General features: G+C 36.0%; 3 protein-coding genes across 4 annotated transcripts; 2 read left to right on the top strand and 1 right to left on the bottom strand.

Annotated features, from left to right (window-relative positions):
- The first annotated feature begins 43,957 nt into the window (after nucleotides 1–43,957).
- On the top strand, nucleotides 43,958–50,775 carry LOC141666649 (chromo domain protein LHP1-like). The gene is made up of 6 exons (XM_074472769.1): nucleotides 43,958–44,304; nucleotides 44,412–44,437; nucleotides 44,783–44,869; nucleotides 44,986–46,074; nucleotides 50,193–50,253; nucleotides 50,346–50,775. The coding sequence occupies exons 1-6, from the start codon at nucleotides 44,065–44,067 to the stop codon at nucleotides 50,424–50,426; spliced, it is 1,584 nt and encodes a 527-aa protein (XP_074328870.1). The 5' UTR covers nucleotides 43,958–44,064; the 3' UTR covers nucleotides 50,427–50,775.
- Nucleotides 50,776–51,611: 836 nt separating this feature from the next.
- Nucleotides 51,612–53,487, top strand: LOC141667000 (S-adenosylmethionine synthase 3-like). The gene is made up of 2 exons (XM_074473270.1): nucleotides 51,612–51,668; nucleotides 52,120–53,487. Exon 2 carries the CDS (start codon nucleotides 52,122–52,124, stop codon nucleotides 53,292–53,294), a length of 1,173 nt encoding a protein of 390 aa, XP_074329371.1. The 5' UTR covers nucleotides 51,612–51,668; nucleotides 52,120–52,121; the 3' UTR covers nucleotides 53,295–53,487.
- Nucleotides 53,488–53,898: 411 nt separating this feature from the next.
- LOC141667001 (calcineurin B-like protein 7) lies at nucleotides 53,899–56,840 on the bottom strand. Of its 2 annotated transcripts, XM_074473271.1 has the most exons (8): nucleotides 56,687–56,840; nucleotides 56,464–56,546; nucleotides 56,336–56,395; nucleotides 55,956–56,064; nucleotides 55,759–55,811; nucleotides 55,319–55,399; nucleotides 55,068–55,180; nucleotides 53,899–54,347 (listed from the first exon to the last, which is right to left on the bottom strand). In XM_074473271.1, exons 1-8 carry the CDS (start codon nucleotides 56,766–56,768, stop codon nucleotides 54,284–54,286), a joined length of 645 nt encoding a protein of 214 aa, XP_074329372.1. In that variant the 5' UTR covers nucleotides 56,769–56,840; the 3' UTR covers nucleotides 53,899–54,283. The 2 variants fall into 2 exon arrangements, with proteins under 2 accessions (XP_074329372.1, XP_074329373.1); XM_074473272.1 differs by lacking the exon at nucleotides 56,336–56,395.
- Nucleotides 56,841–72,089: the final 15,249 nt, after the last annotated feature.

Here is a 72,089-nt window from a genome sequence, read left to right as displayed (position 1 = left end):
ATCATGAGTGGTCTTTCTGGCGCGGCAAACTCACGTAATGAGTTCATCATCCAATTTGGATATTCCTGCGACACTACCCAGAGCATTTTGATAGAAAGGATATGGATGGGTGATTTCTGAAGTGTTGTCACGGTCAAATGGTTATAATGATGTTTCCATCGGATGAAGTTTCTCGTAACTTCATTTCTTTTAAACAATATTTCAAAGATTGAATCTATTCAAGTCTTATGTTGTAGTCTCATCTATGTGATGAACCTTTGAAAATTTATCATACTTTGAACAGTGGTAGTTCAAGTAGTTTTCTAAAATGATATAAGTATATTGAAGTATTTTGTAACTTCATCTTCCTTTAAGCTTATATCTAGTAAGTAACTATCTTACACTTGATAAAGATTTTCAATAAGTCATCTATTCAGATACTTGCATTATTGATTAAAATATATATTATGTTGCGAGCTGTAATGAACACTCTTGCTTCATTTCTTCATCTCACAACAACAGTTCGGAAGGATGGCCAGACTCAAGCAGACCCAACGCAAGAGCGTGGGAAGCATCCCGCGTCTTTTCGTTGATATCATAGCTGCCATAGCTGCAGAGGTAGGTCTATCTGTAGGCCAGACATTCTAATTTTGTGAATCAATTATGTATAATTATAACTTGTCTTGGATAATGGCAACTAACTGTATACTTATTAAGTAATCATTTTGGGTTGTAATAACTTTTAATTTATGGATTCAAGGACTTGTACTTATTTCAATTTCATCTCTGAGACTATAACGTGTTGTGGTGTGTGTTATTGTGGGGTCACAGCATGAGGTTATTTATTTTTAATTAAGTTAAGTGATATTTCTGGAAAGAAAGACCGTGACGACCCGGATTCCCGACCCCGGATCTGGGGGTGTTACAAGAGATCAAAGCGAGTGAACGATTCAGACAATATAAGTTATCATGCTAGTAGGGGAATGCTACCTGAAGAAACCTTGTAAGGACGTAAATTTAGAACTCTGCTCCATTGAGATATAGTGGGGAAAAGGAAGTTGTCTAGTCCTAAGTTAAGTCATCACCAAGGACGTAGTGGTATTGGTTTGGAAAAGAGTTAAAGCAGCTCAAAGTAGACAGAGAAAGAATGCGAACTTGTATCGAAAGGATACGAAGGATAGAAATAGGATCGATGGTATTGTTAAAGGTATTACCTTGAAAAGGATTGATTAAGTTTGAGCCAAAGGGAAGCTGAGTCCTAGATATAGTGGACCGTTAGAGATATTGAGAAAATCAGTTAGAGTCGCCTATGAATTCGCACTGTTGCCATAACTGCAGCATACTCGTAGCATACTTTAATATTTTTTTGCCAAAGGAATATACCCTCGAATTGAATCAAGACAGTGTGTAAGAACCAATCTAGAATCCTAGATCGAAAAAAGCGGGGCCTCAGGAATGAGTTTATATTAATAGTGGGTATGTTTTAATTAATGCTCAAGTTGAAGAGTCTATTTGTGAATTAGAGTCAGATATGCTTGACAAATATCCTCATTTGTTTAGTTAGTTAAGGTTCTGAGGGCAAAATCTTTTTAAGGGGGCAGGATATAACGACTCGTATATTTTATATTATTTTAAGAGTGTAATTGTTGAATAATTAATTAAATAAATTATGTGTATCGGTTTTGATAGTTGTGTGTTGTTTACTATTAGTTATGTGTGAATTATGATGTACAGGGTTTATTTGCGTAATTAATTATTGTGTTGTATTGATCTGTTTTCACTTTTAAAAGTGAATTTAATGTTAATTTATTTGCATAAATATTTGGAATGTCTCTAAAATTGTTTTTATGATCTTATAATTTCAATAATTATATTTTTGGGATTTTACAAAATTTAGAAATCAATATTTCATCAATTATTTAGCCTGTATGATTTTATGATTGCATTTATTCGTAAAATCCGTATTTATTTCCGGGATTCTTCAAAAATTGCGGAACTCATATTTTATGAATTTTGTAATATTCTGAAAATTTTAAAATTATTTTGGGAAATTTGGGATTAATATCACCCGCACGTTGATTCATTTAATTGTTAAAAGCGGGTATAAATTGCGTTTCAAAAATTGTCCTAAAATCTCAATATTTATAATTTATTAACTTCTGGATATTTCTAACATATTAAGACTATTTTCGTAATTTGATGAAGTTGTTTCATGCACAATATATATCGTTAAATTCATAATTGGGTGTCAGAATTAGGGACTTCAGTCAAATTAAAGGGGTACGTGTCCTTTTATTGGACACGTGTTTTACTTTCAGTATGGCAGCTCGACTGCAAAATTGATAAACATCAATTACTCAGCTCTCTCTCCCATCTCCTTCCCTCTATCTCTCTCTCTCTCTCTCTCTCGTTCTTCTCTCCTTCATCTCCCTCATTTCTTTTTTCTCTCTTCCTCTCCCTCCTTCTTCTCCCTTTTCTTTCCACTCAGTCTTGCTCGGTTTTCCGGCGATTGTCCGCCGCCGCTCTGTTACCTCCGTTCAGCTTCATGGCAAGGTGACTGTTGGGTGAGTGTGTGCACAGTCGTGTGTTGAATTGTGTCGTGTTCGATTATTTCTTCTGGTTTATTTCCTCCTGGTGGTTACTTTCCGGCTGCCAATTCTTTTCTGATTGCGCGTGTAGGTGCGTGTGTTGTCCCTGTTACTTTGTTCGACTGTCCTGATTGAATTTTTGTTTATTTATTTTCTGCAAAAAGTATTTGAGTCATATTTGTGATGTGAATTATTTGCGTGCGGGAAATTATAATAATAGGTGAAGATTCGCGATGGAAACCCGATTTATACGGGCACCCGCGAATTTTTACCACCGTCTGCGATGAATTTCAATGAGCGGACGGTGGACTGTGATGACGTGTTTCTGAGTCCTAATATAAATACATAATAAATGTATAAATTATATTTATAAGTTCGAAGCAAAATAGTAGTAAATATTATTATAAGAGATTATTGGGATTGTGATTGTAATTGTTGATTGATTGTTGGGCTGATTGTGGATTGTTGTTGTTGTTGTGAATTTGGTTTGAGACGTCGAATTATCTCGACGGGATAGTCCGATAAATGAAGGAAGTGCAGCCCGATTTCCGGGAAATCAAACTACGAAAATATGGGAGCGTATCCGATAATTATCGAAACGTATAGAGAATATATATATATATATATATATTATTCGAAACTTGATTGTATGTTGTGGTGAAATATTTTGAAAAAACCAATAACCCTAATTTCGTAAAATGACGAGTATTTGTATTTTCTAAAAACAAACACTGAACCAATTTTTCGGGAACGTGAACCTATTAGTTGCGTGTGTTATTATAATATGTATAATTACGAGATGGATTTGATATCAAATGGGTAGGTTCATTAGCGAGGATATGTCAAGCATAATCGAATCTCTAACCTAGAGTAGTTCGACTTTGTAGGTAATAGTCGAAGGACTCGAGAATTAACGTTGGACTAAAGATAATCTAGTGATCAGTCGACAAGCTCATCAAGGTTTCAAGCGAAGGACCTGAGTGTAAAAGTCGGATCCAGGATAGTCTGATAGTAAGGTGATAAAGTCGAGCGTCCGAGTCGATCTAAAATCAGTCAGTGATTGTTGTAAGCTCTGCAAGGCAAGTACCCCTGAATAAATCTTTTACAATTTAGTATATATGAATATTTGTTGATTTAATATACATACTGGAATAGAACATTATAAGTTACGTATTCCTCGTGTTTAAATATGTTTTACTAACTTACGTTTTGGGGAAAAAGTGACTTCTGAAAATTCTATCTCTAGATTGTGATTAAAATTGGAAAGGTTTTGGAAGGTGTGCTGTGATATAATTGTTTAAAAGAGATAGGTATAATTGATTTTGAAAACTGGATAAAATAGATCAGATATTGGATGGTTGCGGAAGAGGCCCGTAACGGCCCAGCGGGTTTGCGTAAGTGGTTAAGTCGGTCGCGCGCCCTATTTAAACCGCTTAGTCCAGCGTGACAGGGACCTAGCTAGTCTCTGAGTTTCGAAACAGGTTTGTGGTGGGATAGACTGATCAGCTGTTCCTAGGATTCGTCCAATTATATATCTGATTTTGATTTAGTGGTTCCCGTAACGGAACAAATGATTTTGTGGTTCTAGTAACGGAACAAATGGTTTTGTGGTCCCCGTAAATGGACATATGGTTTTATGGTTCCTGTAATGGAACAGTGGTTTTGGAAATGAAAAAAGCATGCTAAAATTGGACTCTGATATTTATACACAGTACACGACTGATGATATTGTTTTATAGAGCATGCTAGTTTGAATATCCAGTTTATACATATTGTACTTGATTTCTAACGAGTTATAAATTTTGTTCCTATAACTGTTTTATTTTAAATCATTTACTTGTTATTCATATAGTGGTACTGCTGGGCAATTGATTGTTCACCCTTGCAGAATGTTTTGAATATATGTATTACAGATGCTTAGAAGATTCTTTCATCGTAGTCAGGGCAGAGTTCCAGTTCCTTTTGTACCAGGGTCCTCTGAGATAGTTGTGTCAGACCAAAGATGGTCTGTTGAGTTGTTGTATTAAGATAGTATGGTTCAGATTGTTTGTAGTAAGTTGTTTTTGTAATAACCTAAGTCATACTCAAACCTGGAAAAAGTCTTGGTAAAGGGGTTGTGGATATGTATTTTTAATGATATGGATTATATTATGCTTGTTATTATTGTTGTTGATGACGTCAAATCCTGACCCCGGGGTTGAGGCCATCACACTGACCCTATCTAGAACTAACTTTTCATTTTCATCTTTAACTTTTTTTAGTTCTACTTTAAGGTCTTCGACATCAAGCAGAGTACATCTTAGTGTAGTACTGACATTTCTATACACTTCTTTTACGACATCATGTTTTTCAATGCATTCTTTTGTATTGCATCGTGCCTTAAGATAGTGATGAGAAATGGCATTTCCATACATCAGGACAGTCCTTCTGATGGTGACACAGTGTGCTTTCTCACACAAATTATCTGGAGGTAAAGCACAAATAGTTGGAAATGTTACCTGAGAAGAAGATTCTGCCATCAATGCTAGATTTCCATATTGCTCTTCTTCATCATCGGTGTCATCCCAGCTTTTCCCTTCAGCTATGTAAGATTTGACTAGATACTTCATTGAGCTACCTGAGTCCTTCTTTTGATAAGCTTTGCCTTTATTCCTTGTTTGTTGAGGCTTCCTACATTCAGTGGCAAAGTGCCCAACCTCATCACAGTTATAGCATCTGAACTTGCTTTTATCAGACAAAAGACTCCAATCTGAAATTCCTTAGATCTCTTTCAAAGGAATGGAAACCAATGACAGTCTCATTAAGAAACTCACAAGAATATAAAGAGTTTACTTTGGAGAGACTGTATGGCATCCTGAAAACTTATGAGCTTGAAATAGAGCAAGATGAGAGGATGGAGAGAGGAAAGAAGAAAGGAGGATCCATTGCACTAGTTGCTGAGTTGGAGAATGAGAAGGAGATGAAGATGGAAGCTGTTGAATCAACTTTAAGGGTCTGTGAGAACAAGGGCAAGGGGCTTGCAGTAGAAAGTGAAGATTATTTGAGCCAAGATGACATGGAGGACGTTGATGAACACCTAACATTTCTTTCCAGGAGATTTGCCAAGCTCAAGTTCAAGAAGAACTTTGGAGCAGCCAAGCCAAATAGAAACATAGAGGATAAATCAAAATTCAAATGTTTCAAATATGGCTTGGCAGGGCATTTTACCAGTGAGTGTAGAAAGTTAGATTCCAGCAAGAAAAAGTTTGAGCCTGTGGATTATAAGCAAAAATACTTTGAACTTCTCAAACAAAAGGAAAGGGCTTTCATAACACAAGAAAATGACTGGGCAGCAGATGATGAAGATGAAGATGTTATTTAGGTTAATTTAGCCCTAATGGCCAAGTCTGATGAAACAGAAACCAGTTCTTCAAGTAATCAGGTAATTACTACAAACCTTGCATATTTATCTAAAGCTGAGTGTAATGATGCCATAAATGACATGTCTACAGAGTTATATCATTTGTGTGTTACACTTAAGTCTCTTACTAAAGAAAATACTAAAATCAAAGAAAACAATTTGTTTTTGAGTCAGAGAAATAATGTGCTTGAGTCTCAGTTCATTGATTTTGAAAAGTTAAGAATTGAGTGTAAGATTGCCAAGGAGGAATTAACTGAGTCCTTGAAGAAAGAAGAAATTTTGAAGAAGTAGCTCGAGCGTGAACAAGAGGTGATTTAGGCATGGAAAACATCTAGGGATGTCCATGCTCAAATCACCAAAGTTCAAGGAACTGAGTCTTTCTGTGATGCAGCCTGGAAAAAGAACAAAGAGAAACTAGAACCATATTTGGTAGATTGAGTGCTGATAGATGTAGACTCGACAGATGATGAGGATCATCCGTCGAATAACAAAAAGGGTTATCCGTCGAATGATGAAAATCCTCATCCGTCGGTTGTGAGCAAGCCTATCAGTAAAGCCAAACTAGTTAAGCTAAATGAGAAGTATGGGTCTGTTTCCAAAACTTTGTTTCAGGAGAATCGAGTCAAGTTAAGAAAGGGAAAAAGGCTAATGTTGGTCACATGACTATCAAACAGTTAAGTGACAGACTTGAAAAGATTGAGGTAAAAATAGAGACTAAAAAGAAAAAATATAGGAATGGTAAAGTAGGGATTAACAAACACAATAACTACACACCTGATAAATATGCTCCTAGAAAAATCTGTGTCAAGTGTGGTAGTGTAAATCATCTGTCTGTTAATTGCAAATCTACCATGCCTACTTCCTTGTCTGTGCCACCTCAATTTCCTAACATGAATGCCATGCCTCCCATGCCTATGAATGTTATGTCTACACAGAATATGAATGCACAGTTTGCTAACATGCCATTTGCACCTAATCCTTATTATGCTGCATTCAGTATGCCACAAATGCCATTTAGCATGCCATACTGGAATAACATGTTTACTAATAGCATGTCATTTCCTGTTAATAATAATATGCATGATAATTTTGTTGCAATGAATGGTTTCAAAGGCTCAACTCAGATGACCAAGGATGAATCTGATGTCCCCAAGTCAAGTGAGATAAAGCCTAAGAAACAGAAAAAGAAAGCTAACAAGGCATGACCCAAGGAAACTTGGGTACCAAAATCAACTTGATTTGATTTTGATGTATGCAGGGAAACAGAAAGAATCTTTGGTACTTGGATAGTGGTTGTTCAAGACACATGACTGGTGATTCTACCCTGATCACAGAGTTTAAGGAGAGAGTTGGCCCCAGTATTACTTTTGGAGATGACATCAAAGGTTATACTGTGGGATATGGCTTGATTTCAAAGGACAATGTCATCATTGAGGAGGTTGCCTTAGTGGATGGTCTCAAACATAATTTGTTGAGTGTCAGCCAGCTTTGTGATAAAGGCAACTCAGTAACCTTCAATTCAGAAGCCTGTGTTGTGACTAACAAAAGAAGTAACAAAGTGGTTCTCACTGGTGTGAGAAAAGGAAATGTGTACCTAGATGATTTTAACTCATCTAATGCAGAATCTTACTTGTCTTCTCAATAAAGCAAGTCAGGATGAAAGTTGGCTATGGCATAAGAAGCTATCTCATTTAAACTTCAAGACCATGAATGAGCTAGTAAAGAAAGATCTGGTTAGAGGCATTCCTCTAGTGGAGTTTTCTAAAGATGGATTGTGTGATGTCTGCCAAAAAGGGAAGCAGATTAAAGCATCATTTAGGAAGAAACTTGATTCAACAATTGAAGAGCCTTTGCAACAGCTTCACATGGATTTATTTGGACCAGTCAATGTGTTGTCCATCTCAAGGAAAAGATTTTGCCTAGTAATTGTAGATGATTTCTCAAAGTTCTCTTGGACATATTTCCTAACGTCTAAAGATGAGGCTAGTGAAATCATCATCAATCACATAAGGCAAGTCAATAATCATCCTAATTTCAAGGTTAGAAGAATCAGGAGTGACAATGGAACTGAGTTCAAGAATTCTGTCATGAGAGCATTTTTTGAGGATAATGGGATTCTGCATAAGTTTTCAGCAGCAAGGACTCCACAACATAATGGAGTAGTGGAAAGGAAGAACAGATTACTTATTGAAGCTGCAAGGACAATGCTTGAAGAATCTAAACTGCCAACCTATTTCTAGGCTGAAGCTGTAAATACTGCATGCTACACTCAGAATATTTCTCTGGTTAATCAAGCAAGATGCATGACTCCCTATCAATTGTTCAAGAATAAGAAGCCAACTCTAAATTTTCTTCATGTCTTTGGCTACAAGTGCTATATTCTGAGAAATCAAACTAATCAAAATGGAAAGTTTGATGTTAAAGCAGATGAAGGAATTTTTGTTGGATATGTTGTTGGTAAAGCATATAGAGTCTACAATCTAAGAACCAACATTGTTGTGGAATCAATACATGTTGTGTTTGATGATAAAAAGATTGAAGGACTGAAAGATGGAGATTACCATGAGAGCCTCAAATTCGACAATGTGGAGATGGTTAGTGTTGACAGTGATGATGAAAGTGATCAAGAAATATTGTCTAAGGATAATGCAGATAAATCAACTACCAATGAAGGACAAAACTCAACATCTGTCGAGTTGCATAATGCTTCATCCGTCGGAAGGCAATATGCGTTATCCATCGGGAGACAACCAGCTTCATCCGTCGGTACTCAAAATTCACCATCTGTCGGGTTATCAAAAGGAGCAAGAAGTCAAGATAGATCACCTATAGAAAGTTCCCCTTTCTCAAATCAAAGATCCACAAACTTAGGGGGAGTTTCTAACAATCAAAACTCAATCACACATCAAGACAATAATGAGGTTTCTTCATCAAGAGCTAATCTACCTCAACAAAGAAAATGGACAAAAGATCACCCCTTTGAGCTTCTTATTGGTAATGTTTCTTCTAGAGTTCAAACAAGGAGATCAACTCAAGAAGAATGTCTATACAGTAGCTTTCTTTCCAAGGAAGAGCCAAAGAAGGTAGAAGAAGCTTTGTTGGATCCTGATTGGATTTTAGCTATGCAGGAGGAGCTAAACCAATTTGAAAGGAATAATGTATGGAAGCTGGTGCCCAAGCCTAAAGGAAAGAATCCAATAGACACCAAATGGGTATTCAGAAACAAGATGGATGAAAATGGCATAGTAGTCAGGAACAAAGCTAGATTGGTTGCTAAGGGCTATTGTCAACAAGAAGGAATAGATTTTGATGAAACATTTGCTCCAGTTGCAAGACTTAAAGCCATCAGAATCTTCTTAGCCTATGCAGCCCATGCCAATTTCAAGGTCTATCAAATGGATGTCAAAAGTGCCTTTCTGAATGGAGATTTGGAGGAAGAAGTCTATGTCAGTCAATCTCCTGGTTTTAAAGATCCAAATTTTCCAGAACATGTCTATTATCTTTTGAAAGCACTTTATGGACTGAAGCAAGCACCTAGAGCCTGGTATGACACTCTATCAAAGTTCCTTTTGGAAAATCACTTCACAAGAGGTATTGTAGATAAAACTTTATTTTTCAGAAATGTTAATGGCTCTAGTATACTTGTTCAAATTTATGTAGATGATATTATTTTTGGCTCTACAGATGAGAAACTTTGCAAAAAGTTTGCCAAACTGATGCAAAGTAAGTATGAAATGAGTATGATGGGAGAACTGACTTACTTTCTTGGTTTACAAGTTAAGAAAGTTAGTGATGGAATATTCATTAGTCAAACTAAATACATTTTTGATCTTTTAAAGAAGTTTGATCTAGTGGATTGCACATCTGCAAAAACTCCCATGGCCACTGGAACTAAGCTTGGATTAAACACTACTTAAAAGTCTATGGATATTTCAAGTTATAGAGGCATGGTTGGCTCACTTTTGTACTTAACAGCTAGTAGGCCAGATATAATGTTTGCTACATGTTTATGTGCTAGATTTCAGGCTGATCCTAGAGAATCTCTCTTAATAGCTATTAAGAGAATATTCAGATATCTCAAGGGAACACCAAAACATGGCATTTGGTACCCTAGAGATTCTGGTTTTGATCTAACTGGTTATTCAGATGCAGATTATGCAGGTTGTAGAATTGATAGAAAAAGTACAACAGGAACCTGTCAATTTCTAGGAAACAAGCTTGTGTCCTGGTTCAGTAAAAAGCAAAATTCAGTTTATACTTCTATAACTGAAGCTGGATATATTGCTGCTGGCAGTTGCTGTGCACAGATTTTATGGATGAGAAATCAATTGCTAGACTATGGTTTGCAAGTTGAAAGGATTCCTATTTTCTGTGATACCACAAGTGCAATTGCCATCACTAAAAATCCAGTACAATATTCAAGGACAAAGCATATAAATATCAAGTACCATTTCATAAGGGAATATGTAATGAATGGTACTGTGGAGCTACATTTTGTTCCAAGTGAGAAGCAGCTTGCAGATATCTTTACCAAGCCACTGGATGAATCCACCTTTTCAAGGTTGGTAAGTGAGTTAGGTATGCTTAATTACTCTTAAATCTATATGAGTTAATTTGCAAGTTGAAATGCAGCCAGAAATTTAATTGATCTTTCAGTCTTGGATGAAATTTTAGCTAAGTCAAAATTTACATCTCGACGGATGATCTTTATCCATCGAGTTTGATCATCCGTCGGTATACTATTTGCTAATAAAAATCAATTATTTTTCTAGAATATTTTATAACTTGACGGATAACCGTTTATCCTCATCCGTCGAATTGTCTTAATCTCAGCCGTTAATTCCCTGTACATTATCCATCGAGTATACTTACAGTCTGTAAGCATAACACGACGGATAATGGGTGGAATTTTTACAGTTTATTTTTAAACGGCTATTTTAGGCAATTTCTATTGGTTACTTTATTTTGCTTTATTATTTTATTTTCAGTTATTTTTGAGATAGTATAAAAGCTTATTTCATTTCAATTGCTTTTCTTTTATCATTCTCAATTCAACTGCTCTAAATTCACTCTCTCTCAAAGCACTTACTCTCTTTCTCTTCAAGCTCTTATTCTCTAACAATGGCACATGTTGTAAAGATTATGTCTCAAACTGGGTTCATTTATGAGAAGAATAATTTCACTGCACTAGTGAACAAGGGTATTCAGCATTCGAGTGACTATTACAAGATGATGGACTTTGTGAAAGATTGCAAGCTCAATTATGCCATGCTGGAATCACCCACGATCTTCTGTGAAGTTGTTGAAGAAATGTGGACCACTGCTACGTACAACTCTACAGATAAGACCATCACACTAACCATTAAAGGTAAAGAATTCTGTATCAATAGTGATATGATAAAAGCATGTTTCAAAATTCCTGATGAAAATGTAACCTCACCACACACTGACACTGATATAATCAATATGCTTAATTCCATGAACTATGCACTTCCTACTTCTAAACTGAGTGACATTAGGAGAATGGGTCTTAGAAAAGAATGGAGTTTCATGTGTGATGTAGTTACAAAGGTTTTCTCAGGAAAGATCAATAATTTTGATTAAGTGAATATTTCCATGCTTAACATGCTCTACATGCTAGTTACAGATAAGTATGTTAATTTTAGTGATCTTGTTTTATTTGAGTTAGGTTTTAAACTGGGAGAGTAAAATAAAAGTGGTAAAAATGTGTATTATGCTAGATTCCTTATGATGTTAGCTAACAACCTTTGTGAAGAGATTGTGCTTGAGAACCCTAACAACAAATTAGATTGTTGGGTTCAAAAGAGAAGGCTCATTACAGATTTGAACAGGGCCAATCATCACAAGGATGTGCCATTGTTCTATTTTCCTGTAATGCAAGCACCTCAGGTAAGTGAGGTAAGTTCATCTATCCCTACAACTATTCCAACCTCAAAAATTTCTTTGAGTTCTAGTGTGGCTATAGCAACTGTGTCAATGACCAAACAGTTGCCTATCCAAGCTACCAAACCTATAATTATTTCAAAATCCAAATCAAAGAAAGCCCCCTCTGGTATCTCTCAAAAGATGCCAGTTGCAAAATCCACTAAAGCCAAAGTGGGGAGTGTGAAGGAGGGTAAGTTAGGTGAGGGAAGGGGTGAACATAAAAGAAACCCCAAGAATAAGGTTGGAGAGTTGAGTGGATCCTAGCCTAGCCACACTGCAGTTTCCCAACAAACTGCAGTGCTTAAAAAGGACAAAAGCTCATTTCTAGCTGCATCCTCCCAAAAGGATGTAGTTATTGAACAAAGCTCTCAACCAAGAGCACAGGCCAAGAGGGTTAGGGACACAAGCTCGCCCCAGACTTATGCCAGAAAGAAGAAGTCTAAAACCCTTGGGGATGCACAGGGTACACACACAATGCAAACTGGTGTAACAGACACAGTCACTGCACCTTCACAAATTCAGTTTGATGTGGCTCCAATAAATGTGGTGTCACAACCAAAATCTCTAGTTATAGAAGCACCTCAAACACCCAACTCACCAACAAATTCTCTGGATGTGGATATGATAAACACATCAATTCCTGATTCCCCTTCTTTAACTCTGTTGGGGAAGCCAAAATCTAGAGCGAGTGAGCATCATCTTTTAGATGATTTGTTGGCTCACTTGCCAATTCTTTCAGGAACTGTTGTATCATCTGTGCCCAAAATAACTTCAATCAGCACAGAGTCAACAATAGTTTCTATTCCCAGTTCATTCATTTCTACTCTCTTGGTGGATATTGCTCATCCGTCGAGTAGTGATTGTATCTCGACGGATGAGCTTGACAGCAGTTATCCGTTGGATAGTAAAACCACTCACTCGATGGATATTACTCATCCGTTGAGTATCTCTGCACAGCTTCAAACTTCATTTATTTCAAGTGCAGAAGATTTAGTGATTGTGCAGTCACTCTTAGGATTGAGAGAGAAGAGTGTTTTGAGTGAGAGTCTGGGTTGCTCCCAGGAAAAAGGAGAGGAAATGAGTGAAACTATGCAATCCATTTCTTCAGGATTGGAAAAAGGGAGTGAGAGGAGTCCCACCTTAGTAGGTGAAGGTGAGGGTGTGAGGGTGGGGAGCCAGGGTGAGACCCTGATGCAACAAAAGAGAGAAAATGAGAGAAATGCAGGTACTGGAGCTATAAGGATGGATGTCATTGCTAGTGAGTCAATGAATGTCCAGGATGCAGACAGGGAAGGACTATCTCAGTATCCTAAAGCTGTTATAGATTCCACTTCCCTTGATGCTGAGGCATATACTCACCCTGTTCCAGCTTATCAACTTCTAGCTGAACAGGGCAATGACAATGCAGAAAGGATGCTGAATTTGGTGCATACCACACAGTCTATGATGAGAGCTAAGGATGCCATCACAGCTTTGCCTTCTACAGCTGGTGATGTGGATTATGAGACTGGTGGTTCAGCTGATTTCTTTGGAGATGGGAGTGGGGATAGTGAAGATGAAGCAATGGACATAGGGGGAGAAGTAAGCTCAAGTTCAAGATCAGGTATGCCATCATGGGCTTTCTCAAAGCACTGTGATGAGCATTACTTCAAGACAACCCTGATCCAGCTAATTAATCAGACAAATACTGCTATTCAAACCACTACTAATGCTAGCACCAAGAAGCTCCTTCAGGCACATCTAGCCTCCCTCAACTTCAACAAATCTAGGGCTTCCAGCATGCTAGGGATGTAAACACCATGAAGGGTGATATTGAGGAGATGAAGAAGGCCATTTCAGACAAGATAGATTCCAAACTTCCAGAAGCTACAATGCTTGACATCAAGAGGCAATTAAGGAAAAATTCAGATCTGTCAACCAAGATAGATGCCTTGGACACAAGAATGTCAACCATGGAAGCATCTTTAACTGCCATTCATCTTCATCAAGCCCAACAGACAAATTTACTACAAAAACTGGTGGCTGCTCAAATCCCCTCCTCACCTCAACTTGATGATAACAAAAAGGGGGAGAAAGGACCAAGTGAGGGGGGGAGACCAAGTGATGGGGAGAGGCTTCAAATTCAAATCAGTAAAGTAATTGTGCCTTCAATTACTATCTCAAAGCCATCAGTTACAGATAGTATAGATCTGATCAATGCAGCAGCAGCCAACATAAGAGCAGCTGATAAGGAGAAGTTGAGTTTAGTCAACTGGGAGAAGATTGATGAGGAAATACAGAAGAAGTTTGAACTTTTCAAGGAGCCAGTTAAGTCAGCCATCCATCATTCTCAAGTCAAGCAAATTAGTGTGAATGAGATGAGCATGAAATATCTGGAAAGAGGACAGCCTTCCTGCATCAAATCTCCAAAGGATGAAATAATTTTTAAACCAAGGGTGAACTACTCAAAATCATCATTGAAGAACCCCTTGGATACTGTGTATGAGACACACAAGTCTGATGAAAAGAAGCTTCTGTCAAGATCAATTGCTTTCTACAAAGATCTAGCTGATTCAGCTTCTAAAAGGAGAATTGCCAAGATTTTCAGGAATGGGAAAGAAATTTGTGTGGTGACTGGACATCCTCAATTCCTCAAGCAAAGAGAGAAGAAAAGGCTAGATTGAAGCAGGAAAAGAAGCAAGCTGCTCTAGATACTAAAAAGGCTAAACAGAAGAAAGACCAAATTGCTATCTTAGCCAAGCTACATGTTGTAAATTCATCACAACAAATTCATGTTCAGCCATCTGAAATTACTGAATCAAAGAAGCAAGTTGAACAACAGAAGAAATCTCCAAGAATCAAGGAATTGGCTAAAAGAACTAAAAAAAACTAGATATTGTTGACAAGGAATTGAAAGATCAATTTCCTAAGAAATCCACACCATCTACAACTCAAGCATCAAAGCCCTATGTGGTTTTTAAAGATATCAGGGTGGTGGATCCCTACAGGAATATTCATGGTGAACCTATTGTGCCCAAGGATGAGCTAATAGAATGGGAGAACATACCAATTCCTGACTTCAATCTACCAATCCTTAGCAAGCCAAGAAGAACAAAGTCAAGAGCAGTCAAGAAAGTGAAGCTGTCACCTCTCAAATCCAAATCTATAGTCAAAGCTCAGTTTAAAGTCAATAGGGGAGATTACATGTACTTGTGTGACATCAAAGAATTTTCTGATCTAAACCTCTATCTAGATGAACTAGATGAAGTGAGAGGAATTGATGCATACAGAAACCTACCTGAAAGGTTAGTGTTCAAGTACAAAGGAGGGAAGGAGATTCAGTGGCCACTTCACAGGATCCTTCAAGAAAACCAAGCTGTACTGATTAAAGTTTATTCATCCTTCAAGAAGAACTTTGGGTTCAACATTACTGCAAGAAGATTGGTATTGAAGATGATTGAAGAGCTAAAGAGTGTTAGAGCTAAAGATGCACTTCCAAAGACTCTAATTATCCCTTACACAGGGAGAAGAGTGCATCTAAGGTCCTATTGGCTGATGGAGTTCATGGATGACAAAGGTGTGAGAAGATTTTTCAGATTAGAAGACCAACTGAGCATCTCCAGCAATGAGACTCTTTTGGAAATGCAAGGAAAGCTAAATCTCTCATAATCCGATGAACTGGAATTCCACAGGCAGCTCCAAAATCAGATTGAAGAAAACAACAGAAAGCTTGGAAAGAGATCTAGACCTTCAAGGAACTAGATAAATCTGCTCAGGCTAGAGGAGCATCTTGAAAATGACTGTGAGCAAAATTTTATACATTTTGTTATTTGAAGCACTTTTCAGTAATATCTACTTTCTTTTTAAAGTTATATTTTTAGGGTGTTTTGTCATCATCAAGTATCTCTTAATTTATGGCTACAATTCCAGTAGACATAAATTGGGGGAGATTGTTGTGTATATGTTGTGTACTTGATGATTTCATGAACAAAACACCTTGGTAGATTTTACTTAGTGAAATTATGTAGCACTCGATGAATAAGATTTATAGTCCCGGCGGATGACTCATTATAGTCCCGACGGATGATGACTTATTATCCATCGAGTGAGTAGGTTATGCAACAATAAGTCTATAGCACATTTCTGCATACACCATTGTATAGATTCTGTAAGTAGTATTCAAGTCATGTTGACTTTAACTAGATATGCAGAATAGGTTGATTAATTGTACATAGATGATGTCTTATAATTCTGTATAAATGAAATGAAGTCAAGTGCCAGATTGCTACCCGACGAATAAACTACAATAAAGTCGACGGATGATCAACTAAACAACCCGACGGATGATCAATAACTCGACGGATGATCATCAACCCGACGGATAAAGAATTCAAATATCTGTTGACAGTGACAACACAGTCACATGCGTCGAGTAGATGCAAATGGAATGTGGTAGCCTATTCAACTGGGTTTTCGAGAACAAAGAAGCATTGCCATTTCCATGCTATTATGAAGATATTCAAAGATCCTGGAATAGTGTAATGAAGTAGCATTGTAATAGACTAGATAGTTTTTGTTTTATTATCCTGTCTCATTACTTTATAATCTTGGTGATATATAAACCAAGAAGTAGCAACTAAGGAACTATCGATCTAAGTAACAAAGCAGAGAAACATTTGTAAGCAGAATTCTTAGCATTTCTCTGTACTCTTAGTTGTTCAATTATTGTAAGCAGCTGTGAGCATTTTGCACACAGGGTTCTCTCGATATATAATATATATCTCTGGTGGAATCATTCAAATCCACCAGAAAGTTTTTAAAGACTCTTGTTTTTAATTACTTGTGATTTGATTCATTTAAGTAACTATTCCGCATTGTGCTAATCAATTCACACTTATATAAATTTGAGTTAGAACATTTTTATTTCAAGAAAAAGTTTCAAGAATTCCATTCAACCCCCCTTCTGTAATTCTTGTCATATTGTTAAGGGACTAACAAAGAGCGTTTCAACTTTAGACTTAGGCTTTTCAGCAGTAATGTCAAGCGCTTTGATTCCACTGGCTACAAGAGCAGTTGTCTTGAGTAGTTCAGCATTCTTGTTATCAACTGTGCCACCACCATAGATGATCTTTCTTTGTTCCTGCTCCATTTCATGAGTCTTCAGCTTACTATACAACTTCTCAAGTGTCATGGTTTCAAAGTCAACACGCTCACGAACAAATGAAGCCTTGTTCTCCAGATGGTGAGGTAGGACAAGCATAAACTTCATGTTGACTTCCCTCTAAGGGTAAGTCTGGCCATTAATACTTAATTCATTTAACAGCTTGTTCAGTCTTTCAAAGACCTGAGTGATACTTTCTCCAGGCAAGGACTTAAAAGCCTCATATTGTGAAGTCAAAATATCCAATCGATTCTTTCTGACATCTTCAGTTCCTTCCATAAGTAGTTCTATGGTTTTCCACATGTGCCTTGCACTATCACAGACTATAATTTGGTGACTCATATCATCATCCATCGAATCCACCAAAATAAGTTGTAGGCCTTCATCCAGAGCTATCGGTTCTTTGTCACGTGCACTTCATTCAGCTTATGGACATGACATTCTCATATTAGGTAACTCCGGATGATCCTTCATCGGCACATCTCTTCCTTTTCTCAATACTCTCATATACTCTGGATTTGACGCCCGAATATACAATAGCATTTTCTTTTTCCATAGAATATATCTCGATTTATCAAACTGAGGAACCTTGATACTACTAACTTTCTGAGAACTCATCTTTTCAGATCTGAGAAAAATTTGCAATAAACCGTCTCAAAATATGATAACCCAGTTAGTCAACAATACCAAACCAGTCAAGTCAAAACCAACAAATCCAAATCAGATCTATACACCGAAAGCACTCTTAGACTCCGTACAACCAAAATCAACAATAAAACTTGTTAATCTAACGGATCGGATCTGTATATCGATCAACAAGCTCTAATACCAATTGTTAGGTCCAAAAAGTACATACAGAGGGGGTGAATGTATGTTCTTCCTTTTCCGTTAATTAATGCAGCGGAAAATAAACCTCGAAATGAAATAAACAAACACAAGGAGATTCATGAAATAATTCTTATTATTAAAGAAATTAAACCGTAATGGTTTGCTTACAACTTCAAATATAAAGATCTGAAGCAACAAATATAAAAAGAACCAATACAATGTTCTATCAATCTAGGGTTCTTTTTATCACTCTAAAAATATATAGTTCCTTTACCAAATGATAATAAATACACAAATGGGCTACAAATAATGAGTGTAATAATTTGTAAGACTTAAATGAGATTTTAATCAAATTGGCCAGCACTTCTCTCCTTAATTTCAATAAATGAAATCAACCAACTCTCCAAGAAATAAATTCTGCAGAGCTTTGCTTGAATATTATGGAGAAGTGTTACATCCAAAATGCTGCTCTTCTGATTATATTTGTGGTAGATTGTTGAAGAGAAAAAGACATGATACGTGGAGGTCTTATGTCCATGCATTTAAATTTAACCAGCTTTATTGCGACTAGAGTAGTAGCAATTCCCTTAGAATAATTTACCAAATTTCTCAGGTGACTAAGGAAAGTTCTGTGGCGACTAGAATAGAAAAGAGCACTTGGAGTTAGTATTCTGTGGTGACTAAGGGTGAGTGTCTGTGGCGACTTACTGTAATTCAGTGCGTCGTCTTTGCCTTGGAGATTTTTTCTATGGCGACTACATGTAGTAGTAGAAGGAAAACATTTACATGCATTTGATTTCTTTTTCTCGACAGGTACAAAGCAGAAGCAGAAGTTTGGTGTGTGGACTTCACACGGTAACAATCCAGAAGGGAGTCGCCATATGTGCCATTCACGCGCAAGTAATACAACCAACTCGAGACCTGCCTTTTTCTTTTCTTTAATTACCAACCTTTGTTTTCTTTTGTTTGAAAACTGATTGTTTTCTTTTGATCAAAGCATGTGGTCCCGCGGTTCTACAGAGAAGCAAAAAATGAGATGCCAACTTCTTGATTCATAAATTGAGATTCATTACTTCTATTCACTTAACACCCAAACCAATCATGCATGTATGCGAATAATTCTGGCTTACTATTTTCTTTTAATTTGATATAAATCAAATTCGGTTGTTATTGTAATAACTCAATTTTTTGAGACTTTATAAAAACATTTAATGAATAGTAACCCTGACGGACGGGGAAAACTTTTAAGCCCACACTATGTAGTGCATGAGAAAATGAGTTTCGGAGTTGATATTATGATTATACGTACCAAATGAGTGTATGTAAATGCTATTAGTTTTCGAAGAAAATGAACTTTGAGGTGTAGGTGTGGTATGTTCTGATGGTTGGTGTGGTGGCTGGGATGTGCTGGTGGGTTGAACATCAGGGTAAACAGATGTGTAGGTTTGAGGATCAGCATTTACAAGAATCTGTTTTACAGACTGAGGTATCTGTAAGGGTCTAACCACTTTCTTCTTAATGTCAGCATTTAACAAATCATTAAAAGCCCTTTTTACAAGCTTAAAAGGTGGAATTGAAGCAGTGGTAGGTTGGGGTTCATCAGCACAACAAAAATTATATATAAGCTGACAGAATCTAGCAAAGTATACTACATTCCTATCCTCTGTCATCCTATCCCCTATGAATCCTAGCACAGCACTTGCAAAATCAAAGTGAGTTTGATGAATAAGAGCATACCCGATTTGCTGACTCATAATTGGAATGGCATCAAAGTTGGAGCACTTATTGGCGAATGCCTTAGTGATACAATCGAAGAAAAAGCTCCATTCCTTCCTGATATTTGCCCTTTTCAACTGTCCAAGCTTGTCCAAACTAGCCATGAGCTGCTGTAGAACAGAGTCCTCCACTGTGGAAAAAGTACAGCCTTCTGGTAAGTGAAGAGCTTTACGAACTGCTCCAGGAGTAACCACATGCTCAACATCATTGACTTCAAATACGATGCTTGGAGTACCAGTAGCACCACCATCATCAAAAGTCCCAGTCCGCCAAAACGTCAGAACTTGTTGGCTTGAAATAGTTTGAGGTTGGGTCAAAGCATACCCAATCTCACTATTTGCTAAAAATTCTTGCACAAAGTGCAAATCTGATGGAGCTTCAGCCTTGTTCAAGATTGCAGCATAGTTGTTTGGTACAAACTTGGTTCCATCAACAATAAAATCCTTGGGTGCCATGAGAAATAAGTGAGAAATAAAATTGCCTGTAAGGTGTTTGATAAAATATCTGTAAAGAAACCGTCAGTAAAAAGTGAGAGAGAATAAGAAAAGAGAGAGAGTAGAATAAAACTGAAAATAAAAGATTTAAAAGTCTTTTATCTCTTTTACTTAGACACCCCATGTGACAGCAGTAAAAAAGTAGTGGAACAGACCTTTACACTTGTTAAACATGTAGCAGTTAAGGCAAAAATTAACGGGCACGGTTAATAAGCAATTATTACTTATCACATGCAGTTTTTCAAGGAGAAAAACCGTCCCACTAACCAAGTAATCCCATTAAATAAATGATTATTACTGCTTTATCTCTTATAAACCAATATTCTGAAAAAATATGATCGTTGAGGTAATGACCAAAAATAAACCAAGTAAATAAATATTGCCACATCAGCATCAGAACTTAATTATTATCAGAATTTAACAGGTCATCAGAACTTGATTTTTATCAGAATTTAAAAGGTTATCAGAATATGAAACGACTCAGAGACAAAATCTTGCAATAATGTAAAATTTCATTAATATATCAAATGAATTCATTTCATGAAACTTAAATTACATGCATAAAATTACAAGATTGCCCTAGTCTAAAATCTCTAACATCAACAGCCTTAGTCCTAGTCTAAAAGACTGACGAAGCTGACAGTGAAGAGAAACAGGAGGATTGCAATTAATTCTTCTTCTTCCCATCTTCAATAAAAAGAATAGAAAGACGAATGATTCTCTCCTGCTGACGAAGAGAACAGAGATGAAGATTTCTTTGGACAGTCAACAAGTCATTTTTAATGATTTCTGGAAATTGAATCCAAAGATTATAAGGAATATTGTTGATAGGATATGCAGTCGGAATTCCATTTCGAAAAATATGCACAGTTTTGGTGCCATAGTTGTAAAACCAACCAAACTGAGCCATTGTTTGAGAGAAGAAGGAATTGATTTTTACTGAAGGATTATTGATCAGTTATATAGACAAGGGAAGACCAAGAGATGCAGGGAATGTGAAACGAATAGAAGTAAAGCCTCATCTCCCTAGACCGATGAGTAATAATGACAGCCATTGGAAGCTTAAAACAGGAGTTAATGAGCACACGAAACAAGTAAAGATTACTGTGCATATACGAGTACCACTAACCCAAATTATGTTGACTATTTATATCTCACCCAAACATATTCTGATTTTAAATATGATTGTTTTAGATTGAACCACAAATAAGTCAAGTAAAGAATCAGGATTTAATATCAGAACTTAGACTTATATCAGAACTTAACAGTCATCAGAACACGACTCCTTAACTCGAAAAGTGAATGCCTGTTTCTGTAATTCTTCACACAAATACTGATTTCGTTTCTTCAGAACTTAATCATCAGAATTTCCATCATAACTTGTCCTCAGAATTTATGCAACTGACACTTAACCTGTTCATCTAAAATAACATTTATCACCACAGTAATTTTCATTATTCATATGGAGTGTATGTGTGTGCAGTAAGCTAAATATCAGATAAAGATTAAATTCTGATTTACTTCAGTACATCTTAGAAATAAGGCATAACTAAGAACTTTGCTCAAAATCTGTCATTATTTTGAAGTCTACTATAGAATGAGTTCATGCATGAGTCCACCTCAACTGTTTTGTGCTCATATTATGCATCTTTTGAAATTCCATTTTACAGTGGCTTATCAGTGTAAGTGAGTCACGACTGCTTATCAGAATTTATGCTATTATCAGAGTATTTCTCCAGTAATCATAGAGTGTGAAAAGTCACCAAGAAAATATTTATTTTGCTTTTCTAATGCATATAACTTATACCAGCAATGCACTTGGGTCTTCCCTTCCACATTTTTACTCTAGATCTCAAAGGAGTACCTGATTTTTATTTCTTTTCTTTTCTTTTTCTTTTGATAAGTGAGGTTTATCAGCACTTAGTACATTCACCAAATTTACTAACATCAGAACTTAACAGATAAGAAGCACTATTCTAGTTTTTGACTTAGTAATAAGATACATAAAGTAAACTTAACTAAGCTCAATATTAGAATTTGCTTGTGTTAAAAGATTTCCACATAAACAATTACTTCAAACATGGGATTTTTAGAATATTAAAGACTACTAGTTCAGCATCTAGCATAATTATCCTCATTGGATTGAATAGTCACAGAGACATGCATATCACTATCAAAGTTTAGAAATTCACATCAGACAACAATCAGCACTTAAGCAAATTTTAATTTAAGCACAAAATTTACAAAGATAGTAATATCTGGAAATACTGATCATAAAATCTGATGTATCAGAACATAAACTAAGCAAATTTAGAGAAGGAACCTGAAACCATTCCAAGTTCATTTACCAATCTTGTAAAAGTAGCTTCACATAGTGGTTTTGTGAAGATATCTGCTAGTTGTTGATCTGTTGGAACAAAATGCAATTCCACTGTTCCTTCATCCACATGTTCCCTTATGAAGTGGTACCTAATGCTGATGTGCTTTGTCATTGAGTGTTGAACTGGATTACCTGTCATAGCAATAACACTTTGATTATCACAGTAAATAGGAATTTTTGAAAATTCTAACCCATAATCCAGTAACTGGTTTTTCATCCAAAGAATCAGTACACAACAACTTCCTACAGCAATGTATTCTGCTTCTGTAGTTGATGTGGAAATTGACTTCTGTTTCATTAATTCCCGATATATATACACCTATATATACATTTCATACACTCCTTGAAAACCTCTATTATGAAAATTATAAACAGAGTTGCAATATCCAATGAATTTGGAAAGGAGAAAACCTTGGCATAAACTTGATATCTTGTTGATCAGGAAAAGATACCAATTAAGTCACCTTTTCTACTAGTAGATGGATGAATCCCCCACTGGTCATCACCCTGGACACATTAGGACCTTATGCTGGACTGCCACGCAGCCACTTACGCATTGATGGACTCCCACTGAGCCACTTACACTTTAATGGACGCCTACTGAGCCCATGTTGCTTATGCCGACTCAACTAGATGGACTTAATTCCCGAACGTTGGGCAAGTTATCAAAATATTTTCTCAAAACAGCAACCTCGTTGCGAATATAAAATACACCACATAGCCGGATCCCTCAGGTTTTGAGCGAGTATTTAAATCCTCTTCGAAAGGAAGATCTTAATTCTGAAAATGAGTTTTGGGAGCCGCTCTAATTTTTAAAATCATTTTGAAGACTCGAAAATATTTTAAAGAATGTTTAGAGTAATGATGATTTAAAACAATAAATCAATCCCGATATATTAGAAAATATCTGAATATTATTATTTAAATAATATTCCCATAAGGATAATCTTTATAAAAATAATTGAAGTAGAAGTTTTAAAACTCCTACTTGAAATGAATAATAAATAACCAAAGATATACTTATACAAAAGTACGATCTTTATTTGAATAATCGAAAATAAGTTTGATTATTATTCAAACTATGGAATATAACTTATTCAATTAATAGTTATAGAAAACTATATATATATTATACTCGGGAACATCGACTCCCGGTTTAGAAAAATGTTCACCTTCGGTCCCCTATACTAAGGGTATACACAACTACTGCTTATCTCTAGCATAGGTATTATGCAGTTTATAAGCATTTGAATTGATAATAGAATATCAAGATTTCACAACATGCATATATATACCATATCAACATGCTCCAATATATCACAAGATTTGCTAATAACAGTCATACACTTATCTCAAGAAAATGCATCAATATATTTTCATCACAACAACAGTATAACGGGTAGAAAACTTGTCTGAGTGTTCCGGGATAGACTTAAGCTTAAAGTGGGTCTGGTAACCTATGAACAACAATATAATCCGGAATTAGACCACGGTCGCTTAAGAAACTAGTCAAAACTCACTCAAACCCTAACGGTCGCTTACACACTCAACGATTCACATAAGTCGTTCGAGTACCCTCGGCTCCACCATTTTTAATAAATAACCGTTACGAATTTTAAGGTGGCGCTTTAGCGAATACCCTACCAACTGACCCTTTAACCTTAAATAATTATTTCATACTCCAAATAGTCATTTAAGGACCTTAACCAAGGTTTCAAAGTAAGGCGAGGGGAAATGGTTCGTTCGCGAAACGTCGTTACTTAAAACCGTCGTTTCTCCTAAACCGTACATCGGATTCAAGCGAAACACATATCAAAACGAAGCTTACGACATAATCTAGCTAAACATGGCAAAGTCACAGATTCAACAGTTAGATCTCTGTCCCGAACACTAAGAACAAGCAGTTGTACAAAAACGGGCATTACGACGACTATGTTTACGCGATTACCAAGTTTTAACTACTTCAAATCAATTACAAACCAACTCACAACCAACATTACAACCAACCTTCATCCAAAAATTACTACATCAGTCCCAAACCTCAAGATTTTCCAATTTATTCAACCACAAACATGAACTACTAACTATACTTAAGTTTTATTAACTATAAACAAGATTTCAACATCCAAATCACTAAAATCCAATCCAAACTCTAAACACACAAGCATCATGCTTCTCATTTACTATAACAATCAAAACCATCCTAATACTCAAAGTAAAGTTAGGGTTTGGAGGTGTTATACCTTCCTTGGAGTGATTAGAGTAGCTAGGAAGCCTTAAGAAGCCTTGAGATAGCTTAGGAATGCTTGGATCTTAAAGGAAAAACAAAGAAAACAAAGTTAGTAATCTTGAAAACACTATTCATCATCTTCTTCATTGATTTATTGGAAGAGATTCATGAAGAATTGGAGGCTTAAACTTCTAGGATAGCCATAACTAATCATAAGGAACCTTGGATAATTACCTTGTAATTTAACAAAGCTTGAATCTTGATTTTTGGAATTTTACTCTTCTTTGGGATGAAGAAGCCGAGAGCACTTGTTCTTTGGAGGGTTTTTTCTTTGCTAAATGAGTTTGTGGTGGAAAATGTAAGTGAATGGGATATTTGGGTGATTAATTGGTTGAATAAAGTGAGTGGAGTGTGACTAAGCATGACATCACCTTGGTGACTTCATCATTTGCCACTTGTCATCACTTGGTGGTGGAAGCATCTTTCATGCTAATCCTTACTTAGTTGCTTGATTATCATCATTAATCCTTGCACTAATCTCTCTTGCATTACTTGTCGTTTAATTGTTTTACGACTCGTTTATCGTTCGTTCTTGCTAATCGTTTGAGGGATCATATCCGAGATCTTATTACTTGGGTTCCCTTAAACCTTTCTCAATATTTTATATTCCTTTTATGATCCTCTCTTATAATCATTGAATTTAAATCCTTTTAATCATCTTACCTTATACTCAATTTAAGTTTAAGAATTTAAAATTTTATGAAAAAATAAATAAATTAGAAATAATAATTAAGGGATTACAAATGTATGGCGACTACAAGTGAGAGGGAACTACATGGAGATAAACCACACAAATAATTGATTGTACAATAAATTGTGGCTGAGGATTCTGTGGCGATCAGGAGTATTTGTTCTGTGGCGACCAAGAGATATAGGAGGGAGTAGTGTTACTCTGTGGCGACAACAGGAGGGAGTGGTGAATTGATTTGCCTTAGTTTTTATTTCACCCTAACACTCTATGGCGACTACACGAGTAACAGGGAGTAGTAATTGCTATGGCGACCAGGGTGTCTTTTCCTGTGTTGCCAACATGCGACCACAAGGTTGCATGTTTTCTTTTATTTATTTATTTTGCTTTTCTTTTTTACTTTTTCCTTTTTCTTTCTTTTGTTTTTCTTTTTCTTTCTTTTTGTTTTCTTTTTCATTTTCTTTTCTTTTTCTTTTCCTTTTTTTCTTTTATTTTCTTTTAGTTTAAATTGTAACTAAATTAATTTATAAAATTAACTTAAATATAACTTATATAAATAAACTAATTTAGATTTATAAAATAAACTTATTTAAAGTTTATAAAATAAATCATTTTAAGTTTATTAAATAAATTATATTAAAGTTCATTAAATAAATTTATTTAAGTTAACAATTAAACTTTGAACTACGCCAATCCCTTGAGCCGTTTAACTGTATACCTTGTGCACCTCTTCTCGTACTTTAACAGATAAACGTTCAATCCAAGTACGTTCCTCAACTTAACAATCCTTCTATAAATAATACCCAGATTCCTTTCACGAGCTGTTGACGCCTAGTGCAACTAGTATGATTCACAGATGATTAACCCCGATTCAGGTCTTCGTATTATAGCCTTGATTACATTGTTAAGCTTGCCTCAAATTTATTGCTTCGAACACTAACTGTCAATAAACAAATGTACTTTCACTGGAATCCTTTTTGGTACTATAGATAATGTCTTTATTGCTACTACAATCCTGAATACTTCATTCACTGTTCTTCACTAACGCTTGAATATATAAATGAACTCCTGTCAGTGAGTATACCTTCAAGACTGCAATTGTCTTCTTTAGCCTCTGTCTATACCATGTCTTCAATTCTTCAAATTTCTATGCTTCGTACACTGTCTATCTTCAATCAATGCCAATACACTGAAATCTTCTGGTAGCACTTATACACTGAATCTTCATCATTTCTAAAACCCTAAAAGTCTTTAACCTTTATTTTTCACTGAGGCATGAACATATTAAATGAACTTCTTTCAGTGACCTGTAAACAGACTTTAGGCCTTCTTCTAATCTTCTGATTCTTTGTATTTGCCTTGTCTTCATTTCTTCCGATTTCTTGTATAGACGTAGTATTATAAACATGTCATGTTCTAGTGTTGTTCTCGTGTTGAGTTATCACGTAACTGTTCATACAGCTACGCAGTCTCGCCAACAATCCCCAGCCACATCACTGATAAGCGGCAACATGAGTAGGTATGAAGCAATTAAGGTGCATATCCTGAAAATACATGAATAACCTATCTGGAAAGTCAAGATGGCCATATGTTTGGAATCCATGGATCCTGAATATCTAAACAGGATCTATGATGATCCTCATAGACCAATATAGGTAGATGTTTCTCTTGCAGGAGAACCAGAGAAGATGATAGACAAAGACAGAAAGGACTACTCTCCTGAAGATATCTCATCTATCATGAAGGATGCTAAGGTCAGACACATCCTGCACAGCAGTCTTGATAGTCTTATGTCCAATAGAGTCATTGGATGTAAGATAACAAAAGAGATATGGGATACTTTAGAAGTAAATTGTCAAGGTACAACTGCTATCAAGAAAAACACAGGAGGACGGTATTTACTCAAGAATATGAACACTTTGACTCAAGGGACAATGAGTCCTTAACTGAGATCTATGACAGATTTCAGAAGTTGCTGAATGACTTATCCCTTGTCAACAAAGAATATGATTTGGTGGACTCAAACTTGAAGTTCCTACTTGCTCTCCCTGAAAAGTGGGACTTTAAAGTCACATCAGTAAGGGATAATTATCAAGTTGATAACACACTTCTAGATGAGATCTATGGAGTTCTGAAAACTCATAAACTAGAGATGGAGCAAAGAAGCAAGAGGAAAGGATCTAAATCTAGACCAGTTGCACTCAAGGTTGAAGAGAAGCTAAAGGAGAAAGCTATGAGGAAAAGCTACTCCAAAGGGAAAGCTATGATTGCAAAGTCAGATTCTGAATCATCAAATTCTGATGATGACTCAAATACTGATACTGAATCAGATACTGACAGTGATTATAACAACAATGAAGAAATGGATCAAATGGCTTCCCTACTGGTTAAAAGCTTCAAGAAGATGGTCTACAAGAAATTCAAGAAAGGGAGAAGATTTTCCAGAAAAAGTTCCAGTTCCTCAAACTCTGATAATAGGAACAATAGGAGAAATACTGATGGGAAGGAATCTAGATTTGGAAAACTTGACAAGTCAAAAGAGAGATGTTAAAACTATGATGGAATTGGACACTTTGCAGTTGACTGCAGAAAATCCAGAGCTGAGAAAAAACAAGCCTTGATCTCAAGGAAGAGAAACTGGGATGATTCATCAGATTCAAATGATGGAGTCAATTATGCTCTCATGGAAAAAGCTGATGTTGAGGCTAACAATGTTGAATTAAAGGGTGACAGGAGGAATGCTCTAGTCTTGGATAGTGGATGCTGAGGACATATGACTGGATATAAATCCCTGCTATCAGAATTTGAGGAGAAGGCTGGCCCAAACATTTCTTATGGAGATGACAACTTAGGAAAAATCTTTGGTAATGGCAAAACCAAAATTGGAAATGTCATCATTGAAAATGTTACAGGACTCAAGCATAATCTGATCAGTGTGAGTCAAATATGTGGCAGTGGTTACCATGTCAACTCTTATGAGGAGCATTATGAAATTGTCAGTAAGTCTGATGGCAAGATTGCATTGACTGGTATAAGACATGGTAGTTATATGAATCCAGGGTCTCCACAAGTATTGATGATTCAAAAGTTTGTCTACTGAGTAGAGCATCTGTGGAAGACAGCTGGAACTGGCATAAAAACTTTATCACCTCAACTTCAACAATATCAATGAACTTGTGAGGAAAGATCTTATGAGAGGATTTCCCAATGCATTTTTTACTCCTGATGGCTTATGTGACTCATGCCAGAAAGCCAATCAAAGGAAAACTTCTTTCAAGAGTAAAGCTGAATCCTCTATTCTTGAACCATATCATCTACTTCATATTGATCTCTTTGGTATAGTGAATGTTATGTCAATTGACAAGAAGAGGTATGCACTCGTAATTGTTGATGAATATACAAGATACACATGGGTGTATTTTCTGTACACCAAGGATGAATATCCATCCAGTCTTCTTGATCATGTGAGGAAGCTGGAAAAAGGATCAACATATAAAGTGAAGATCATCAGAAGTGATAATGGAACTGAATTCAAAAATAGCTCTATGGAAGAGTTCTGTAAACTCAAAGGGATAAAATAAGAGTTTTCTGCTCCTGGAACTCCACAATAAAATGGAGTTGTTGAAATAAAGAATAGAACTCTGATAGAAGCTGCAAGAACCATGCTAGAGGAAGCAATATTGCCTACCTACTTCTGGGCTGAGGCTGTGAAAACTACTTGCTTTACATAAAATGCAACATTGATCAACAAGCATGGAAAAACACCAGTTGAGATGGTGAAGGGAAATAAGCCAAATTTGAAGTTCTTTCATATTTTTTATTGTAAATGTTTTATTCTCAAAACTCATCTGGAGCAGCTGACCAAGTTTGATCTAAAAGCTGATGAAGGAATTTTTGTGGGATATTCATTGTCCACAAAAGCCTTCAGAGTTTACAATCTGAGAACAAGAACAGTCATGGAATGTATACATGTATCTTTTGATGACAAGAAGATAACATGTCTAGAAGATGCAGATGACCATGACAAATTGAGATTTGAAAATGAAGTACCTTATGCTGAACTTTTAAATCCTGACTCTGATACAATAAATCCTGATATCACTCAAACTCTGAGGTTCCTTAAAACTGTGGAAATACTTCTAACACTAAAGCATATGTTGAGGGGAACAACATGACTCAAATCCATAGACTACTATAAGTGATTTAACTCAAGAAACATCAGTAGAGAGATCATCTGACTTATCTTCCTCAAATTCTGATGAGTCAAATACTGATAACAATGGGAACACTGATTCAGGGGCAGCATCAGGAAACAATAGTGGTACTAATCAAAGAAATAATAGAGAATTCATGGATCAAGGGGGAGGTTCGTCTTCAAGGAGTCAACTTCCATCTGCAAGAAAATGGTCTAAGTCACATACGCCTGACTTAATCATTGGAAGAACAAGAAAAGCCACTCAGAATGAATGTCTCTACCATTCTTTTCTATCTCAAACTGAACCTAAGAAGGTTGAAGAAGCTCTGAAAGATGTTGACTGGGTCATAACAATGCGAGCTCAATGAATTTGAAAGGAACAAAGTCTGGACTCTTGTGCCAAGACCAAGGAACATATCTGTAGTTGGCACAAAGTGGGTGTTCAGAAACAAAACTGATAGTGAGGGCATTATTACAAGGAATAAAGCAATACTGGTTGCAAAGGGTTACTCACAACAAGAAGGCATTGATTATGATGAGATATTTGCTCCAGTTGCAAGGCTTGAGGCAATTAGAATCTTCCTTGCCTATACTGCTCACAAGAAGTTTAAGGTGTTCCAAATGGATGTGAAGAGTGCATTCTTAAATGGAGAACTCGAAGAGGAAGTTTATGTTGAACAACCTCCGGGGTTCATTGATCCAAAGTATCCAGATCATGTCTACTTACTGGATAAAGCACTCTATGGACTGAAGCAAGCTCCAAGGGCCTGGTATGAAACACTTGCTCTATTTTTCTAGAGAGTGGTTTCATAAGAGGTGTAATTGATAAAACTCTCTTTTATAAATACCATGGTAAGGACTTGTTATTAGTACAGATATATGTTGATGATATCATTTTTGGTTCTACTAATGATAAACTGTATGAGAGATTTGCAAAGCTAATGCAGTCCAGGTATCAAATGAGTTGATGGGAGGACTGAGTTAAACAGACTAATGAAGGAATCTTCATAAATCAATCCAAATATACTAGAAATCTACTAAAAAGATTTGGAATGCAATCTTCCTCAACTGCATTAACTTTCATGGCCACTGCAATCGAGTTAGATTTAAATACTGGTTCTTCAGTAGATTTAACTAACTACAGAGCTTTAATTGGCTCACTCCTATATCTGACTGCTAGTAGACCTGATATCATGTATGCTACCTGTCTCTGTGCAAGGGTCCAAGCTGATCCTAGAGAACCTCATTTGTTAGCTGTGAAAAAAAATTTAAGTATCTCAAAGGCACCATGAATCTGGGGATTATGGTATCCTAGAGATTCAGACTTTAAGCTAATTGGATATTCAGATACTGATTTTGTAGGATGCAAAATAGATAGGAAAAGCATTTCTGGAAGCTGCCAATTTCTTGGTGGCAGATTGGTTTCTTGGTATAACAAGAAACAAAAGTCAATTTCTACATCAACTGCAGAAGCAGAATACATTACTATAGGAAGTTGCTGTGCTCAGGTTCTATGGATGAAGAATCAGCTACTGGATTATGGGTTAGACTATTCTTCTATTCCTATATATTGTAATAATCAAAGTGTTATTGCAATGACAGGAAATCCAGTGCAGCATTCAATGACTAAGCACATCAGCATCAGGTACCATTTCATAAGGGAACATGTGGAAGCTGGTATAGTGGAATTGGTCTTTGTTCCAACAGATCAGTAAGTAGCAGATATATTCACCAAACCTCTCTGTGAAGCTACTTTTACAAGATTGGTGAATGAATTGGGAATGATATCAGGATAATTCTCAAACTCTGATAAATAAAACTGCTGATATTTTGAAGCATGGTATCTTATTATGTGTCAGTACTTGTTAGATACTGATTCTTGTGCTAAATGTTGATGCCATGATAACATACAAATTGTGTTAAATGATCTTATGTGAAAATTGCATGTTGAAATACTGATTATGCGTACATGCTCTGTTATTAGTTAAACTTGCTTTGACTAATAGTTTATGTCATTAGTTGATAGTCTTAATTAGTCAGTGAGTTAGTGGAATATCTTTTAATTGCTTAAATGGGTTAGCTACTGATGCAAGTATCTAGTAATACTTGAGTATTTACATTAGGAATATGAATCTGAAGAGAGAGATTACTTTTTATTTTCCTAGATACGCGTAGTCGTGTATTTGCACTATGGTTAATTATTACATGGTAAATCAAAGATTCCCTTCAGTTTTTAAACCTCTCTGCTATAAATACAACCATCCACTATCAAACCTTCTCACTGCCTTTTTCATTCAAACTCCAAAATTCACTCAATTTCTTCATTCAGAATCTATGGCCTCTGTTTGTTCTCTTTCACATGGAGTTTATCGACCAGTCTCCATTCCTGAATATAGAAGGTTGTATTTTGATCCCTTTCATCTCAAGGTAGTCTTCAACGGCCAAGATCCTTCTTCTGAGATCCCACAGTCAATTCTTGATCGATTAACTCGGATGACACTCAATCACTTCATCTTTCTAGAATAGACTTCCACTTTGAAGAGATGAGAAGAGCTGAGGATGTTGTGCAACGATGCCTCGAGAAAGAACAACGTCGCCTCGTATGGTTGGCATTGCAAGAGAATATCATTTCTCTTGCAGGTTCTATGTCATGTATCTTCCATCGGAGGTCGATGAAGAAGTTGGAAGAAGAAAAGAAGAAGAAGTCCGAGTGGTTAGATTGTATTAGGATTTTATGTTTAAAATTCTATGAAATCTTGTACTTTGCTTCTTAATAATTAATGAAAAATTTTAAGCTTCTTTGTTTCTTTAAGTGAATAATTGCTTACTATATTATATGTGCTTGAATGTTTTTAACTGTTGATATCTAAATCAGTACTGTATGCTTAACTTCAGATATTTTTAATAGTGGATGTGAATAAACTAATCTCTGTTTAAGGTCATGTGGTCACTTCAATACAAATTGAGCACACTGCATGAGGTATTTGTTGTTAAAGAAGAAATTTATGAAAGATTTAATTCTTAGTCAATAAGAATTATAATCTTTGAGTGTTGCATTCTATTCAAATTCTTTGAAAACTTTCTTTTTCTCATCAAGAAAGTTGTTCATACTCATTTTTTAACATTACACATCTTATATCTTAAATTTTTTCTCTCAATTTAAACACTTGAATCCTTTTCTCAAATGTTGCCAAAAATCAAATGACATAATTCCTGAATTGTATTCATCACTCAGAAATAACAATTAGTTGGTTAAAGACTACTTGTTGAGGTAGGTCTTAATGATACTAACAGAGACACAGAGTTTTCATCAGTTTTTACTGAAGACTCTATGATAGCTTATAATAAACACATTCAAGTGTTAGTTCTTTGCAAGAAGAACAAGGTTTGAGATCATGGTACATGACAGTAGCCTGATCAAATCATCTCCAATTCAAATGGAGGTTCTCATTATTGATGAACAACAACTGTCATAACTACAGTATCAACTGTGAGCTTAATTGTGTATTCACAAGGTATAAATACTATTATTACTTTATTAGCATTTATTCTAAATACCGATTCAGTCTTTTCAACATTTATTTTTCATGATATAAATCCTATTGGTATGATTACTTCTAGACCTTATTTAAGGACTACCTCTAGTTGTATGACCACACATCACCCTTCTTTAGCCACCTCTTATTTCTGTAGGACAATCTTTCTGAGCCTTTTTTTATGTGAGATGTGTGAAAAGATTGAGAGAAAAATAGAATTTAAGAGAGGCAGGATCCTTCCTGGCAAAAGGAGAGGTAGATGAGAGATAGGATTTAATAATCCTTGTGAGGAAGCTCTGACTAATAAAAGTCATGAGATGTGTGGTGTGACGAGTAGTGAGACTACTTTAAAAGAATAAAGAGATTAAGTTTCAACTGTTATATGTTTGCAGGTGCTTAAAGTACATAAGAAACAGATGTTGAACAACAATCTGTTGAATCTCAAGAAAACTCTGATGTACCAAGGGCTATTAATCTCCATTCAAGTCTAAGTACCGATACTTTCTTGTAGTCCATACATTCTACTATTCCACCACATGAGACAATTCCTGTTTTTGTTGGAAAAATAGTCTATTTACTCTACTTTACCATCACCTGAGACAATCCATGTTATTTCTGAAGATGTAGTAGCACAACAGTCCATTCATAAAGTTTCATCCATTTCAAAATCACCACAACATGTTACAGGAACTGAGGTTGTGGAATTTAATCTCGAAGCTCTGATTCATTTATCTACAATACTTGAAGATGCGGAGTTAACTGCTGAAGGTGTGCAAGCTTCTAAAGCTACTGGATCACATACTGCACCAGTTTTTAATTCTATTCTACATGCTGAAGCTGGTGATGAAGTTCAGCAATTAGTACAAAATCCAGTTGCTATTGAAGAATCTAATGACGGCGAAGAAGCTAATGTTTCTAATGCTATTATAGATCATGAGGATGATCTTTTCTTCCCTGAAGATATGCCTATGCATGTGAGACAACAGAAAATGAAAGCATTAGATGCTAAGAAGAAGAAAGATTATTTTGATAATCTCTAGAATGCTCATTGGAAAGATTATACATATCCTATTTCCAGAGCACAAGTTGTTGCACATCTGGAAACAGCAGAACAGAAGATTACAAATTCTGATATGCACAATCATTTGAAAGCATCAACTTTAGTTGTCATATCCTTACACACAGCTCATGAAGTAACTACTACTCATATCAATCTGATTAAAGAATCATTGATTGCTTCAAAGCTGAATACTCATTAGGAAATTCAGAAACAAATTGCACCAATAGTTGCCACAAAAACTGCAATTAAAGTCATTCAAGCTAGATTGGAAGCTAAACAAGTTCAATTGTCTGATCAACTTACAGAAGTACAGAATTCAATGAACCTGATTCTTTCTCTACTGCTTGGAGTTGATGCCAAAAAGGGGGAGAAAATTGTTAAATCTAAATGCAAGCAGCTGACATAGATAAATACTGATGATGAAAATCCTGATGGAGGTAACAAGGGGGGACAAAAGGAAAGTAAAGGGAGAAGAGGTGAAGAGCTAGTTGGAGTTAGTGGTTCATCTAAAGCAATCACTGGATTTCAATCTAGACAAGGTGGAGAAAGTAAGAGGAATGAAATAAGAGTAGAAGATTTGATTGTGACTATAAAAATGTAAAAATATTCACAAGTCACAATTGCTGTTGATGAAGACCAAGATATTCTGGAGATAGAAGCTGGTGTTGAAGCAAATCAATATCTTCAAACTCTGAAAGTTAAAGGAAGAAAGACAATTCTGTTCTACAAGGATCTAAAGATTCAATTATTTGACTCTGAGGTGAGTAGAAGAATATTTGCAAGAGAAAATCTTGGAGTTGATCTTGAACAGTTAAGGCAAATGGAGGAAGACTTTAAGAATTCCATGAAGACGACAAATGCTGATATTGCTTTTATTTCTCAAGTACTTTATGAAGATGATCCTTCTAAAAAACCAACCTGAGGTGTAGTTATAAGGGAAATCAGTCAGGCAGAAGATTTCAAATCACAAGTTACTGTAACTGCTGACATGAAGCTTAAAGGAAAAGAGAAGATAGGAGATAAGTCAAAGATTTCAAAGTCTAAAGCCAAAGCTGTTGCAAAGAAGAAAACGGTATCTAAAGAAACTAAATCTCAAATGCTGATAGATTCAATCTATACAGTAGTTCAAGCTTATGATACTGAAGAAAAATGTGAAGAAGAAGAAATCAGCCAAGCTCATCAAAGAAGAAAGATTTATGGAACTTTCTGAGCTGAAGAACTGAAATTAACCGCTGACATTGCTCAAGTTAAAGAAATAGTTCATGAAGAAGAGTAAAGTCTGATATTCACTGAAGTAAGATTGAATATGCATACTTGATTCCTGCATTTAGATAGTTTTGACATCATCAATTGGAACTTGTCCATATTTCCATAATGAACAAGTTGGGGGAGATTGTTAGGAGCAATTGATGATATCAAGCAAAAACTATCAAAAGTTCACATCAGAACTTACATCAACGGATGATGATGACAACAACAGATGATGATATCGACGGATAAGGATATCGACAGATGATGATGTCAACGGATGATGTAATCAGTATTTGTCACATCAGTTGATCTTCGATAAGGATAAGGAAATAGGAACTCAAGACGGTGAAGGACTTTATCTCAGAAGCATTGTATAGGTTTCCTTGTTATTAATAGAATAGGATTCCTTATATATTGTGTAGTTGTGCTCTATATAAAGCATAGATTAGGTTCATTCTATATGCATTGAGACATTGTTATATCTTTTGCATAACCTAACAGCTCTTAAGGATATTTGTTCATCCTTTTGAGAGACTACGTTTGTAATCAGTTTTTATCTGTTAATATAAAAACTGTTCATTATGTTGAAGTTTTGTCGAATTTATTGTATAAACCGTATTCACCCCCCCCCCTCTACAGTTGTTTAAGGGCCTAACATAATAATATACAGTATGAAAAGACTGTATGAGAAATTCATGTCTGATTCCATATACAATAAATATGCTTGTTTAAAATAGTTCTTCTTGGTGATATACACCTTCTTTCAAAATAATTCTTTTATTGACTTATTAGTCTGCAAATACCTTAATGGTAAACCCAACACCTAGACTTGGGTTACAGTATTGCACCTCAATTCCAATTGGAAGAATATAGGACATTCACCGGAGCCACCGCATACGATGATCAGTCGTATAACGGAAATCAGTAACTTTTTCTACTAGTAGAAGGACGACTCCCATACACCCATTTGTCACCCTTTCCGCATTCGGGCATATTATGTGTGGCCCATACATCCTGGCTTTTCACATACTTCACATGTTTACATGTGGCACACCAGTAGTCCATCCAGTACACAAAGTATTGAAGCCTACCCCTCCTTGTCCTTTGGAGAATCTTATTATAAAAATGGAACTCGAATTATGTCGAAGTTCCTCAAGCATTTTGCTTGTTAATAGAAACAACTCGTCTTATATGTATATAGTTACTTTCGAGAATTTTCGGAGGAAGTACTAAGATAATGTGTGTTGACCGTTGTCAACGGATAAATAAATAAGAGGGAGTTTCTTCTGAAACTATAATCAAAATATTTAAAATATGTCAAGATAATATTTTTGATGATCCGAAAGGATTAGAATAATTTTCTGAAACTCAGAAAATATTTTAAATTAAGTTTTATAATTTTTAAATTATATTACATTATTAAATAAATATTTAACAATTAATTAACATCTATTAAATAATTAATCCTCGAATAATTATATTTTAAAAGAATATTTGAAATAATATTCCTCAACTAATTTATGTTTAAATAATTAAAATAATCTTTAATAAATATAAAATAATTGAGTTTGAAATAAATAATTGTTGGAGAATACTTCTCCTATTTAAATGAATATCCGAAAAAATATTCATTGTTCGAGAGTATAGTTGAGGGAATACGATGTTTGAAATCATTTTAAATCAAATTCGAGGTATTTAATACTTCGCAATTGGACATCGAGTCCCTTGAAATAAAAAAGTACGGACTTTTGATTGTCCAAAACATCACCGGGATGGTTCCCGAGTTTTTATTTTATAACTCTGACCGTCTCTCGGATTTTGAGTTATACATCACACTTTCGGGTAGCGCTAAAATATTCTACGATATATACATCATAATTCAATCGTTATTGATACGTAAAAACTTGTATTTTAATATCATGACAAACATGGCATTTACACGAAAACAGTAACACCACTTTTTAAAACACAATAGTATATGGAGTCGGGTTCATAAACTTTCCTGGGTACTTTGAAGTGGAGGGTGCTCTAGAGTCCGGCCGGAAATCTATAAGTATAAACAATTATCGTTTCTTTAGATTCCGTTCGTATTTATCATTACTTGTACATACGTGATACTTATTAATCGTCCGCGTAACTCACTTTACTCTTATTATTCCATTAAGTACAAGTACTTGTCTTATTCTCTTTCTTTTCGAAACCCCTTATATCCGTGTATGTTTTTTACATTTCGACCCTCGACTCCGCTCGTAATTCTTAAGGGTTTCTACTCGCGCGGTCTCGGCTCCGACATTTTTATAAAATTAAAAATTCCATATTTTCACTTGAAATTTTTATAAAAGTTAATAAACTCTATTTCTTAATCTCTTTAAAAATTTCATGATTTTTGAATAATCTTAAGTCGATCATTTCTATTTCCAAATTTTGTTATTCGTAGCAGTTTTTATCGCGTAAATCGCTTTTACTAAAACAGTCATGACTTTTTATCCGTAAATCAAAATCAAGCGAATCAAACACCTAAACAATCTTCATAACATTGTCTATAATAATCAAGTCATATTTTCCAAGTGTATACAGTTTATAATTTCTGTTACTCTGCAGAAAACTTATGTTTATAATTTGTTCATTTTAACGACGTTACGACTATGATCTGAGTTTCGTTTACGCTCTAAATCATTATTCAACCATCAACAACCACCATACCATCATCTCAAAACTAACTCCTCTCAAGAACATCATGTTCTTGAGGCAACAAACATCAACTTTAATTCTAACTAACTAAACATCAAGAAAATAACAAAACAACTACCAAAACTAGGTTTATAGCTAAGATCTTAAAGTTTCTTGAAACTTAAACCTTAAACAAAGTTTGACCAATGATATATACATTTCTTGAAAGCTTGAACTATGTTCTCCTTGTTGGTGGAATCTTGGGGATGCTTGGTTGTGCTTAAGAACCCTAAATCAATCCATGAAAATCAAGAAATCAAGAAAAGTTATTATTCCTCACTATTCATCATCACTTTCATGAATTTATTTCACCAATCAAACCTTAATGAAATGCTCTGAAAAATATATCTTACCTTATTTTAGTATGTAGAAAGCTTAGGAATTAATTATGGAATTTTTCCATGGCTAGAAGTTAAGTTTTTTATTTTGATTTCCCTTCCTTTTTGCAAATTGTCGAATGAGAGTTTTTAACGGGAGAAGAGAGAGTTTTTCTTGGTTGATTGGATGCTTCTTGTGAAATATATGTTTATGTGTGTATATATCCTTCCTAGGACAAGAAAATCTATCATAATCTTTCTAGGTTAGCTCATGATCACGGCTAGTTGCTAGCTAAGTACCATCACCACTATTCATGCCACTATTCACTTACCTAGGTTACTATGCACTAGCTTGGCTACTATTATTGCTAGGTTAGCTTACTATTTGGTTATTAACCATGGTTAATTTCTTACCTTGGTTAGCTTGTATGGTTAGCTTTTCTTGATACGTTTATTTATTCGCTTACGCGTTCGCTCGGTCGCTTATTCATTTTCGTAATAAACCTTCGTAAGCGGTTCGCGGGGTAAATCCTTTCTTATACGTCCTTTACGTTTTGAAGCCTCGTACTTGGGTTTGAATTTGTAGGATTTTAGATTTGTAATTATATTGTGATTCTCGTAATCCTTGACGTTTCGTAGATACAGTCGTTTTTCAAAGTTCGTTTTCTTCGAAGACTAATAGCGTTTACATACAATTATTTAGTATGTATAATCATGTTATCGGCTTGGAAACAAATTTTCCCTTGCACAACATAGTGTAGGCTAAAACGTTTTCCCCGAATGTCATGGTTACTATTCATCAAACGTATTACAAAGTCTAAAAAATTCGAATTATTACAGTCTTCCCCTCTAAAAAAGATTCCGTCCCGGAATCAAATAGAAAACAGGTGGGGATATCTTTCCTTCATCGCGTCCTCTAGTTTCCAAGTTGACTCTTCAACATTCTGATTTCTCCATAATATTTTGACTAGTTTTACAGTCTTGTTCCTCATCACTTGTTCCTTCTGGTCCATCACTCTTACTGGTTGCTCAACGTAGGTCAGGTCTGGTTGTAAGTCTACATGTTCATACTCTATCACATGTCGCGTATCGGTATGGTACTTCCTTAGCATTGACACATGAAACACGTTGTGCACTTGTTGCAGATTAGGAGGCAAGGTGAGCTCGTAATCCAGAGGTCCTATCCTCCTCAAGATTTCAAAGGGTCCTATGAATCTGGGACTCAGTTTCCCTTTCTTCCCAAATCTCATCACTCATTTCCATGGAGATACTTTCAACAACACTGAATCTCCCACGTCATATTCTCTGTCTTTTTTGGTCTGATCGGCGTACTTCTTCTGTCTGTCTTGAGCCGCTACCATCCTCTTTCTGATGAGTCCCACCATCTCTCGGGTCTGCTGAACCAACTCAGGTCCTATTATCTTATGTTCTCCAACTTCATCCCAACATAAGGGAGAGCATCATCTTCTTCCGTAAAGAGCTTCATACGGGGGCATTCCTATGCTAGCTTGATAGCTATTATTGTAGGAAAACTCGATCAGGGGTAAATGGTCATTCCAATTTCCTTTAAATTTGATGGCACATACTCGCAACATATCTTCTAGGGTCTTAATAGTTCTTTCGCTTTGCCCATCTGTTTGGGGGTGGTAAGCGGTACTCATATTCAGTCTAGTGCCTACACACTCTTGGAAACTTCTCCAAAATCGGAAGTTAAACCTTGGGTTACTGTCCGATACTATGGCAACGGGAACCCCGTGTCTCACTACTATCTCTCTTAGGTAAATATCCACTAACTTGTCTATGGTGTACCTTTCGTCGTTAATCGTCGAGGAAGTGCATGGACTAGGTCAGTCTATCTATGATAACCCATATGGTATCATGATTGGTTTTAGTCCTTGGTAGGCCTGTCACAAAATCCATGGCTATATGCTCCCATTTCTATTCCGGAATTTCTACGGGCCGTAATAGTCCACTCGGTCGCTGATGTTCAGCCTTCACTCTCTAGCATGTCAAGAATTTACTGACCCACTCTGCTACTTCTCTCTTCATGTTAGGCCACCAATAATATTCCTTAAGGTCATGGTAAATTTTCGTACTTCTAGGTGGATAGAATATCTGGAGCTGTGCCTTTCGTGCAGCATCTCGTCTCTTAGTTCTTGCATATTCGGAACCCAAATCCGGGATATATACCTCATGATCCCTCTCTCATATTTCTCGCATCTGACCTCCTCATCGGTCAATATTTCTCTTTCTTCATTCATCTTCTTATCCTGAAACGCTCGTATCTTCTCAACTAGTTATGGTACTAACTTGATTTCAAATAGCCCTTCTGATCCTTTACCGGTTATTCTCACGTCGATCTCCATTTTCTCAAATTCCTTAACTAACTCCTCAGATGTCATTATCATCTTGAGTCTCTCTTTCCTACTGAGGGCGTCATCCACCATATTGGCTTTACCTGGGTGATACAAGATTTCACAATCGTAGTCCTTAATCAGCTCTAGCCATCTCCTCTGTCTTATGTTTAATTCCTTCTGAGTAAAAATATACTTGAGACTCTTATGGTCTGTGTAAATCTCGCATTTTTCTCCGTACAAGTAGTGCCTCCAGATTTTAAGGGCAAACACTATGACTGCTAATTCTAACTTGCGACCACAGAGATTGACATTCCCTTAAAAATATTTTCTAACTTGCGACCACACGGGAAATTAATTTATTCTTCACGGAGGCTTGAACACATTAATGAACTTCTTTCCATGACCTGGTTACGGACTTAAAGCATTAATTTCATCTTTTAATTCATTATATTTATCCAGTCTTCATTTTGAGGGTTCTTGTGCTTCAAAGTTAATATTATTTATCTATTTTTATTTTATGCTGAGTTATATTTTCTCGGCTACATATTACGTTACATTATGTTTTAAAAGAGAAAATGAGTGGTTTTAGCCACACATTATCATAATAATGAAATTGCTAGTTTGTAAGATGACAGCATCTGTACCAGTTTTGTATTTTACCTGTAAGAAAGCAGAGAAAGATAATCGAATATATTTTTCCGGTTGTTAATTATAATATCTAATTATCAAAAATTATCATGGTTATGAAACAAAAGGAAAATTATTAAAGGAGTTAACCTTACATGAAAAGAGGATATAACAAATCAAAAATGTTGATAAGTGTTGTAATCAAAAAAATAAAAATAAAGCATATCTATGTACCAGTATCTTTATTTCGAAAACCATAGAAGTCATGACCAACATTTTCCAACTACTAATTGCGTCAGGTACCGTCAACGAATGTCAAACCCCTGCTAAAATTAGATTCATGATTTTTCAAATGACTTTTGTATAGTAATATAAATTAAGTTTTATCAAGAGAAACACAGCGCAATGCTAATACGAGTATAATGAACACTAACCATTGTCTCTAGATTCTAAAGGACAATATATTAAATGTTAGATGCTAAAAATATAATTAGCATTAGAAAAATGGAAAAATAATAAATTAAATTAGAGAAATAGAATAAATAATCTGTCCACCATGGATACCTGAAATATTTGCTTGTAATCTGGTAAGGAGAACCAAAAATCTTGAAGGAGAAAGGCAGTAATCGACCCTCCTTGTATAGCATGCTCGACTTAAATTAAGGGAGATAGTGAGTCCAAACTGAATCAAATGGATTGTCTATTGATGTCCCTGCTAGTTATTTTTGTGGATTTGGGTCATCTGTTGATTCTCTGCATCAGTTGTAGTGCGGTTACAAAGAGTTACAAATAGATGATAAGGGAAAACTGGAAAATGGATTAGGCGTGAGAATTTAAAGAAAATACTTTAAACACATTTGGGAGTGTCATATCAGCGACTATTAGCAAAGTAAATACAAAAATACATCTAAATAAAAAGACTTCTGGTTTCGCGAATCACACTAATTAAGTAGTTTACATATGGTTTGTAGAAGATATCAGTTGGAGTATAGTCTATGTCGATAGTTTCCTCAACCTCAAGTCGAGTGTGCACCATCCTTATTTGTTTGGGTGCATAAGGAAAATGCAATCACCTACTTTCAGAGGGTAAAATTAACCAACACTAAGAACCTATTAGAAATCACTATAAGCCTATTTTTTCAAAAAATAGGTTTCCAAATTTAACAAATTTGTATGAGTATAAACTACTGTGTGCTCCATTTTTTCACCTTAACCATGACAAGGTAGCTAAGCACCATCAAAATCCAAAATCTAACTCTGTAGCCCAAATTAAAATGTCTTGAAAATGTTTTAAATCTATTCTAGTAATGCTTTTGGGTGTGGACGGTATAATTGAATTAAAATGTTTTTATATTTTCTCTTGGGTAATTGTTCAATTGTTCGACTGCTAATTTACTCTGCATTAATTGTCGTGCAGTTATAAATAGACTAATAAGGATTTCAATAAGAGCACGGAAGTCTGAGAAAATGTTTTAAATCTATTCTAGTAATGCTATGTCAGCCATGCGAGATCTTAATTTATATAATATATAGATAATATATAGATAGATAAATGTAAATGTAACTTACTTAAGGTATTTATCATTTATTATTAATTAATAAATATAACTTATAACTTAACATCCAATGCCTACTATTTATTATCCTAATTATTATCCTAATGTCGTTGAAAAATTAGGATTTACGATTTTGATATCTATGAAAGCTGTTATAGTAACATATTGATTAGTGAATTTAACATATTGGTTACTAAGGCAACTAATTTAAGGTTAAGCATGGTTTGTAGCTTGTGTTTAGTATTTTATTATCCTAAATGTCGTTGAAGAATTAGGGTTTACAATTTTGATACGGAAGTTTCTATAGTAATTTGCTACCTCAGTTTCATACGTATTTTAAAATTTTTATCTAGTACAGTTTCATGATTTATTTTTAAAGTTTTTATTTAAATTAAAATTTAAATATTTAATTTTTATCCAGAAGAAAAAGGCTTTAAAATAATTTACGTAATTATACTAGATAAAAATTTTAAAATACATAACGGACACTATATTTCAAATGTTAAGAATTCATTGGAATAGAGGAAGTATTGATCGGTGAATGTAACATGTATGTTACTAAGGCTAGTTATAATAATTTTTTTTATGCTCGCAGTGTAGTTTTTCTTCCTCTAACTTATTTGAAATTGAATTTGCACTGGCTCAACTTAGCAGTTATAAAAATAATTATTATTTTAATGATATGAAAAACCGGTGAAATTTGTATAAAAAATACATAAACAAATGGGTTAGTAGAAGGGCCTAGAAGATTGATTAAAATTTCAAAAAAAAAAGGTCACCAAACATGTGATATTGAAAAAAGGGCTAATAAGGAAAAATAGGAGTTTAAGTCTGTGTAAAACAAGATAAATTTAGTTGTAAGCAACTTATATACTCCAGAGAGAGACGCACACAGTAGAATTCTTTCTGGAGAGAGTCTCGCAAAAATGAACGGCGACTCTTCCGATACACCACCGGCGCCGGAGCAAAACGGAATCGCAAAAGAACGCGAGAGAGATGAGCGAGAAAACAAAGAGGTTGATAAAAATGATGACAAGGCGTATGATCAAATGGGTGATTTGAAAAAACAACAAGAGGGTCAAGAAGAAGATGCAGGTGGTTCTAGACCTAAATTAGCTGAAGGGTTTTATGAAATTGAAGCTGTTCGTCGAAAGAGGGTTCGAAAGGTGCTTGCTTGCTTTTTTTGTGTGTTTTTTTAATTATTATTTTGAGACTGATTTGTGGTTCTTTTTTGTCATGTGGCTGTGGAATTGCAAATGCTGGTTAACAAAAGGGTCAAGTTCAGTACTATATCAAATGGTATGTATCTTTTCTGTGATATAGTACAACCTCGGTGATTTTCGATCAATGTATAACCTTGTCAAATAAATAATTATTTCGGTCCTAACGGATTGGAGGCAGTGTATTTTTAGGCTTGATAAATGGATAATCTCGATAAATGAATAATATTTTTTGGTCCGGAGAGTTTTTTTGAGGTTTAACTGTATGCGTTTTTAGTCTATGGGGGGGGGTTGTGCTTGGTTATTATTAAGTAATGTGTATTTTTTGATTTCTTTGATCGGCGTAGTTTGAAATTAACGGGTTTAGGGGATTTGTAGTAGTGTTGTTTGATTCTAATGATGCAATTTGTGTTGTTTGTGGAAGGCGGGGATGGCCGGAAACGGCGAATACATGGGAACCGTATGATAATCTTGCAGCGTGTTATGATGTTATTGAAACATTTGAAGAAAGGTATTACATCTGTTCATGCTGGTTTTTGAAAAATGTGGTTGCATTAGTAGTTTACAGTGGTTTATGTTTTAGTTTAATCAATGTTTTTCATTTTGATTGATTTAATTTGGTGGAAGCTTGCGGTCGGGGAAACATAGATCGCGCAAGCGGAAGCGGAGGTCTACTGGTCCAGTCCCTCAAGTTAAGAAGAAGCCACAGGGTAATACTGCATGTACTTCGAGGGCACCGGATGCTGGAAAAGCTGAGTTTGATGAGGGAAACTTTGTTGTTCCTTCTCTCGGTGATCAGAATCACGAGGATGGTGATAGGTCAAGAATGGGAGATATCAACAGTAATGAAGCAGCGGCGGAGCAAGGAAATGAAAATCATATTGAAATGGATGCCAACTGTGTTGAATTGATGGATGCACCATCTCCCAGTGAGGGCCTAAACAGGTTGCCTGTAGATAATCTGGAGTTAAAGGCATCAGAAGTAATTTGCCTTGCAAATGGACATCATAAGGTTGGGCAACAGGGTGCACTTGAAGCCGATGGCCTAGAAAATGGACATCATAAGGTTGGGCAACAGGGTGCATTTGAAGCCGATGGCCTAGAAAATGGACATCATAAGGTTGGGCAACAGGGTGCATATGAGGTTGGGCAACAGGGTGCACTTGAAGCCGATGGCCTAGAAAATGGACATCATAAGGTTGGGCAACAGGGTGCACTTGAAGCCGATGGCCTAGAAAATGGCCATCAAAAAGTTGACAGGGAGGGAGTACGAGGTGATGACGTTGTAAACGGACATCAAAAAGTTGACAAGGAGGAAATAGTTAAAGAAGATAGCTTGGAAAATGGATATCAAGTAGTTGACGGGGAGGGAGAAATGCAAGCTGGTGCCCGCTCAGGGAATAGAAAAAGGAAGCCTGCTTTAGTGAAACGGTTTAACCAAACAAAAGCTCCGTGTGTAATAAATTATAAACCACCAGACCTGTCCATGAAAAACACCCGCTCTGGTGGACCAGACCTGACCATGGAAAACGCCCGCTCTGGTGTTGTGGTACAGAATCGTGATCAAAATTCTGTTCACAGGAGTAATGATCTGGGTTGCAAGAGTAAGCCTGATGATATCATAGATGTGTCGTCTATCACCGAGATCGTGAAGCCTATAAGCTTTTCATCTTCTGAATCTGCACCAGACATCCTAGTGACCTTTATGGCCAAGAGGTTTGTGATCCAATTCCATTGCTCGTAAATTCTTTTTGCTGAGACCGGCCTAATAAGAATTATCAGTATCTTGTATTAATCACTATGAGTATGAAGCACTCACACGGGCAAGATGTTCTGACAATATTATATACATAATACAAACAGCAACAACTTCCCGAAAGTCAGGAGACAATAGGCGGAGGACCTTTCAAGATGTTTAGGATACAACAACCACAACCATCATTCGTAGTGCCTCAATAACAAAAACATTATCATAATCAGAGAGAACTAGCTCTCTACATAAATAATCTTCAAGATACATTAGGTTCAGGAGTGGCTAGGTTCAGAAGTGTTAAAATGTGTTTAGGTAACCTTGTTAAGTATATATTACAACGAAAAGTAGATTTATTGTTTTCTTACCCTGGACATGGTTTTCACTGGAACATGTCGATGCAAGTTCGAAGTAGGTACCAGTTATTTACAAATATACACACTTGGAATAAATTAAACACTTAATTTGGCCCGAATGACTCAAATTTAGGTCATCACTATATTTCACTGATGTAAAATTGGAAAATTTGATCTGCATACTCTGGTTCCATAATACAACTGCGGCAAATAGATTCAAGTTTATTTATAAGCCATGATTATTACCAGTTATTAGGATACTCAGTTACAAAAATATCTCCTTAGTACAATGCAACTTTAAAGCCTAGGACCAAAAAACAATCATATCTTGGATAAGTAGGTCACGTGTATTTATATCTGTCCTTCTAGTTGAAAGGACTAAATAGGGCGAATTACAGATGTGTTAAGGCATATAGTAACATGTCCGAGCATATTGTGTGCAGGAAGTTTAGGACACTTTCCTGGACCCTGCTTCACGAGATGTAATACATATACATTTTTTCCCCAAAATGAGCATATTGTATATTGAAAGACATTTGTTTTTACACACGTGTGCATGAACACACACACACACACATACATGTATCTGATACAAAATGTATATTAATTAACTGAACTGTTAACAGAGCATATTGCAAAATAAAAAGTTGCTAAAGCTAGAATTAGCTTGTGGTCCTCTTGTTTGCCGAACTTCTAGTTTACTAGAGGTTGAGCTCAATGGATTTATTGTGTGCTTTAGTATGTAAAGTACGGCAATTGCCTATTTCCGTGAATAATAAAAATAGAACATACTAGCTAGAATTTTGTATTTACAAATTCACTGTATGTTTAGATAAATATGTTATTAGCTTAAAAAGAACATGAGAGTAGACTTACATGTATTAAATGAAGTTACACTTAGTATAGTGCCAAGAATATTGGGGTTCTTTTTAATTTTAATTTCGGTGCATATTATTGCAAGTTTTGATATTTCCAATTATTTTAAACTTTTTTTGGCTAGACTGATTTGAGGCATTTAATTTTATAATTGGTGTGTTTGTTAAATGTAAGCGTTAGGTCTCATTGGATTGTATCCCTGAAAACAGATTTATAAGGATGTAGAAACTAGAAAAATAGAATTTAGAGAGATTATGAAAATTGGGGAACATCTAGAGAGGATTAATTACACATAATGAAGGACAAATTCGAAAAATGGTGAGTAAAAGAGAGTTCTAAAAGAGAAAGAGGGGGACTTCTTTCATTTATTACATTCAATGCAGTCAAATGTTTATAGAAAGTCAAAGTTTTATCCTGAAACCTATTATTACCTTGTTCACACAACAAGAATTAATTAGCTAATTTTGTTAGATAACTTCTAAGAGTAGGAGAAGTTGGTACCTCATATATAGCTTGGTTAATAAGTTGAGTATTATGATAATAAAGTTTGAAAAATATTAAATAGATTCTATAGTTATTTTGATATGAAATAAGATCATTTTGGAGTTGATCTTATTTAAGTACTTTATTGAATTCTTATACAATACTTCATTGTAATATATTTATGGCACCTACTTTTTCTTTAAAGGTAATGGAATATTATCCATATTTATAGAATTGAGATGGTTATTGCATGTATAGTTGGGTTGGGGTTGGGGTTGGGGTTGGGGTTGGGGGGGGGGGGGGTAAAGGATTTCACTTCAGGTACATGACACGAAAGTGTATGAAATAATTATACATTAGCTTTATTTTATATCTATAATATTTTATAGAATCAAGATCTGCTACATTATTTTTAAAAAAATATAGATACGACACATTCAAAGTGAATATATAATATTAAGTCTTGTAAAATTGAAAAAATTAATATTATAATATTATACCATTTGTTTTTTTTATTATACGTATATGAGACAAATTTATATAGTTTCTTTATTGGATTGACATTGGCGACAGGAAACACAATACTCACACAAATCACAAATGTCAGGTCGGATTGATATTAATGTTGTAGAAAACTAAATGGAGAGCACTTTGAGGCTGGGAAAATAAGTGATCTGGCATCAGCCAAAGTAGAGTTGTAATATAGATGAAGATAATGTGAGTGTTGTAGGAAAGTATTTGGATACCGCATTAACTTTGAGGGTGTGAAAATAGGAGACGTGGCATTAACGAAGTAGACCTATATCTTGAGTTGAGTTTGTGATAATCAAGTACGAGTTGGGTTGAGCTAATAACCTCGGCGAACAATATTGTTGTTTAGCCTTATTAAATGATTAAAGTTTGAGTTTTAGTTAAGTAAAGTTTTACCTAGTTGAGCCTTAAATTGTCGAGTTCGAGTATAACCTAAAACGATAATAGGACAAAAATTTTGTTTGTGATTGGGTGATGTGTTCGGCTCAGCTTAGCAACTTCGTGCTGCTCATGAAATGTGAAATTCAACCCTGAGCAAAGAAAGTAGTAAAAGGTTTCACTGAGGATGGCGCAGTGGTCATGAAGTGGATTACCTGAGGTGGGTTAACGATGTAATAAACGGATGAATGAATAAGTTTGTTCAAGAAGAAAGGTGAAAAGAACGGAAATCAGATTGTCCGTAGTATTCCACTTACTAGTTCTCTATAAATAAATTGAGGGAGATTTTTCAAGTGTTCAATGCATCAAGAATTCAAGATTGTATTCAAAGATACGTATGTTGTTAGACATGCCATGCTCAAGTATATCTTTGATGACTATATATTATAAAGGTGAACATCATTATATTGTAAATTGCTTCTGTACTGACACTTTCATGTTGCATAGCATACTTTGATTTCAGAGTGTCCTTGGTTTGTATTAATCTCTTTTATGAAATTGTATTACCTCCACAAATCAGCTATATAACCATAAGCATTCCCGTGCACAACTAGTAAGCCATGGCTAATACCTTGACAACTTCACATAAGTGTAGCTTATAAATTCATTTAAAAGACTAATGTCTTTTGGTCTGTTCGTTATTATTATTTTCAAGTGGCATACCAACTTGATAATTGTCTTATAGGTTTATTCCCTTTCTTCTTTTGACCAAGTTGTTATCTTGAGTTTCTGTTCAGACCAGTTAGTTTCATATTCTGCATTCTCTAAGGCGGTTGATATTTCTTGTTTAGAGAGTATTTTTTTTCTTGCACAGGTTTGGACTTACAGAATACTGGACATTCAAGTAGATAAAAATATTAATTATGAATTTTTTGTCCTAAGCTTAGTTCCAATTTATTGATTGCTTTATTGTGATTTTCTTCTCAGAATTGCCTGTTTTGGTTCTTTTGTCCTACATATTTGTATTTTAATTCATCATAATTCATGTTCCTTCACCACTAGTAACACACATGTAATAGTCTACTAGGTTGCTGTTTTGAAAAAGCTATGTTGAATTTTTATGAGAATGTTGGTTACATATGTAGTGTAGTTGATGGAGCATGAGTGGTGTGGTACTTTAATATAAAAAAAATTAATTGCTTGTGATCCCTTTGATTACTAGAACTTGTTGTTCAAGCTTCAAAACAGGCTTGTGAATTCAACTATGACGGTTGACCATAGGACAATTTTTATGTAAATGTCGATTAGCTTAAATACACTGTAGCAAGTCCTTAGCTGCATGACAACTGGTTGCCTGGTTGGTATTGCATGATGATTACTTGGATCTTACTATCTCTCCCTTTTTATGTGGGAAAGTTTGTCGGCTTAATATACTGGTTTTAATGTTCTTTGGCAATTAGGTCTGATGGAAAAGAGGTGATAGTGGATAACAAGTACCTCAAGGCTAACAATCCTCTGCTGGTAATTATATTTCTTCCTCACATGTATTGCTTTACTTGGACATAATTTTATATTAAGAGCTGTGCAATAATATGTCTGTATTTTCATGCCAGTTGATCAGCTACTACGAGCAACATTTGAACTATAATACTGCAACAGGACCACCGAGGCTTGGTAGAGACAGTATGCTCTGAAATTACAAATGTAGGTTTGATAATGCAGCTGTATTTTGTAGCTGGAGGCTTTAGTGTAGTCAATGGTGAATCTTGTTAGCACAGGGGGTAAATATTGGAAAGCTGGAGTTTCAATAACGCATATAATGCTTTCCAGTATTTTGAATTGAAGAAGTACCGGCCGATGCTGTTTTTTATTTACTGTGGCAATTAAAACTCATCCGTGCCCGTTGTATACCAGATAGTACTTTAGTTGGCCTGCTTAGTCTCAACTCTTAACTTAAGTTTTGGATCATTTAATTTAAATCCTTCCGGGCTGTATGAATATAATCCATGCAATGCAAGTCGCTTAATTTTTTTTTTCCCAAAATAAATACTCCCCCTGTCCCTGCCATTTGTTTACAATTTCCATTTTGTGATTTTCCTCTCAATTGTTTATATTTCAAAATTTTTCAAAAATAGTAAAATTTTTTATAATTTTTAAAATAACTACATCCACCACTTCTCTACAATATATTCATTTTATACATATAATATTAATTGGTTTTACTACTTTACTTACTTTTTTAATTTTCCTCCATCATTTTATTATTTTTTTAAAACTTTATGCCCAACTTAAATGTAAATATTTGGGAGGAACGGAGAGATTATTAGATAAGTAGACTTTTGGAATAGAATATTATAAATGTAGTTTATATCATGAAGATGTGTTTCTATATAATTTGGTTGTAAATGTTATCGTAAATTTATGAAACGTTTCCGAAATCAAGATTTCGAGACTACAAATATCTATACACAAAACGAATCTGTTAAGTTTTTATTTTTTTTAACAAAATCAATTTAATCAACGTTTTGCAGTGATTCATCTCATACAGAATGATTAAGTAGAAAAATTAGTAAATAGTAGGTCTGTGTATTCGGTTAAAATTGAACTGAATTTTTTTTAATTTACCGAAACCGAATTGTTAGGGAAAAAGTTACCAGAAATTGTACTAAAATATTTTCGGTATTTATCCGAATTAAAATAATTATTTCAGTTATTACCAAAAATCGAATTTAACACAGATGAAAGGAGGCGAGCTAAAATAGGTAGGTATAATAAAAGTAGAATGAGCAGCAGAGCGAGTCACACGGGATCATCCAGTAATTTGTTTCTGTATTCCCCGCATTTACATACCTCACGTACCATTTCCTCTATTTTTTTTCTTACTCATTCTTTTTTTCAATTAATCTTGCCTTTGATTATTTTGAAGATCTACCCCGGTACGTACTTGTAACAATTCAAAATACATTTTCTTTGATTGCTATTTTTTTTAAACCCTGATTTACGATTGCTTGATGTTGTTGTGATCACATGTATTTTAAAATGTTCATTTCAATTAAAATGAAATTTACTTGTTGAATAAACGAACTTATATAATTTTATGTTCATTCTGGGCTTTCTTGAAAATTAATGAGTTTGATACTTTTTTGTTATGAAAAATGAGGATATTAATGATTGGTTAACCCCACTTAAATTAGGTTTAGGTTGTGAAACTGGTACTTAACCACTGGGTTTAAAATTTGTGTTTATGTTTACGGAGAAACTGAAGGGAATGACAATTATTAGTCATTTGGCCAACATTCTTCTTTACATTTCTAATTAAAGTTTCCACAACCCCTTGAATTTAGGTGTGTTATAAATACAACTCTCATTCACTTGTTCCATCCTCAGACATGGAGACCTTCCTATTTACCTCAGAATCAGTCAATGAAGGTCACCCGGACAAGATATGTGATCAAGTCTCAGATGCCATCCTTGATGCTTGCCTCCAACAAGATCCAGACAGCAAAGTTGCTTGTGAAACATGTACAAAGACTAACTTGGTCATGGTCTTTGGTGAAATCACAACCAAGGCCAATGTAGATTATGAGAAAATTATTCGAGATACTTGCAGAAACATTGGTTTCACATCACCTGATGTTGGCCTTGATGCTGATAACTGTAAGGTCCTTGTCAATATCGAGCAACAAAGCCCTGATATTGCCCAGGGTGTTCATGGTCATCTAACAAAGAAGCCTGAAGAAATTGGAGCTGGAGACCAGGGGCACATGTTCGGCTATGCTACTGATGAAACACCCGAGTTAATGCCTTTGACTCATGTTCTTGCTACTAAGCTAGGAGCCAAGCTTACAGAAGTAAGAAAGAACCAAACTTGCCCATGGCTCCGGCCAGATGGAAAGACCCAAGTGACTGTTGAGTACAAGAACGATAATGGTGCCATGGTCCCCCTTAGAGTCCATACTGTTCTCATCTCAACCCAACATGATGAGACTGTGACAAATGAGAAGATTGCTGCTGATCTGAAGGAGCATGTGATCAAACCTGTCATTCCTTCTCAGTATCTTGATGATAAAACAATTTTCCACCTTAACCCATCAGGTCGATTTGTCATTGGTGGTCCTCACGGTGATGCAGGACTTACCGGTCGCAAGATTATAATTGACACGTATGGGGGTTGGGGTGCTCATGGTGGAGGTGCATTCTCTGGTAAGGATCCTACTAAGGTGGACAGGAGCGGTGCATACATTGTCAGGCAGGCAGCCAAAAGTGTGGTAGCTTCAGGTCTTGCACGTCGATGTATTGTGCAAGTTTCTTATGCAATTGGTGTCGCTGAACCACTGTCAGTGTATGTGGACACTTACAAGACAGGGAAGATAACAGACACTGAAATTTTGGGTCTAATCAAGGAAACCTTTGACTTCAGGCCTGGAATGATTGCTACCCATCTAGACCTCACGAGAGGAGGCAACTTCAGGTACCAAAAAACTGCTGCCTACGGACATTTTGGGCGCAACGACCCAGATTTCACTTGGGAGACTGTGAAGGAGCTAAAGCCTAAAGCCTAAAGCCTGAGTTCGAAGCACAGGTTTGCGAGAGAGTATTCTTTTAAAATCGATTTATGTAGTTTTCCTAGTTACAATGGAATAAAGATGCTTAATTCCATACACAAGATATTAGACCTCCAGGGCTGTTTGACTTGGTTCTAAAAAAGATTTTGTTTCTTGAAGTTAATTTTACGAGTAGAAGTAATATTATATTGTTTTAGATTTCAAGATAAAGTAATTGTTTTCTGACTAGTAATTTGTTATGTGTTTGGGTAATTAATGAACGACTAATTGTGGCAACTATAAACAAAGGATCAATCCTAAAGCATAAAAGCACAACTTTATTTCAAAACCAATGTTATATATCCAAAAAACTAGCCGAGGAAAAGTATATGCAATTATGCCTGCTCATAAGAGTTTTGATAAGAGTTTAAGATCCAGAATGTTGATCTATGAACTCATCTAGCTCATGGGGAACTAGGTATGGCCAATTATGCCTTTCTAGCAATTAGAGCTAGACCTAGACATATAAAACTACAATACTCTAGATTTCCGGTCTACACGGCTTCAGTGGTGGGATTGCACGCACAACTTATGATTTTACTATAATATATTCTCTAATACATAATAAACATAAAGATTGTATAATTCAATGTTTATGATGCCATATTATTCGGTGCCTAGAACAAGGTTATAATTTTCTGTACAAGCAAAGATATCTAGATAAGAAGCTCAAAAAAAAAAAAATCTAGATAAGAAGCTAAATGACTTACATGAACACCTGATCAACCACCAGCATGAGAAGACTATAAACAATTTACAGGATTTCCATTCTTCATTTGTCGATATCAGACGCTTGAACGTGTACAATATATCAGTAATTCAGTATACTATTTTGACCGGTCTTCCTGATTGACTGCATCCCCTCTTTCTGCCCGTTTCTCGAAAACTATTACGTTTTTTATACAACTTCAAAAACCGTCAATGATGTAGCAACCTCACATTTAGCTTTATAAGTCTGTCTCCTCAGCATTCGTGTTAATCACAAAACTAGGAAAGCCTAGAGTTATGTCCCTGGAAATGCATGCAGAGCAATAGGCATAAAAACTCCAAATTGCAAGCTAGTAAACCTAGAACAAATGAAAGTGAAAAGAATACTAGCAGCAGCACGATATAAATGTAAATGGTAATCTTTTGTCAGCACAAGTATGTCGATTCATATGGTGAGTGAATGGCTGAAAGCCAGCTCAAAATTTACTAAAAGTTGAACTTCCAATCTACAGAGTAGAGATCTAAGTATCTAACATTACAGCCAGACTAGAAACCTCAGGTTGAGGAATATCTGCAGAGACAATTAGTTTCATATCTCGGCAATTAATAAATTCAAAAGAAGTTTGGATGACGAAACCAAAATGCAAAATCTTTGCTAGTCAATGAACATAAAACCGTTGTTGAAAGTACTACGAGATTTGATATATAGTAATTAGTAAACATGACTCTTCCAATCACTATATCTGATAACTTTGGAAGATTATATTTGAACTCAACTAAATAATATTCTATATATAATATTAATCTTAGCTCGTGCAAGGAAATTCTGTTAGTCAAATACAGAAGAACAGATTTGAGAATCGATGACTCTGGTTTCATTCTCTTTAAAACAATAAGGTCAAAGCAACTTCGTGTGGATTTCAAAGATCAAATTTGCATCAAATATGAATGATGGATTAGTAGCTCTTTAGCAATGAGTGGGCAAATCAAATTTAGAACAGAAAGAAAATTCAAGGGACTTACATCAAATATGGAAGAGTCATGTTCTTCAGCAATGAGGGGTTCTTTCCTACATATTCTTTCCACTCTTCTTGGTCAATCCTTCCGTCTCCTTTTGTGTCTACTTCTGCAAATGTCTATGTAATGTGCCAATATATGAGTAATGCAATATAAGTACGTTCTTTTTTTGTAAGACCAGCTCTCTCCGTTTTTAATTCAAACTAAACAACACATCATAAGAGTTTGTAAACAAAAACCAATAGCCTGCTGCACACCTTATTGACAATCGCCTCAATAACATCATCTGATAGAGTCATATCCGATTCAGTCAGAAGAGCCAGCACCATTTCCTTCAGCTATCAAATTATGGAGGACCAGATTTAGTTGGATGCATATAACATCAATATAAGTATTACTGAAAGTTATTTATCCTAAGAATATGTTTTCAAGCAGAAAACATAATCCTGGGCTAAAGCTGCAGGTCCACAGACCAAGTAGGTCATGCAACTTTGAAGGAGGCCCCTAGAACACTAAATAACTTTTCATTATCGAACAACCAATCCAATCCCTTTGAGAACCGAACCCAAGGAGTGGTTTAAAACCCTCCTTCAAGTCACCAAACCAAAGACCTCAAAAAAATGAGTCATTATTCTCCCTTTTCCAAAGTAGTTTAAGCTGTAATTTGCAAGTAAAATAAAAACAGTGTCTTAAATACCTCTCCGTGCTCAATGTAACCAGTCTGCCTTAAATCATATAACCGAAATGCATCTGTGACCAAATCTCAGGAATATTAGTGCAATTCATATCCCTACTGTGGAAACAGAAATAGGCGTCTGTCTTCCTATTATTAAGTACGGAACTATACATACAACATCGCCATAATAAAATGCTTAGATGTAGATGTATTCTTACACAGAATTTTATCAGCTTCAGGAGTTTTTGGATGAAAGATACTCAATGAACGGACAAACTCTCCAAAGTCAACATGTCCATTATGGTTCACATCAAACAGGGAGAACATCTGCAAGAAGGTATTACAACAATGACTGTCTAATTAACGGAAAAGCATGAAATGCCACATATGAAAATCCTACTGGAAAAGGTGTATCTCTTTCATTTCATAATCAATCTAGTGAACATTTTTATATCGATGATAAAAGCACTTGCATAGTTGCATCTTAGTTTGACACAAATATCGTAAATTTGTAATAACATATAACAACTAAATCATTTTCTACTTCTAGCCATGTGAAATTTGGATAACGAACTAGAGAAACTAGAAATTAACATACCCTGTCAGTGAAAAGACTGGGCTTATTGTTATTCCTGAAAAGTGCAAGTTGAAATTCTTCCTGACCATCAAGACATGTAAGAAATGAAATGATTCTACTCAAATATATAATTTAATGAACAATTTTACCTTCTGAATAAACCCATCATTGTTAACAGAACGGCTTAGTTTCTTATACAGCTCGTACAAAGCTTCCACTTCATTCAAAGTAACTGCAAAAATAGATATGCATCTTAGATTCCTTAGTATAGATAATTGTCCCAACTTAAACAGATTCCCACATCAAATACTACACCTTTTTTTTTTCTTTATTTGACCCAAAAGAGTGAAGAAGCGACTTAGTAGTACTTACAAGGTGTTTCAAAAGCAAGAAGATCAAGATCCTTGATTTTATGTGATTTTCGAGCTTTTTTCCTTGACAACGCGGAACCCATGAGAGTATTAAGAGGAGTCAACCTACTTGAATCGAATGATAGGCACAAACTGATTGCATATACGAGATACCAAAAGTGTTAATCACTTTATCTTGGGCCGTCAATTCGTTGGTTTATTATTTACTGTAATTTTAAATTGAAAATTAGAAAAATAAAAGCTAAAAATATATTTTAATTTGAAAATTTATTAAAATTACTCATATTTTCAAACTTATTTTCAAAAATACGATAAAAATTGTAAATTGGGGGTGAAGAGGAGGTTACTCGAAATTGAATGTGATTGCAAATGTTGCATTTTATGTTGCATATAAGGTTATACCGTCTTTTTAAAAATATTTTCCGATTTGAGTATTTTTGAAAAAATCCCTTTAAATTTTAGATTTTTACAAGTCGATCCTTAAGTCAAAAATTCATAATGAATCAAGTCTTAGCCAATGTGATGCACGGTCACTCTAAATATATAAAATATTGACTTTCATAATTATTATGTTTGTTTGTATGTTAGAAATGTGATCGAAAATAATTTGTGTGTTTGTTATGTTATGTTAAAATTTTAATTAATCAGTAATACAACACTTAGTGTGATACAAGTTTGTGTTATATTTTTATACATGCAAGATCTTTAATTTGTTATCTTTAAGTGAATTTGTACCTTTAAAATATAAAACTTAAAATACGACTATAGTTGTATATTTTATTCAATTATGGGCATAAATGGTTACAATGCACATGTGCATGCTTAATAAATACATTTTTCAGTTAATAACTTTTCAAATATTTAATTCGTAAATGTTTATAGTTGATCTAAATATTAGTATTGCTAGATATTGAATATAACACAGAGGGGAGCTGAATGTGTTTCTTTAAATTTTTAGCCTTTTTAAACAGTTGGATGTTAGATGAACAAAGCATTTTCTAATTTGCAGAGATATTGTGTTTAACATAAATAAAACAACAAGCACAATATTTCAAAACTCACTTAATTTGTATTAATTAAGTTTGTCCTGCTACAAATTTCGTATTCTTAAAAATATAAGAACTCGGCTTCTTCCTTTAGAGAATACAAGAAGATATACATCTGTTTGATACAACTAAAATAAGGACCAGTGAATAATTTATACACTTGCAACACGGGTTTACACGATGTGCACTAAGATGTACTAAACTACCTTCTAAAGCAATCTTTTACTTTTACCATTTCTAGCTTAGCAAATCTGTGCAGAATTTTACAGGTCTATGACCATTCTTTGTCTAGTTAATCTTGGTCATTGATCTTGTATTTTTCCAGCTACTTTGTAGACTTTTCAATCTAGTGAATAGATAGTTTGTTGATTGATAATCTTGAATATTTAACTTGTATGCATTGTGTATTTGAGAGGCATATCGAGATCTCCATTTTGTTCTATAGAGAAGTGACATCTCGATAAGTATAATGACTTATCTAGATCTCGGAGTTCTCTATATGTATAATTAACTTGTCGAGATCTCTAGATACTTGCATGGAAAATGACTTGTCGATATGTCTGAGATCTCTACATGTAGAACTGACTTGTCGATATCTTTGAGATCTCTAATTAGAAATTGACTTGTCGATATCTCCGATTCTTCACATCTTCATTTTGACTTGTCGATAACTCTGAGCTCTCTATATGCAGAAATGACTTGTCGATATCTTCAGTTCCCTACATCTTCATTTGACTTGTCGATATCTCCGAGACTTCTCTATAAGCCATTTTGGACTTCTCGATAAGTCATTCTGGACTTCTCAAATGACTTCTCGATATAATTTGATCCGTGACTTGTCGATATCTTGACTTAGAACATTTTTCATAAAACAGTTTTATTCAACTCCAAGCTTCTACACTTTCCTCTGAGGCATGATCATGGCTTGATCTTCTTCCAGAGTTTATTCCTTAGCTTGAATATGTTCACAGAAAAATACTCCAGTCTAATCTTCTATCCTTTTTACAAACTCAAGAAATATAATACATATACAATACTGATTACCAAATAACTAAATCTCAGGGTTGTCAATGTGACTTAGTCTTGTTTTTGTATAGGCATGTCTTGCACAATAATCTCCCGCAATTTGTGAGAAGATTGCTTATCACAATGCTTGATAACAAGACTAACACAAAGCTAAAATAAATTACATAAAATTTGACAGATTAACAAATACAAACTTTTATACATTTGATGATTACATAAGTTCAACGGTTAAAGCCATCAATTGAATTTTTCATAACCTGATTGTTTCCTAATGAGGTCCTTGAGATTTACTAGTACTTGTAACTCTTCAATTATTTATGTCTCTTTTAAGGCTTCTACCAGCTTGAGCCATTCATCCAATGTGTAACCATTGAGATAACCAACTCTAAATCTTGAGAATCTACCAACTTGAATGTTCAGAAAATGTTCATATTTTGATATTCTACTCAACCCCTTGCCTTAAGCTCATTTGATCTTTGTTCAAACATCTCTATCTCCTTGGCATACATCTTATCCCTTTCTACCTTTTTAGCCCTTAATCTTGCATGTCTTTCATCTCTTTCTCTCAACCTCTCAGACATCACAGCCTTCCACATTCTTGTATTTGTATCATTGTCCTTTATTAAGCTGGTCACACTCTTCAATTCTGTGATTTAAAGTGTTTCCATTACTTGCCTGCTAAGAAAAATGAAGGAGCCATCCATATAGTAGATTCTGACTTCTACTAAAGAGACAACACAAACTTTGATAATTTTCTCAGATAATTGCTGGAAATAGTCATCATCTTTTATGCTCATATTAAGAGGCAGAAAGTCATCTTGATTGAAGCAGTTCCAGATGGCACCAACATCAGCTTGCATTTTTCTTGATTTTCTTCCAACAGTCTTGAACTGAGTTTTGGTTAGTGGCTTGAATGAAGGTAGGTTTGTGATTTTCTTAAGTGTGACATGGCTTGATTTGATTGGTATTTTGAGTAAGGTGTTTACAGTTTATTTATACAAGAATTCTAACTTTTGAGGTAGGTTTGGTTCAGATAGTGTTTGGCTAGGTTTGGTGGTTTGAGTTTGTGAGATTTCAATTTATTGGACATGTTTCTTGGAACCTTCTTCTCCTCCCCTTTTCTTTCTCCAGCTTTCATCTCCCTTCTTTCCATCATCCTTCTTCTTCTCATCCTTCTTCTTACAACCAGTTGCCTAGGTAGATTGGCTTGAATTTGATCCTGAAGATTTTTGCTCATCATTCTTCTTGACTAGGTTGGCTAGCATCAAGACCACTTTCTTCCAAAATTACCGGGGTATATTCGGTATTTTGAATAATCCCTAATAAATGATGAACAGAAAAAAGGTCAAAACATATACAAGAATAAGCTTAACATAAAAAGGTTATACTTTAAAACACAAATACTAAACTTACCATCAACATTGAATATCTTCGTCTTCTTCTGGTCCTGTAAGGAGGATTTGAAGGAGGAATTCTTTTTGAAGGAGGAATTCTTTTCTTCTTCTTTGGTAATATGTCTACCTCACTACGCTTATCATTATCTTTGGCTTCCTCTCCATTTTCGCAGTCCTCAACCATATCATTCTCTCCATATTCACACTCCTCCCTAATATCCTCAATTCTCTCAATTCTATCATCCTTTTTCGATTGAGTGAATAAGAAATCATACAAATCTCCCCCAAAATCAATAACTGAATCAGTGGTGTACAAATCCAAACATCTATTATAGCAAATAAAATCACTTAGTGCTTCGACATCTACAGGTGTAACAACTGGCAGAAACCCTTTCAGTAATTCACTATCTGGCAAGCAAAACCACACACAAAATTTACCTATGACTAGGTCTAGCTCTGTCATCATGGACTCTAAGTCATATAAATTAAAATTCTGTTCAGAACACATGTCAAAATAACTCATTTCACCATCAATGTACGCATTTGGACCCTTGTCAAATTCCCCACCATGGTGCATTTTAATAAAAAATACTTCAAAAAAGCTAAAAATATACATGTACATACCCCTCAATACACTTACACATCAAACAATTTTAATATAATACAAGCAAATGGAGTGCCAAATATTTTTTTATTGACTAAAATATTAGTATATTACTAATGGAGGCACAAACGGGACGACAAAGCACTTCAACACATTGTATATACATCACAGAGGCAACTACACACAAACAAATACTAACTCCTGCATGAAAAATCAAAAACAATTATACTCGAACTATAATCCAAGTCATAGAAATGTACCCTAAGAAGAATAATCAGGTATGTCAGACTCATTCGCCAGTTTTGGTTCTTCGATCACCGGAACTTCTTGACCTTCCTCCAACACTTTCACCTAATATTCAGCAGGAACTTCCGCCCAAGTCGTATTATGTGGCGCCCCAAAACCCGGGGTCAGGAGTCTCGGAAGCCACGCTATCTAAACTCACACAACTCACACTACAATATGTAAATACTCACACTTCACGACCCCACACTTAACACACACACACTACAGGTTATTGTCTTGGAAACGAACCATCATTACTAGAGAATTTTATTACAACCCAAATGTAATTAGTCTTACCGGGGGTGACCTTTAAGTAAGGTTAATCCGCCGGCCGAATATACGCTTCTTATTTCTTATTTTACATAAACCATACTTAAAAATAAGCCGAACTATAAACAACTGAAAACTAATCCAGCTTATTCCGACTACCTGAGGTACTGCACCAACCAATCTACGGAACAACTGGCCATTTCCTACCCGTTTCCTGGCTGTGGTTCTCATGGCAGGCATCTTGATTCACTGTTGTGTTGTGTCAATTTAAGAAAACAAGTGTGAGCTAAGATGCTCAGCATAATAATGTACAGTATGAAAATGACTGTATAATAACATCATATATTATATATATATATTTTATTTAAAAGTAGATTTCTCGGTGTCCCACACCTTCTTATGAGAATAATTCTTTTAAGGGGTTTTTATAACCTGCGAATACCTTAATAGTACTCCCAGCACCTAGGCTTGGGTTACGGTATTGCATATCAATTCCAATTGGAAGATTTTGGACATCTCACAGGAGCCACCGCATACGATGATCAGTCGTCCTACGGAAAGTAACCTTCTTTACTAGTAAAAGGACTAATACCGTCATCTCTCGGGTATCACCCTGGCCGCATTCGGGCTACGTGTCCCATTTTTAGGTATACACATACTTCACAAGTTCCTGAGTACACAAAGTACCTTCGCCTGCGGTAGCTTTGGTAGCCCATCCAGCACACGTAGTACCAGAGTCTACCCCTCCATTGTCCTTCAACAGAATTCTATCCATCCCGGGAACTTGAACCACATCGAAGTTCCCCAAGCGTTTTGCTTGTTGATAGAGATAATTTATCTTCTTAGAATATAAGTGTATATATATGTATATACGTACTTCCGAGAATTTCGGAGGAAGTACTAGGGATGTGAATTGACCGTTGTCAACAGATAATTAATAAGGGGAAAGTTTCTTCTTGAAACTATATTCAATATAATAATAAGTCGGGATAATATTCACCGACGATCTGAAATTATTCGAATGATACTTCTAAATCAGAAGGTATATCAGGATCTATGATCTTTAAATCAATAACAATCCTCAAATAAATAATCAATAATTAAATAATAGTCTATAAATAATTAAGTGATAATTGATATTCATCATACCTCGAATGAGTTATTCTTTTAAAAGATTTATTTAAATAGTATTCCTCAACTAGTTTGTGTTTACATAATTAATAATCTATAATGATTAGTCGGGTTTGAGTAAATAAACGTTGAAGTATACTACTCCTATATTAAAGGAATACGTATATAATATTTAATATCTGAATCAATAAAATATAGTTGAGGGAATATGCTCATTGGGAAATCGTTTTAAAAGTTCGAGGTGTTTTAATGTTTCGTAAGTGGACGATGAGTCCCTTTAAAATGTACTATTATGGACTTATATCCATCCTATAATATCTCCGGAACGATTCCCGGGTTTTATCTTAAATCCCGACCGACCCTCGGTCTTCTATCATACATTACGCTTAAAGCGAAATAACATTTCACGATATATACTTATCGTACAACATCGCTATATCATGCGAAAATTCAAAATTACGTATCATGGCAAACATAGTATTTATGCGATAATAGTAAAACAATCTTTTCACAACACAACAGAAAAATGGAGTTGGGTTTGTAAACTTTCCTGGGTATCTCGAGGTGGAGGATGCTCTAGGTTCCGCTCGGAAATCTATAACCATAAACACATTTCATTTCGTTAGGTTCCATCCTAATTCACGGTAACTCGCACTCATGCGCTACTCATTATACACCCTCTCAACTCATACTACCCTTAACATTTCTTTTAAGTCATAAACGCTTTATGGTCACTTCATTTTCCTAAGTATCTTGAGTTCATTCTCATTATCGTTGTCGGCTCCGTTTAAGGATTCTTACGTTTTCTACTCGCGCGGTCTCGGCTCCGACATTTTTATAAAATTGAGAAATAATTATTTTCACTTGAAATTTTTATGACAGTGAGGAAACTCCACATGTTACTCTCTGTAAAAATTTCATGATTTATTAATACTTTTAAGTCTATCCTTTATATTTTCAAAGTTCGTGATTTGTAGCAGTTTTTGTCGCGTAAAACACTTTTACCAAAACGATCATAACTTTTGATCCGTAAATTGGAATTAAGCGATTCAAGCGCCTAAACGATCCTTATAACATTGTCTATCTTAAAAAAGGTTATTTCTCAAGAATCTACAGTTTACAACTTCGAGACTTTCTGCAGAAACTTAAAGTTACGGTTTGTTATTTTTAACGAAGTTACGTTTACGATCGGGATTTCGTTTATGCCTTAACTATCAACACAACCACCAACAATCATCATATCATCATCAACACATAAAATCCTCTCAAGAACATCATGTTCTTGAGGCAACAACAACCAACCTTAAATCTACTTAACTTAATCATCAAGATTTCATAAACAACACTTAGTAAGCTAGGTTTACTAACACCCACTAAATGGATCTTAACATGAACCTTAAATAAAGTTAGGCCAAAGATTTTTACCTTTCTTGAAAGCTTGAGATGTTTTCTTGAGGATGATGGAGGCTTGGAAGTGCTTGGTATGATTTTTGGAACCTAAAACCACCATTAAAATCAAGAAACCAAAGAGAGGTTACTATTCACACTATTCACTAGTGAGTTTCTTGAATTTATTCCACCCATCAAACCTTGATAAAAAGAGATGAAAGATTTTTCTTACCTTACTTTAGTTTCTAGGAGGCTTGGGAAATAATTGTGGGATTTTACAAGAACTAGAGCTTGGAGTTTTGAATTGCAATTTCCTTCTTTTCTTCAAAATAGCCGAATGGGAGCTTTTGGGGGTGGGGGGGGGGTATTTATAGCCCTTGTTTGCTTCTCTTGGATGAATTATAGGTTGCTTCTTGGAAGGTGACTTGATATCTTTGCAAGTTGATCTTTATTCTTCCTAGGATAGCTTAGGTTTATTCCTTGTCTCCAAATCCGTGGACAAATCTTTGTAGCTTGCTAGCTTACAAGCTAAACTACAAGGTTAGCTCCTTAGCACACTATTTGCTAGCTAGCTTGGTCATCATAGGGTTAGCTTACTATTTGATGAAGTAACCATGGTTACATCCTTACCATGGTTTAGTTAGTGCGTTACGTTTAATTAATCGTTTACGCGTTCGCTCGGTTACTTAAACGTTCTCCGTAATACTTATTCGTAAATGGTTCGCAATGTAATTCTTTTCGTATTTATTCCTTATATTTTTATTTATCCTAATTGAATATAAATCCGTAGGATTTTAATCTCGTAATTATATTATGATTCCCGTAGTCCTTGATAAGTCGTAATTACGGTTGTTTTTCAAAGTTCGTTTTCTTCGAAAACTAATAGCGTTTACATATACTCATTTGGTACGTATAGTCGTAATATCTATTCCGAAACTCATTTTCATATGCACTATATAGTGTGGGCTCAAAAGTTTTCCCGTCTGTCAGGGTTACTATTCATTAAACGTTTTACAAGGTCTCAAAAATTCGAGTTATTACAGTCTTCCCCTCTGACAAGGATTTCGTCCCCGAATCAATTAGAAAATAAGTGGGGATATCTATTCCTCATGGTGTCTTCAAGTTCCCAAGTTGATTCCTCAACATTTTGATTTCTCCATAATATCCTAACTAGCTTCACCGTCTTGTTCCTCAGCATTTGTTCTTTCTGGTCCATTATCCTAACTGGCTGCTCGATGTAGGTCAGATCTGGTTGTAAATGTACCTGCTCGTATTCTATTACATGTCGGGCATCGGCATGGTACTTTCTCAACATAGATACGTGAAACACGTTGTGTACTTGTTGCAAATTAGGAGGCAAGGCGAGCTCGTAAGCTAGAGGTCCTATCCTCCTCAAAATTTCAAAGGGTCCTATGAATCTGGGACTCAGCTTCCCTTTCTTTCCAAATCTCATCACTCCTTTCCACGGAGATACCTTCAATAACACCGAATCTCCTACTTCATATTCCCTATCCTTCCTGGTCTGATCGGCGTACTTCTTTTGCCTGTCCTGGGTTGCTGCCAGTCTCTTCCTGATGAGTTTCACCATTTCTCTGGTCTGCTGGACTAACTCTGGTCCTAATAGCTTGTGTTCTCCAACTTCATCCCAACACAGGGGAGAGCGACATCTTCTCCCGTAAAGAGCTTCATACGGGGGCATTCCTATGCTAGCGTGATAGCTATTGTTGTAAGAAAATTCTATCAGGAGTAAGTGATCATCCCAATTTCCTTTGAAGTCGATGGCACATACTCGCAGCATATCTTCTAGGGTCTGTATAGTCCTTTCGCTTTGTCCATCCGTCTGGGGATGGTAAGCGGTACTCATGTTTAGTCTGGTGCCTACACATTCCTGGAAGCTTCTCCAAAATCGGGAATTAAACCTCGGGTCTCTATCTGACACTATGGCTACAGGAACGCCGTGTCTTATTACAATTTCCTTCAAGTAAATATCTACCAACTTGTCTACGGTGTACCTTTCGTTTATTGGTAGGAAGTGTGCGGACTTGGTCAGTCTATCAATGATAACCCATATAGCATCATGATTGGTCTTTGTCTTAGGTAAGCCTGTCACAAAATCCATAGCTATGTGTTCCCATTTCCATTCCGGAATTTCTAGGGGTCGTAACAGCCCACTAGGTCGCTGGTGTTCCGCCTTCACTCTTTGGCATGTCAAGCACTTTCTAACCCACTCCGCTACTTCTCTCTTCATGTTAGGCCACCAATAATATTCCTTAAGGTCACGGTACATTTTCGTACTTCCTGGGTGGATTGAATATCTAGAGCTGTGCCCTTCATGCAACAGCTCGTCCTTTAATTCTTGCACATTCGGAATCCAAATCCGGGACGCATAACTCATGATCCCTTCCTCATCCTTCTCGCATCTCACTTCCTCACCTATTAATGTCCCTTTTTCCTCGCTCATCTTCTTTTCCTGACATACTCGTATCTTTGTAGTCAGTTCCAGTACTAGCTTAATCTCAAATAATCCTTCCGTGCCCTTACCGACCATTCTTACGTCGATTTCGATCTTCTCAAATTCCTTAACTAATTCCTTCGATGTCATTATCATTTTGAGTCTTTCCTTCCTACTAAGGGCGTCAGCCACCACATTGGCTTTACCCGGGTGATACAAAATTTCACAATCGTAGTCCTTTATCAACTCTAACCATCTCCTCTATCTCATGTTTAGTTCCTTCTGAGTAAAAATATATTTGAGGCTTTTATGGTCCGTGTAGATCTCGCATTTCTCACCGTATAGGTAATGTCTCCAAATTTTTTAGGGCAAATACTATGGCTGCTAATTCTAGGTCATGCGTAGGGTATCGGCTCTCATACTCCTTCAATTGTTGAGAGGCATACGCTATAACCTTGCCGTGCTGCATTAGTACACATCCTAATCCTTTAAGTGATGCGTCGCTGTATATCACAAACTCTCCATTTCCATCGGGAAGAGCGAGCACTGGTGCTGACACCAGCCTCTTTTTCAGTTCTTGAAAACTCTCTTCACACTTTTCCGTCCATACGAACTTTTCTGCCTTCCGGGTAAGTCTAGTCAGTGGACCGGCTATCTTAGCGAAGTCTTGCACGAATCTCCGGTAATAACCTGCTAAACCTACGAAACTCCTAACCTCTGTCGGGGTTGCTGGTCTTTCCCAATTGGATACCGCCTCTATCTTGGCGGGGTCAACTAAAACTCCTTTGCTACTCACCACATGTCCTAAAAACTGAACTTCTCTCAGCCAAAATTCGCACTTCGAAAACTTGGCATACAATTTCTCATTCCTCAAGATTTCTAAGACTATCCTCAAATGTTTCGCATGTTCTTGCTCTGTCCTTGAGTAGATCAGAATATCATCTATAAAAACTATCACACATATGTCCAGGTACTTTTGGAACACTCTGTTCATCAAATCCATAAAGGCTGCGGGTGCATTGGTTAATCCAAACGACATGACTAAGAACTCATAGTGTCCATACCTAGTGCGAAAAGCAGTCTTTGGTATATCTTCCGGTTTGATTTTCAACTGGTGATATCCTGTCCTTAAATCTATTTTGGAAAAATGTACAGCTCCTTTGAGTTGGTCGAATAGGTCGTCAATTCTGGGAAGAGGGTACCTATTCTTTATAGTCATCTTATTCAGCTCTCGATAGTCTATACATAATCTCATGCTGCCGTCCTTTTTCTTTACGAATAGTACTGGTGCTCCCCATGGTGACACACTGGGCCTTATCATTCCGTTATCTAATAATTTTTGCAGCTGAGAAGCTAGTTCTTTCATCTCAACTGGGGCTAACCTATATGGGGCCTTGGATACTGGCGTCGTTCCTGGTGCTAACTCTATAGCGAACTCGATTTCTCTGTCAGGTGATAATCCTGGTAAGTTTTCTGGAAATACATCCTCGAATTCATTTACTATGGGTATGTCCTGTATGTTGGAGACCTCCTTATGGGTATCTATCACATAAGCCAAATAGGCCTCGTTACCTTTCCTCAACAATCTTTTTGCTTGAAGCATGGTCAAAAATTTATGGTTCTGTCGTTGACCTTTAAACACTACTTCTTTATCATTCTGCACTCTTATCTTAACTTTCTTCTGTTCACAATCTATTTGCGCTCCGTTACGGGATAACCAATCCATTCCTAAGATCACATCAAATTCTCCTAACGCGAATGGTATTAAGTCGACCTCGAAGATCTTCTCTTCTAATTTCAGCTCGCACTTAGGGTATATTTGATTTACAGGGATTATTTCTTTGTTTGCTATTTCCACTCGTAATACCTCACGTAAGGGTATGACATTAAGTTTTAACTTGCTAGCAAAATCTTGAGATATAAAAGACTTGGTTGCTCCAGAATCAAATAGGACATTTGCATATTCGGAATTTAACAAAAGGGTACCTGCTATCACGTCAGTGTTTCGGACAGCATCCTGAATAGTCACGTTGAAGGTCCAAGCGGCTGGAGGTCGGTTAGATACAACTCTACTCATTCCTGAGGCTGGGGGCTTCAACGTTGGGCAATCCCGCTTCATATGTCCTACCTTCCCACATTGGAAACACGTTACTTTGGGCCGGGTGCAACTGTTGGCAAGGTGCCCAATTTGGTCACACAGGTAACATCTCAGAGGGGCTCTTGTCTGGTTACACACTCCAAGGTGCCTCTTCTTACAGGTTTGACATTCTGGTATTGGGGCACGTGGTTGGCTATGAAATATTGCCCTAGATTGTCCGCCGCCCTGGCCAACGCTCTCACTTGGGGCCTTTCTGAATCCGGGGCCTCTTGCAGATTGGGACACCGCTCCCCTGACGAACCTACTTGGAAGGCTCCTGTTTCCGGTTCCTATTCCTTGGCTTCCTATCTTCCTCTTCCTATTCTCCTTTTCTTTCACAGTCTGCTCACTACCAGCTTCAACAATCGAGGCTTTCTGTACTAAGGTGGCATAGTCTGTCAGCTCTAACACAGCTACTCGGTTCTGTATCCATTGTTTCAGACCAAGCTGGAACCTTCGCGCTTTCTTTTCTTCAGTATTCACAAACTCAGGCACAAATCTAGACAACTCAGTAAATTTGGCCTCATATTCTGCCACGGTCATCTTGTCCTGTTTCAACTCCAGAAACCTAATCTCCATCTGGGTTTCCATAAACCAAGGGAAGTACTTGTCTAAGAACAGTCGGGTAAATCTCTCCCATGGGATCACAACATCAGTTTCTAGGTTTCGTTTGGACTCCCACCAATAGTTAGCTTCTCCTTTCAACATGTAAGAAGCAAAAATGGTCTTATGTCGTTCCTCAACTCCTAGTATCTCGAAGGACTTTTCTATCTCTTTGAGCCAGGCCCGTGCTTCAACGGGGTCAGCAGATCCTAGAAACTCTGGGGGTTTGAGGGACTTGTAGGCTCTAAAGACAGTAGCTGCAGTCTGTTGGGCAGCAGGGGGCTGTGGTGGAATAGGCTGTTGGTTCAGATTTGCCCTTAGCAGTTCCATAAATTCATTTACGGGATTCCCTCCCTGATGGGTATTCTCAGCCTCTTCTTCTACATATTCTTCCTCATCATATTCATTATAGTCTATGTCTTCTTCACTTCCCTCATTTACTACTGGGTCACCTCGTTGTTGGTTAACAGACTCTGCGGGCTGTGCCCTGGTTCCTCTTCTACGGGGTGGCATTATTCTGATAAGGAAAATTGGTCACATGATTATGACAGTTAGGTTATTTTATTCATATATAAGCATGTAATTTATTACTTAACAGGTTTTATAAAGTGCATTAATATAATCATTAATTCTTTAATAACTGCTTCGATATATATTCATAAGATCTCCCAATTATATCTTGGGGATGAAACAACTAGCCGAGTTCATACATGCCTGATTACAATCTAACACTGCTAGTTCTAAATACTGAAAGGAAAATACATAAGCCGTGTACCCTGAAAGGCTAGGAACGCTATCTACTACTAGCAATCCTATCAAAATTGGTGACAAGTCACTCAGCCTTCTTCAAGGTCTACATCTAGTCACTAATCTCTCAGTCACTATCACTGCGAGTGAGGTCACACACCCTCCTCATCGCTCCTGCAATCATCATCTCTGCATCGACTACCGGGATGTATCCTCCCACTGATGTCATCCTCATCTGAACCCTGGTACGGAGCTCGATCCCATCAATCTCTCTACGGGCTATGGCTGGGGAAGCAGCTCTGAAATCTTTGGGGTATCCTAGTCGGGTAGCTCTCTCAGCTGTCAGTGCCTGGCGTAACTCAGCAATGCGGGCAGACGCCGCCGTGATCTCAGCGTTAAGCTGACTCACTACCCAGTCGTGTACGGCTACATACATGGTCGCCGGTGGTGGTAGAGGTGAGTCTAGATCGCTAGAGGATATGTTCTGGACCTCATGGAACTGTGCTCGTATCGCCTCCTCATCATCGTCATCCGTATAGGACATAGGGCTCTGGATCCCTGGGGGTGGTGTAGGAGAGCGAATAGCCTGGTGTGGGTACATCTCTCCATACTACGCCATTAGCTACGGGGACAGAAAGCTCAGTCTCCTCCTCTAAGACATCCTCAGTAGGGTCATTGTCTGAATCATCAATGGGTGGGCTCTCTGGCTCGGGAATAGGGTTATGCTCAGGAATCATCAAATCATCAACAGGGTCAACCTCCCTCCTAGGCTCCACTGGTACCTGACACAATAGGCAAGGTGTTACTAACTTAGAGTTGGAATTCCCTTGAGGGTAAAACAGTCAAGACTACCCGTGTAGCCCGACGACGAACTCGACTTGAGCTCTAATTGATTGTTTTATTATTCTTAGGTCTACATATTTTATATCCTATCGTTTCCAAGATTTGATAACCTAAGGCTCTGATACCATTTCTGTGGCGACCCAAAACACGGGGTCAGGAGTCTCGGAAGCCACGCTATCTAAACTCACACAACTCACACTACAATATGTAAATACTCACGCTTCACGACCCCACACTTAACACACACACACACACACACTATAGGTTATTGTCTTGGAAATGAACCATCATTACTAGAGAATTTTATTACAACCCAAATGTAATTAGTCTTACCAGGGGTGACCTTTAAGTAAGGTTAATCCGCCGGCCGAATATACGCTTCTTATTTCTTATTTTACATAAACCATACTTATAAATAAGCCGAACTATAAACAACTGAAAACTAATCCAGCTTATTCCGACTACCTGAGGTACTGCACCAAACAATCTACGGAACATCAGGCCATTTCCTACCCGTTTCCTGGCTGTGGTTCTCATGGCAGGCATCTTGATTCACTGTTGTGTTGTGTCAATTTAAGAAAACAAGTGTGAGCTAAGATGTTCAGCATAATAATGTACAGTATGAAAATGACTGTATAATAACATCATATATTATATATATATATGTTTTATTTAAAAGTAGATTTTTCGGTGTCCCATACCTTCTTATGAGAATAATTCTTTTAAGGGGTTTTTATAACCTGCGAATACCTTAATAGTAATCCCAGCACCTAGGCTTGGGTTACGGTATTGCGTATCAATTCCAATTGGAAGATTTTGGACATCTCACAGGAGCCACCGCATACGATGATCAGTCGTCCTACGGAAAGTAACCTTCTTTACTAGTAAAAGGACTAATACCGTCATCTCTCGGGTATCACCCTGGCCGCATTCGGGCTACGTGTCCCATTTTCGGGTATACACATACTTCACAAGTTCCTGAGTACACAAAGTACCTTCGCCTGCGGTACCTTTGGTAGCCCATCCAGCACACGTAGTACCAGAGTCTACCCCTCCATTGTCCTTCAACAGAATTCTATCCATCCCGGGAACTTGAACCACATCGAAGTTCCCCAAGTGTTTTGCTTGTTGATAGAGATAATTTATCTTTTTAGAATATAAGTGTATATATATGTATATACGTACTTCCGAGAATTTCGGAGGAAGTACTAGGGATGTGAGTTGACCGTTGTCAACAGATAATTAATAAGGGGAAAGTTTCTTCTTGAAACTATATTCAATATAATAATAAGTCGGGATAATATTCACCGACGATCTGAAATTATTCGAATGATACTTCTAAATCAGAAGGTATATCAGGATCTATGATCTTTAAATCAATAACAATCCTCAAATAAATAATCAATAATTAAATAATAGTCTATAAATAATTAAGTGATAATTGATATTCATCATACCTCGAATGAGTTATTCTTTT

The sequence above is a fragment of the Apium graveolens genome, chromosome 6 (assembly GCF_009905375.1).
Source record: "Apium graveolens cultivar Ventura chromosome 6, ASM990537v1, whole genome shotgun sequence".
NCBI lineage: Eukaryota > Viridiplantae > Streptophyta > Magnoliopsida > Apiales > Apiaceae > Apium > Apium graveolens.
Note: the sequence above shows the minus strand (reverse complement) of the source record. Positions and strands in the feature narration are given on the sequence as shown.

Bases quoted from the DNA above. Each gene is read 5' to 3' on its own strand.
- LOC141666649 (XM_074472769.1), top strand. From the start codon at position 44,065: ATGAACGGCGACTCTTCCGATACACCACCGGCGCCGGAGCAAAACGGA. The intron at 44,870-44,985 runs GTATTACATCTG...ATTTGGTGGAAG, and splicing joins ATTGAAACATTTGAAGAAAG to CTTGCGGTCGGGGAAACATA. The intron at 46,075-50,192 runs GTTTGTGATCCA...TTTGGCAATTAG, and splicing joins GTGACCTTTATGGCCAAGAG to GTCTGATGGAAAAGAGGTGA.
- LOC141667000 (XM_074473270.1), top strand. From the start codon at position 52,122: ATGGAGACCTTCCTATTTACCTCAGAATCAGTCAATGAAGGTCACCCG.
- LOC141667001 (XM_074473271.1), bottom strand. From the start codon at position 56,768: ATGGGTTCCGCGTTGTCAAGGAAAAAAGCTCGAAAATCACATAAAATC. The intron at 56,396-56,463 runs GTAAAATTGTTC...CTTGATGGTCAG, and splicing joins ATGATGGGTTTATTCAGAAG to GAAGAATTTCAACTTGCACT. The intron at 55,400-55,758 runs GTATTTAAGACA...ATAATTTGATAG, and splicing joins GTTACATTGAGCACGGAGAG to CTGAAGGAAATGGTGCTGGC.